The sequence below is a fragment of the Trachurus japonicus genome, chromosome 10, assembly GCF_045865225.1.
Source record: "Trachurus japonicus isolate A0001 chromosome 10, Traja_1.0".
Lineage (NCBI taxonomy): Eukaryota > Metazoa > Chordata > Actinopteri > Carangiformes > Carangidae > Trachurus > Trachurus japonicus.
In genome coordinates, this window is record NC_140916.1 from 10,950,485 (window position 1) to 11,003,588 (window position 53,104).

At 41.4% G+C, this 53,104-nt stretch overlaps 3 protein-coding genes across 5 annotated transcripts; 2 read left to right on the forward strand and 1 right to left on the reverse strand.

Annotated features, from left to right (window-relative positions):
* The first annotated feature begins 13,509 nt into the window (after positions 1–13,509).
* Positions 13,510–15,550, forward strand: LOC146979404 (uncharacterized). Its single transcript, XM_085788811.1, has 3 exons — positions 13,510–13,687; positions 14,276–14,407; positions 15,330–15,550. Exons 1-3 carry the CDS (start codon positions 13,510–13,512, stop codon positions 15,548–15,550), a joined length of 531 nt encoding a protein of 176 aa, XP_085644937.1.
* Positions 15,551–17,129: 1,579 nt separating this feature from the next.
* On the reverse strand, positions 17,130–20,437 carry atox1 (antioxidant 1 copper chaperone). 2 transcript variants are annotated; one of them, XM_085789257.1, is made up of 4 exons: positions 20,391–20,437; positions 19,792–19,867; positions 19,067–19,196; positions 17,130–17,879 (listed from the first exon to the last, which is right to left on the reverse strand). In XM_085789257.1, the coding sequence occupies exons 1-3, from the start codon at positions 20,394–20,396 to the stop codon at positions 19,069–19,071; spliced, it is 210 nt and encodes a 69-aa protein (XP_085645383.1). In that variant the 5' UTR covers positions 20,397–20,437; the 3' UTR covers positions 17,130–17,879; positions 19,067–19,068. The 2 variants fall into 2 exon arrangements, with proteins under 2 accessions (XP_085645383.1, XP_085645382.1); XM_085789256.1 differs by having other exon boundaries at positions 19,042–19,196.
* Positions 20,438–21,874: 1,437 nt separating this feature from the next.
* arhgef37 (Rho guanine nucleotide exchange factor (GEF) 37) lies at positions 21,875–52,842 on the forward strand. 2 transcript variants are annotated; one of them, XM_085789249.1, is made up of 17 exons: positions 21,875–22,019; positions 23,034–23,141; positions 26,455–26,660; positions 26,994–27,077; positions 30,840–31,330; positions 32,860–32,989; positions 34,626–34,773; positions 35,687–35,886; positions 36,091–36,221; positions 37,813–37,917; positions 38,867–38,980; positions 40,073–40,242; positions 42,496–42,643; positions 42,731–42,859; positions 44,333–44,528; positions 46,323–46,492; positions 51,402–52,842. In XM_085789249.1, exons 5-17 carry the CDS (start codon positions 30,851–30,853, stop codon positions 51,615–51,617), a joined length of 2,337 nt encoding a protein of 778 aa, XP_085645375.1. In that variant the 5' UTR covers positions 21,875–22,019; positions 23,034–23,141; positions 26,455–26,660; positions 26,994–27,077; positions 30,840–30,850; the 3' UTR covers positions 51,618–52,842. The 2 variants fall into 2 exon arrangements, with proteins under 2 accessions (XP_085645375.1, XP_085645374.1); XM_085789248.1 differs by having other exon boundaries at positions 21,890–22,019; positions 26,991–27,077; positions 51,402–52,713.
* The last annotated feature ends 262 nt before the right edge of the window (positions 52,843–53,104 follow it).

The window sequence follows — 53,104 nt, forward strand, 5'->3', positions numbered from 1 at the left end:
TGTTGGTCTACGTGCAGACGTCATGTGAGGTCACACAGTCTGCTTCCATGTTGTGTCACAGTTTGCTGAACACGCATAGCTCCTGTTGCACATGTAGACTGATGGTATGAAGAGACGTTTTTGAATGTCAAAGTTAAAAACAGAAACGTTCGAAAAGTCACGTAGTTTTGTGTTTTTCTATGTTTGTGTTTATTTGCATGATTGTAAAAGCAACAATGAAATAGAATAAAATAAAACATGTGCGGGTGAGGTAGAAACCCACTACGGGTTTATATTTAAACCTCACCTATCAAAGCAATTGCACAAATAACAAAGCAAAACAAACAGAAGAAACATGGATATCTTGAATAACATTATAAACAAAATAATACAAAATAGAATGAAATAAAGGGGAAAAAATCATTTTAAATATGTCAGGTGTTTTCCTGTGTTTGAGTTTTTAGATGTTCATGTTTCCTGTTTTATTTTTGAAATGTCTTGGTTATTAGCGCATGTGTCTCACCAGTGTCACCTGTGTTGTTCTTGTTTTTTGCTTTATTTCTTTTGTTTGTTTGGGCTCCAGTGTTATCTTTGACACCTCAGCTGCCTTCAGTTATTTCCTGTTTCACCTAAAGTCATGTTATTATCATTTTTAGCTTATGTTCATTCCTGTTCCTGTATCTGGGTCCTTTCAGGTTCATCACATGGCAATAAAATCATCAATTTAGCCGTATTAAAAGGAGAAAAGAGAAATAAACTGACCTGAAACTGTTTTTTAACGTGTTCGACAGGTCACAATCACACCAGTTGTGTCTAAATGCTTAGCAACCATGACAATACAAAATTTGATCACAAAAACTTTTTTAAAGCCGTATGTTGTTAGATGATCCTCTGTGGTCACTGTGTTTGATTATTTATTATTTAGGATATTTGTTTCTTGACAATGTATCACACTCAGGGTGGTGGTGTTGAACTGTGTTGTTCTTAATACTTCAATCTTACAAACGTCACATCATCACATTACATAATATCCAACAAAAATAAAGTAGGCTACTCACTGGGGCTGTCAATCAACTAAACTGTTTAATTGTGATTAATTGCATTCATAGCTAATCACGATTATTCACAAATTATTTTTTAATTTGTTCAACATTTACCTTTAAGGGATATTTTTCATTTTTATTGTTTGATAAAGTCCAGACCTGGTGATCTCTGGTGGTAACTCAGGTCACACTGACAGTTACTGTAAATAACTTTGTACCTGAACTCACCACTGAGGTGATTTTTCTTTTATTATCAGAGTAAAAACTGTTGCAGAGATGGTTTCACTTAGTGACTGCAAACTGATTCATTCAAACTATGAGTGAAGCCAAAGGCCAATAAAACAAAAGCTCTATACTGACGTTTTAGTGATGAGCTGAACTTCAAGTTATAGTAAATGGGGATAAATTAAAGGGATAGTTCAACATTTTGGCAATTGACCCATTGCCATAATCCCAAATATAGTTTTAGGAGTAGGTTCATTACCTTTAATTGTCGGTGCAAGCTGTTTTTAGAACAGCGGAGCAGAGCCACGAGCTGCTCAGAGCTACGCTACGGAGGCTCATGGGATTTCTTGGTGTCCCTCAACAAATTCATCAAATACACAATCCAACAACTCCACAACGCTCTGGTGAGATAATGCTGTGAGATAATAACAGAACGTTACCAGCCAGAGTTGTTTTTGAGGTAAATTCATGCAAAACCACTGATGCATGTTCACGTCGGCGGCAGTTTTCCAGCAAGCAGTCTCTGCATTCGCCTCGAAAACAACTGTGTCTCATAACGTTTTGTTATTATCTCAATTAAAGGTAGCAAACCTACTCCTAAAACTAAAGGGATTTTGGCAATGGGTCAATTTGCCATAATGTTGAACTATCCCTTTAAATAGACCTGACTTATGTGAACTGCACAGTTCTACTGCACCTGCATCTAAACCACCTGACGCCTCTTGTAAAGTTTGTAAAAACACATTCATTTAAAAAAAAAAAAAAATTCTTTGTTAGAGGACATGGAAGTGATATGAGACTGAGACAATGTAACACACACACATCTGATGATGGTATGCGTAATGCGTAAGTAACATGTGGTTGAAATCTAAGAGCAGAAACCAGCTGAGAGTTCAGAGATACGATCAGTAATACCTCTCCTGTATCAGACTCACTCCATATTCTTGTTTTGGAAACAAAACTCCTGCGTCACCTTCCTGTGTCCACTGTCCTGCCTGTGGACGGACGGACGGAGGAGGACGATGCAGTGATTATTCCTCCCTCTAAGTCCTCCCATCTGTCCCCCTTTTCTCTGAGCCTCTTTCACAGCGGCTGACAGGACCCTGCAGCCCACAAACACAGAGCTGGTGGGGGGGCCAGACCCCCACTCCTCCTCCCTCCTCCCTCCTCCCTCACCTCCACAACCAAACCCAACCCAACCCAACCCAACCCGACCGGCCCCCACCCGGCCCCCCGATTGTGTCCCTGCACACCAAAGCACTCTTCTATAGCTTTTTGATTGGCTTTCAATCCCCACGCCACTGACAAGGTTCTGTATGGGAGGAGGAGTGTGTGTGTGTGTCTGTGTGTGTGTGAAGGAGAGCATGGTGGACTTACTAAGGAGATTTAGTGGAGGGGGGAGGAGGAGGGGGAGGCAGAGAGGTGATTTTTCAGGGGGAGGAGGAGGAAAGTAAAAACGGGGACAGATGGGGCTGATTGTTGCTCTGTACGCAAATTAAGGAGCGAGACATCTGCAGAGAGACGGAGTGGACGACCGAGGCAATTAAGAGTGGAGAGAGAGAGAGAGAGAGTGGAGACACTCACACACACACACACACACTGCATGATATTAACAAGTGTGTGTGTGTGTGTGTTTGTATAGTCAGCTCTTTTTTTTCCTCTTTTTTTTGCCACAGCAACATAAAATCCTGGTTTCTGATTGGCTGCTTCTTCTGGAGCTGTCGACCAAGTCGTGTGGTCTTCTTCAGGGATGAATGATGGACCTGGAGTCTCATCACAGCTGGAAGTTAAAGGGACATTGTGTAACTTCTCCTGTCATCTATTCACGAAAATCGATTATTTCGTTCAAAAGTATATGTTTTTCATTAATCAGTATTGTAATCCCCCCCATCAACAAACTGAAGTGTTCCTTTCAGCTCTGAATTTGCCGTTCATATCATTCATATCTACATGGAGCGGGTAAGCTCGGTGCTGGCTGCCATGTCGTGTCGCCATGTTTTTACGTTCAGTGGCAGCGTGACGGTAGGAAACCACGGAAACTGAGACACCGGAGCTGTCGGCTCAGGTCGAGGTGGCGTCTGTGAAAAGTCACCGCGGTAACGCAGTGAGGAGGAATGGAGCGTTACGGCCCAGTCGCACTGCACGCGGAACCACAGCGCAGCGCCCTGGAGCGGAGGCAGTTTCATATAGGCGCACATGTTAACCGGTCTGCCTGGTCGCACATCTCGAGCTGTGAAGCGCAGTGCGCGCGGCTGCACCGCTTCAGTTCGGCGTCTGTTCTATTTTTCATGCGTGCCGTGAGCGCCAAGAGCGCCATCTGTCAAGCTGGATAGACCAGATCGTACCAGACAGGAAGTCAGGCACAGAAAAGGCGAGAGAATCTGGTCAATTTTCAAAATAAAATAATTAAATGATGATTAATTAAGTTGTTGATGTCCGTCTATACATATTTGTCAGTTGCGTCTGCACATGAGACACACACACGTGTTTAAAATGACGTGTGTGTGGAAAACCGAGTGAATACAAGTATGGACGACTGCAGTCGATGTCTGACAGGCGCGGAGAGAGGAGGAGAAGCTTCCGCGGGCAATGCGTCCGGGGTGTTACACTGATGCTGCATTCACGTGCAGTCGGGCAGACGGCCGTCGGTAACAAACCAGATGTCGTTTTAGTCACAGAAGTCGAGAGAAAGCCGGTAAAACGTGGGTCAGGTAAACAATACGACATCGTCATGACAATTATTGTCACGTGTATTGTTTTGCCTCATGCTGACGGACCACTTGTTTACATAGAGGCTTGTTTATGCCGTTACGTGCAGCGGCTGTCGTCCGTCCGCCGTCTGCCCAATTTCATGTGAATGCAACATGAAAAATACGATTGAGTTGCTTGCGATATACAACCGCAACGCTAGATGGGAGTAATTCCTACACAATGTACCTTTAAAGAACAACATACAGTTCATATAAAGTTTGTTTTTCTTCTGTGTGTGTGTGTCTGAATCACAGTTGCAAACATGAGTTGGTTCGTGTCAACAACAAACATAAACATCAACTTTATCTGGAAGTTAAACTAGAAACAAACACCTGCATGTTGCAACAGCCACAGTCGATATAAAACCACACATGTAATATCAATAAACATTATATGACTGTAAAATCCAACCAAGCGATCTGATTGGACGAGAGCCAACTCATGTGCACTGGGACTTAAACACTAATGATCTACTTAACCAGTAACCTGTGCTGTTTACCATTGATTAGTGTTAATGGTTAATAATACACATGAGGTGACATGGAGGAAGCAGCGGCTTCTGTGCAGGTGAGAAAAGTGTTGATTGTGTGTTGCTCACCCTGAGGTTTCTCCAATTTTTCCCCGGTAAAACGGTTTTCCCGGGAGTTTTTCCTCAGTGGATGTGAGGGTCTAAGGGCAGAGGATGTTGTTATGATGCCATGTGAAGCCCTATAGACAAACTGTTTGTAAAAATGGGCTATACAATTAAAATTGCCTTGCCTTAGTAACAGTCTAGTGCTGTATGTGTTGTTGAAGCCAAGAAAATGATGAAAAACTATTTAACAAATGATAAAATCATAAACAGTGTTGCTTATCACTTTTAAATAATTTGGTACTTGGAGAAGTGTTGTAGTAAAACAACATCAACACTCAAAGTCGTGACGTACTGACAATAAAAAACACACAAACATGTGATGCAGTTGTAGGTTCGTAGCCACAAGTTCATCATTCAAAAACGTTTATTTTTGATCATAATTAAATCATAAATCATTAAATCATCCACATTATTTTTGTGTATTCTACCTTGCTCAGTACATACAAGCTGTACATTTACTTGTATCCCACACTGTGCAATATTTCTGAACAAGCAACTAAGTTGGTTTTTTTTTCTATTTGAATAATACATATTTTTGTTTACATATATTTGTACATAATGAACGTCTTTATATATCTCTTCATATTCTATTCCTTGCTTTCTTTACTTGTCGTGTACTTCTCTGCTACTGGTGCAAGTGAATTTACCATGAGTGGGATCAATAAAAAAAAAAAAAACAAGTCTTATGTCTTATTACAACAATAATACCAAACGAAGATATTGTGTTGACGCCACAGTGAGAACAGCAGGTGAGAGATGAAGCAGATTGTGAGTCTATGAACAGTGATGATGTTTTATTCTCCTCTAGTGTTTGGATATTTACACTACCACATCTTTTTTTTTCACACTTGTACACATTCATTTGTGAGTGGGCAGGGATGGAGAGACGTCTCCAGCTACGGATCATCGAGGATGATCGCAGTGTCTCCAGACCAGGTGGGAGATGGAGAAGGAAACCAGCAGCCTGGACCACCTCAGTGAGCTCCTGATGACGTGAAAGTGAAACAACTCTTGTGCTCCCAGCTAATTTTTTCAATTATTACGAAACCATATGAACACATCAGCTTGTGTTGAATTCTCAGTTTTCAAAATTTTGTCCCCTATCCTGCACCCTAGGAGAACATCAGAGCAGCTGGTATAAATCAGATGTTTTTATCATCTGCAGTGAGGAAACAGGAGCTTCAGTCTGTGAATCTGCAGCACAGAGATCAAAACTTTAAAAACTTTTTCAGTTTTTAAAGTTTTGAAATGAGTCCAATAAAACCACTGAAAAGTCTTTTGATAACACTTTATAATAAGTACAGACAATTAAACATTAGTTAAGCATTAAATACTGAATTCCTCATTTATAACACATGAATACTCATTAGTACTGTATGTAGTTTATAAACACAATTAAAATGTTTTACTCATCATTGATAAGCATTAACTATATTTATAAACTACTAATGAGTATCCATGCGTTATAAATAAAGATTTAAAGTATTTATTAATGCTTATCTAATGCTAAATAGTGTGTATTTTTATTATAAAGTGTTACCAGTCTTCTAGTTTCATCTCCATGTTCCTAGAGCTCAGATATTAGTTTGTTGAGCTCGATGTTATTACCAATGGAAACAAAACAAGAACGAAGCCGTAAAAAAAAAAAAAAATGGAGGAGACAAGAAAAAGCTCAACATCACTATACATCCCTCCCTCCTCCCTCCTCCCTCCCTCGCTCAGCTGAGGTCAGAGGTCACAGTATAGACGAGCAGTGTGCTGGATTTAATGTGAGCCTTTTTTCTTTTTTCTTTTTTTTTCTGCACGTTTTGTTTTGTTCGTCCACCTCGCACACTCGGAGACCTCGCGTGACAAAGCAAGGTCATCAGCGGGATTATTCCTGCTGAACGCCACTGCTATTGGAACAGCAGAAGAAGAAGAAGAAGAAGAAGGAGGAGGTGAAGGAGAATACAAGACGCTGGTTGGAGGGTGTGACCTCTGCAAGAGTGTGAGAGAAACTGAGGGCGGACGGTTATTAAAATAAAATCAAGCTCCCATTAGTTCAACACAGTTTCCTGAAGTCCATGCATGTGTGTGTGTCTGTGTGTGTGTGTGTGTGTGTGTGTTGTTTTAATGGTGCATTGTTTCTGCTGTAAACTGGGTCTGACAGTCTGAGCTAATGAATCTGTCTTTGTCTCATATGTAGGTTTGTGGACTCACGCAGCAGCAAAGAATGAATGTCCCGACTGTTAAATAGTTTAATCCCCGTCATCGCAGGTCGTCCACCTCCTCCTCCTCCCCCTCCCCCTCCTCCTCCTCCTCCTCCTCCTCTGTCCTGTATCAGCTGAGCAACAAAACAACAACCACCACCCGTAACCATCGACAAAACACAAAACAACAACAATGAGCTGTGACACAATAACTTCATAAATACAACAAAAAAATCATCCTCTAATCCTGGTAACACTTTATAATCCAGTCACAGTTTATTTTTGAATACTTCGTATACTTATGTTGGACTCAGTGATACACGTTGTGAGCAGTGTGGAGGAATATTACATGGTTTTTGTGTAGGTTTATGGACGTTTTCTGTGTCGGGCCCTATTACTCTCATATAAAGTTTTCATTGGACTACGAACCGGCCTCCCGGGTCTCCAGATGCACTTCGAGGAATAAAACCTACAGAGTATTCATCAGCATGAGGGTGAGTCACTAATGACTGAATTTCATTTTTTGGTGAACTATTCCTTTAAATTCAAACCCAAACTGTAGATTCATAGCGTAAATGTTTCCTGTAACTGAAAAATTAACATTGACCTCAAATAAAGAGAACCTGCATCATAGGTAGGACATGATTTTATCAAAGTCGTAGCCGTCTGCAAAGACTGGACCGAAATGAAACAGAATAAGTGAAAGAATACGTAAATTCAGTTTTTATTTGTTATAATTTAATCTCATGGTTTAAACCACAGAATCAAGCTGTGTTCGGTGTAAAAATCCAAAATGGAGCAACATCTGCTGCAGACTTTGGATGTTTGACCTCCTCATTTATGAAATCCAGCTTCTCAGACTTGTGACTTCCTGTCTCTGTGTGGATGCTGGTGATCTGGATCCAGAGTCCATCCTGTCCCCCCTGCATTCACTGCTGCTCTAATCTGGTGGTTTGTGCACCTCGTCTGACACCTCTTTTCCCAGCGGGTCAGTCACCTTTGAGTGTGAGACCGAAAACACAAACCCCACAAGTCAAAGGGGGTTTGAGGGGAGAGAAAGGAGTGAATCCCTCTTCAGTCCAGAGATAAGAGCTCTTTGTTGACGCCTCACAGGAAGCTTTTGTGAGCGGACTCAGAGGTGATATTAAACCTCTCAGCTTCAATCCTGCTCAAAGAGTTGGGATCACTTTTAACCCCAGACTCTGTCTCTCTCATCACAGCATCACAACAGGAGTCAGTATCTGAGATCCAGCAGAGACCGGGACTCTGAGTATTGCTGGTTTCACATTCAAACGTACTAAACCACCTCCCTGTCAGTCCTTTATTTGCTGCTCTGAAACTGCAGAAATAAGAGAAAGATCACATATTTAAGAGGAACTACGCAGGATTTTTATCTTAACTATGCTACTTTTTTGCTTGTAACTAGTTCCAGGGAGAATGGAGGCTCTCTGCCTTCCACCTAGCGTCTCTTGGCTAAAAACCAACCTTGTAAGATCAGAGCCTCCGACCCGGTGTCCCAGCTCTCATCTCTGCGGCACCGTAACGTAACGCACCCCGTAACCCGTAATCTCTTGTTTATGACAGATACGACTACACACTGTAAAACCTATATGATAAATAACGTTATCCACTGCTCCGTGGATTGATTTCTCATTGGCTTTGTTGAAAACGAATGGTCACAAAGGCCGGGAGGAGGGTTAGCAAAACAGCAGAAAAGCAACTGGACTTGCATAGTTCCCCATCTTACACGAATACATTAATTAATTGACACTGCAGTAGGGCAAAGATCAGACCGCTTGGGTTGGCGCTGCCCTTTGCAATGACCCATACCTTTGTGGATCACATGCTTCCAAGGAGAAGGCCTGGACACAGCTCAGTTAAACAATAAACAGATATTTTCTGAGACTTGATAACAAATTTGCTAACATCTACGCTTGCTTGAGTTTTCAATCTGCGCCATGAAATCCAGCAACGTTACCTGCTTCTTCTTCTCCTTAGGTTTTACTGGCTGTTATTGTGGCTCCGTCTATTTCCCAATAAAGCTTTAGAGCCCAAGCATGCAGCTGATGTGTGCTTCAAAAATTAAACTCCACGCTCCGTGTTCTTCATTCGAAACATAAACAAACAAACAAACATACAAAAATTCTTTCTGTTACAAAACAAAAAACTGTGCAGCTGACAAAAACTCTGGCACTGGCTCCATAATTAACTAAAAACACATACGTCACGTTATACATCTTAATCAACAAGAAAACTGCAGTCATTACAGTCTTAAATAAGCATTAAAGCTATGGAACTGCTTATTATCTTCAAATACAAATCAAATCAAATACCACAAAATCTAAATTATGCACCTCTTTGTTTACAATGTTCAACAATGTGCTGTAACTCTGGCATTGCAGACCATCAACACAAAAGGTGCACACATACAGGATTATGACTTTTTGAAGAATACTTAGCGTGAAATCTGTGAAAGCTTTTTCTTTCTTTCTTTAACAGTTTATCCTCTGTCTTGAAGATAAGAAACAACAACAGGATGATAATTCTTAGCATTTTTAGAGGTGTTCGGGTGAAGTTAGATAAATGTTTGCACCTTTAAAAAGAGGCTAAATTGCCAGAGATTTCAACCTGGACTCAGGAGAGACAGTCTCACACCTCTTCCCTGCATCATGGTCTCAGTGAGGATAAAGTGATGAGGGGACTTTCTGAAATCTCTCTCAGGCCCCAGTCTGCTCATCAGAGGCTTTAATGAATCCTTGTGGGATCTTTTCACACTTGTAAAGGAGCTGCTGGGAGCGAGGAGGTTTTTAACAAGCTCTGTTTGTTCATCAAGGAGGCTCCACCGTGATGATCTGCTCTCAGCTCAGAGATAATACCGAGGGCAAACGCCACAGAGAAAGGACGGGGCTGATTGGGACTGAGGAGCTGTTAATGAGATGGAGGCTGCCGGTGGAGAGGCGGTGTATTATCCCTAAAGGGTGGTCTGAGGACAGAGAGCAGGGTTCAAGAGGCTGAGATCCTCACACTGATCTGTGCTGTGCTGAAATGTCACTGCAGGAACATCCACTTTACATTGTTGTCATCACAAGAGACAAAGGACAAAACACTCCCAATCTTCTTTTATCCAATTATAGAGCATTTAAAACCAAATTCACACAGAGACAGTGTTCAGTGTGACCTCACACATCATCATCCCGATGTCCCTGCAGAAAAAACATGAAAAAATACAGCACAAACCACTTTGAAACCAGTATTTCTGATGCAAATCTTAAACACTTGTTGATAGAACGATTGTAATTTAAAGGGATAACGAGGAGTTTTGGAAAAGCGAAGCGTTTTCACACTACATTTATGAGCCTCCGCGCGCACCGTACATTTCTTTGACCGGTGCAAGACGGACTCATGTTTTCATTCATCAAGAATTAAAGTCAGAGGTTCAAAGAGGTTCACATACCGTCGTAGTTCCGACCATAAACGGCGATTCGGCTGCGTTATTCTCATGACTCGCCACGAAGGAAACGCTGGTCGGCTCGAATAGAAACTCCTCGTTGTCCCTTTAAACATTTCAAAACATGTTAGAAATAATATTAGTGCGGACAAGCCCTGAAATTGATGAGACAGTCTTGCCCCTTTCCCACTGGCCAAAAAACCTATTTAAACCCGCTAGCAATCGGCTTCTGATGGCAGTGGGAAAGGGTTAGGGGTCACCAACCCACATCAAACAACTCTGCAATCAATGCAGTGTTTTAATTGGCTTGCCTCCGATTAGTTTGCAGTGGGAGCATTACACCCCAACCCAGATCAACCCGCTAATTTATGGGATGACGCTTTGAGTCCAACTCCGCGTACGTTCCACCCGACTATGTGGGGGCCTTAAAAGGTTGGGTATCATGCTAACTTCAGTAGATAAATAGGTTAAAAATCGGCAGAGAGAAAAGTTAACATTGGTGTTTGTTTCCACCGCTGAAGCTGTTGGTGACTGAAGAAATGGAGTCTGATGCTGAATTCACGTTTCTTCTAGTAAATAAACTGCTAATTAATGCTAGCGTTGACTATGTAATAATAGCAACAAAAGAAAAAACGAAATGGAGCTCCTTTAAATCTCAATCAACAAGTCTGATTCAATTAACGAAGAAGCTTCAGTTTCAGTTTTGGCTGCAGTTTGATGCCTCAGGATGTTTCAGTGTTCACTGGACTGGATCACACACACACACACACACACACACACACACACACTGAGAGCGCTGTATCTCCATACTTGTGAGGTCTTTCCATTGACTACTCTCTTGAAAGGGTGTGTGTGTGTGTGTGTGTGTGTGTGTGTGTGTGTGTGTGTGTGTGTGTGTGTGTGTGTGTGCGCGTGTGCGTGTGTGCGTCAGACTGGCAGTGAGAATGAACTTAATCCTCTAAGCTCTTGTTGGGGCTTGTCCTCTCTCTCCTCAATAAGACAAAAAAAAAAAAAAGCAGAAAGTGACCAAACTTTAAAACTAAGCAGCTGTTTGATGAGACGTTCACTGTCACTGTTTGTCTCATTATTTTCAATATAAAACCATTTAGAGCAGGTTTTAATGCTGAAGAAATGATAATGCTGAAATTCCTGAATAAGCTTCGGTTATTAAATTTGAAAAAAAAAAGAAAAAAGTTGTGTTTCTTTCCAAATGTCCTCATGTAAACAGTGTATGAGCATGTTTCCTGCAGGTCACAGAGGTCAGAGGATGATACAACAGTCCGATTGGTTGTGTGATCAGCCACTCTTTTATCCTTGACTCTAACAGATCTGGTCTTGGACTTGTGTTGAACTCGACTGAGGTGGTCTGATCAGACACAGAGCTGCAGCTGTCCTCACATCGGGGACAAAGTCAGGAGTGTTTTTTACCTCATCCATTTGTGTGTGTGTGTGTGTGTGTGTATGTGTGTCACCTCGGGGCATTTTGTCACTTAAGAGAGGGGACATTTGGCCGATCGGTTTTCCTCCCCCTGAAGTGCACGCTTCAAAGGCCGGATGAGCAGATTAGAGGTCAGGCTGGGCTCAGGACTAACTGATTTAGGAAGGTTTAGTCTTCACTCCTGAAATCCATCCTCTTTGTTTGGCCCCCATCGCCCCGCCGGCTCCGTTCCTCTCGGCGGCTTCTTCTCGCCTTTTTAATTCGTTTTTCTCCGCTCCACTGAGCTACAGAGGCCTGCAGAGGACATTAACAGTTCCTCATGTTCTGCTCAGATCACAGAATAAATGTAGTGGCACAGGTGAGAAACTCTGTCTGCACCAGTCAGGAGGCTCCAGACAACTTCTCAGGTTTTTTTTAAAGTTTTTTTTTACTTTTTTACTTTCTTATACATGTTTTATGAGAGTTTCCTGTTTATATTACCAATGCTTTCCCACTTTAACACATTGTTTAGGTTCTTATTGCTCCACATGTGGTCATGGTAAATAGACTGGACCGGAAGAAACCTGCAGACACTGTGTTGTAATGAATCATTAGCATCTGCTGCCACCTACTGTTCACTCAGAGCATCACAACCTAACACAGTTCACACAGACTTGCATGAACACTATCGGTCTTAGAGGCTGCAACATAACTCAGATAAAGTCAACCAGTGTGTTACTTTATTTTATTACTTTCATTATTGTATTATTATTTCATTCACCACTTATTTATTCCTGTCTCCTTTTTTCTAACTCTGGGCCTCGGCTGCTGTTACTTTCTCCATCGAAGGTTGAATAAAGTCTCATGTTATGTTATGTTATGTTATGTTATGTTATGTTATGTTATGTTATGTTATGTTATGTTATGTTATGTTATGTTATCTTGTCTTGTCTTGTCTTGTCTTGTCTTGTCTTGTCTGGAATAAATATTTTTTCTTCATGTGATCAGAAAGTCTCATTGTGCACTCAGGAATGAAGCATACAAAATACGCCTAAAAAAAAGATCAATATGTTTTATATTTGGAAGACAGTAAGGATTCTTTTTTTTTTGTATTAATAAGTGTCACCTTTAAATATCTACCATGTGTGTGCCTCCATATTAGAACCTCATATGAACTCATTCTGACTTTGTGGTTAAGTTAAAGATTTATACTTGATTATTAAAAGGGCTACAGAACAGAGGCTTTTAAAAAATATATATTGTTTGCATTATTTTCGAGCTTAATGTGCACAAATGCAAACACCATATATTGTCTTTACAAAAGCAAAATATCAAATTAAATGGACAAATGGGACATGATCAGTAAATGAACATGTTGCAGAGATTTGTAAACTCGGGTATAACCTGTCCGGCTGTTTCCCGTCAATGGAAAGTTCCAGTCTGTTGTCAGTCCAATCAAAAACTCATTAACTATAACACTCAACATACAAAACAAAAGTGAGGTAACACAGACTCAACATGGCAACGTGCTGGTCAATGGTAGCTTCACAATAAAAGCAAACAGGTTGTATTTGCTTCAGCATTAAACAAACTGTGGCCCAACAGAAGCCTGTATTTGTCAACGGGAACATACTGTATATACACATAGATTAGTCACATAGAGTATGTCAGTTGTTGAGGAAACGATGAATGCACAGTGTGTTTTTTTTTCCATTTCAGAGTCACACCTGCTGAGAACAGCTGATCGCCTTCCTGAGGATGAGGTGCCTTGCTCAACGGCTTTTTGCCCCTGAACTGTGTGAACTGTGTGTGAGAGTTGTAACATGAGGAATCCAGTGTCTGTACTGACCACCCTGTTGTCTGTGGAGTTTGTGCTCTACACAATAAGTCTCTGTGCACCTGAGTGGCTGGTTCAGCCTGAGGGGGCCAGCGAGGGACTGTTCGCCCTCTGCAGCACCGACGAAAACCTCTCCAGCTGCACCACGCGGCCGGCCTGGCTGGGTGAGTCCATGATGCCTTCAGTGTGTTTACAAAGTATGTATATTTAATGGAAGATTTATTTTTCTCAGTATATATCTTTTTTATATATATATATTTTTTTTTTATATATTTATCTGGAATGCAAATTTTGTAAATAATAATAACAATAATAATTCTGGTTGTGGTGCTGCGGTATTAGGCAATAGCTGTAAGATTTTCTGTGCATGGTCCAGATGGGGAGGTAGCATCTGGCAGTTCAGGCTGTATTTAGGCCAGATTTGTGCTGTGGCTGGGTGAAATTATTTTTTCTGAGTTCATAGGATGTCTGAAAATACTGTGAAAATGCTCATGACTATTCCCAGATGCCCTTTTGTTGAATGAAACATTCAAACACCTAAATATGTGCAGTTAACTATCAGGGATATAGAGAAATAGTTGCTATTTATGCTGAAATTATGAAGATAAATCAATTATGGAGTACTGGATGGTTTCTTGCACTATTACAGTCAAGAGTGGGACCAATTGTTTTGGTTTCTTTTTCATCCCTCAGCCCTGAAGAAATGAACCCGTGTGTTAATAAGTTTAACATATTAAACTTTCCACCTGCAGGAAACTACAGTTTGTCCTGGATGTTTCTGGCTGTGTCCTGCCTGCTGTCTCTGACCGCGGTGCTCACCGTCAGACCTGCTCTGAGTGGCGGGAGGAAGGCCGTCGTCACCCTCATCCTCAACCTCATCTCTGGTACAACACCCCACTGACTCAAGCTGTACATATACGGACAAAAGTATCTTTATGATTTAAGTGAATAATGAATCTGTATAAATCTCTGCAAACTAATCTCTGTTCACATGACAGTTTAACACTCCAATTGAAGAAAATACACCCTGGAAGCTATGAATCTGTAACAGAGAAAAACTTTGTGAACTGCATATGAATTATTTTCTTTCTTTCTTTCTTTCTTTCTTTCTTTCTTTCTTTCTTTCTTTCTTTCTTTCTTTCTTTCTTTCTTTCTTTCTTTCTACCCCTCTCTATATCTATCTACCTCTTTCTATATCATCCCTCTCTCTGTCTCTTTTTTCTTTCTTTCTTCTACCCCCTTTTTTCTTTCTTTCTTTCTTTCTTTCTTTCTTTCTCTTTCTTTCTTTCTTTCTTTCTTTCTTTCTTTCTTTCTTTCTTTCTTCTACCCCCTCTCTCTGTCTTTTTCTTTCTTTCTTTCTTTCTTTCGCCCATAGAAAGACATTCTCTCAGCCTTCAAGTTTTATGTTTTAGCTTTAGCCTTTTTCAAAATTGCCTCAGCAGTTTATTCAGCTCATTCAGCAATAGCGTTCACCTGCTTTCAGCATTCACACGCATTTCCTGCAGGAAATGCTTTCTTTTTCTAGTTTACTACTAATATTTATTCACAATTTCATTCATACAACTGACATCTGATACCTCACTCTTTAATTTCTTCTGAATTTAGGGGAATTACGTAAGACCAGATGTACTTTTGATTTGGAAAAATGTTGGGACGAAAATCTGAATGTGGGAGTAAAGTATGTCTTGGTCAACAGCACTATATAGGCTATTTAACAAACTATTATGTATTTAATAAAGGGTTAAACTAGTGAGACCTTCAGTGTAAACATTAAAGAGTAACTCATCTCCATCCTCCCCTCTACAGTGGCCCTGTGTGCCGGCTCTCTGATCGCCTTCCTGGTGTTCATCGAGCAGCAGGAGCCTCAGTGGCTGCAGCACCTCGGCTGGACCTTCTACATCTGCTGCGCCGCCCTCCTGTACGCCACGCTGGTGACGGTGCTGCTGGGAGTCATCACCGGCGACGGGGGGCGGGTCGAACCGGCTGTGAGAGGAGCGGGGGTGGATCTGTCTGTGATAGCAGCCTGATGATGTAGAGATGACACATGATGGATGTACTGTACAATGATGCTGTATATTCACATTATGAAACATTGTCTCTTGTTTGCTCAAGAACCAGTTCTGTAAAATATGAAGCTCTGTAATGTTTTCAACTTTTAATTCCTGTTCCTTCCTCTGTTTTCTGTTTCTTCTGCTGTTGTAGATCAGTAAATCGATTATGTGTTCTCTTGTAACCTAAAATATACAAATATATATGGTTAGGTATAAAAGCTGCTTGTTGCATTGAGATCTCAGATTGCTGGACCTCAAGTCTCAATGCATTTAATGAATTAATCAAACAGCTGATAATATTTCTGATGTGACAGTCTTAAAGTTTTCAACATTTTTTGCCTCCAGCTGGTTCATTTTCTCCTGAGTCAAAGTCAAAGTCGGAGTCTCAACTAGAAAATCGTTGATATTATGAATGTATTTATTTTTAGGAGCTGAAAGATGAAGGAGAGGAAGATCATACTGATCACACAGTGCCACCTGGTGGCTGATCATTATGTTACTTCATTACTGTAAGTGATGTTCACAATCAATACGTAAAATAAATCTGCATGTGATATTCAAGTGTGTGCATACTGACTTGACACAATTAACTTACACTAGTTATAGTAGTTATTGTCTGTGAGAGATGGCCGCTCCACACTTCTCTTGTTGGCCGAGACACATTTGCTTCGATACCCCCAGGCCATCACTTCACTAAATTCTCAATAACTTCATGAACATGTTTGCACCATCTTTGCTGCTGTTGATCTAATGGTCCTATCGTTGTCTTATGACGTCTTTACATCAATTTCTAATGTCTATGGATGTGTTGTTTTTTCCCTAACCATGTGAAATATTGATGTGCACCTTAGGAGTAGCATCTCCAACCTTACTAGTGCAATGACACTAAACAAAATACAACTCTGCCCAGACCAGTACATCTTTCCTAGAATGAGGGAATAAATTAGCTCCATAAAATGCTTCTTTATAAAAGAAAAAAATATATATTTATGTACCTGCACCTTATCTACACAGCATAAAGACAGGGAGCACGGTAAGAAGGGAAATTATCTCCAGAAATAAGACCGATCTGGCTCTAGAGGCCTTATCCCTTCAACACACGACTCCTTATTCTATTCTTACAGTTAATTACCTATATGTGGTTAAATATATTCCTATTCAGTGACTCTGTACTCATGGCAGTGCGACCACCAAACAGGGTTATGTAAAACCTATTACAAGGTTCACAACTGTACAGTAATACCACTCCGAGTATTTCATTAATGTTGAATTATCCAAACCGCTGATCTGTCAATTCACTTTCTATACATAGGCTATTACTAAATTAATTCAAGTGATACTGTGTCTGAAAAATCTCACACTGCTGACATTGTGTGATTCTGACTACACAACTTTGTCTACAATCTTATGTTTTTCAATATCTTTCATATAATCGATCTGTGATTCAGAAGTTCCACTTTGATCCAACAATACGATGTGGTGTTTTCTCTTGTGAATGGCTGATCTTAATATTGGTATCTCTCCTGATGAATCAATTCACACAGAGGAATACGACTGAGGCAGAACTGATTTAATTTTATTTCCCCTGTTTGCACAGAAAATATAAAGACAGATGATTACAAAAAACAAAAACCCAGGAGAAGATAGTTGTATTACACAACAAACATCTAAATTAACATGATTTACCTGATTTGTGGTGTTAGTCAATCATTGTAGTGTAAACTGTGTTGAAACATTTTCTTCAAATTAAAGTCCAGCAGGTGTTTGAGAAAGGAAGAGACTGATGTTTCCCCCCTTAGTGCAGATCTACAGGCGTTTTATGCAACAATACTGAGACAAAAGTTTTACAAACCAGGGAATGTACTTTAAACACATGAAAGTAAGTCTGCGCCTTGTTCTTTGTGGTCAAATCTTACACAAAGACAAGTCAACAAGCAGGAAGGCTGTGGTTTCTGCACAGAGGTAAGTTGGAAGAATACTTTTAGTAGCTATCCAGGTGAAGCTGCTGAGTTGGAGGAGAGAGAAATGGATCATGCACAAACCAGAGGACGTCAAATAAAGTGCTGAACGAGCGCCAACATCGTCAGTGTTTTTGTTTCTGTTTTGTCATCAATCCTCCAAGCGCAGTCAGCTCCGACCTTGTAAATCACAACACTGAGAGAGGATCTGCATCCAAGGGGATTTTTTTTGTGCGTGTAAGCTGCAGCAGGGTTGGCACCAGGTGGGAGGAGGAGGAGGAGGAGGATCCATCAGACTCTTCTTCACAAGAAAAGAATTTAACTTCCAGTATAAACGTTCACTCCCCCTAAAAAAACACACACACACAAACACAGATGAAAACTAACAAGTCTCTCTCTGTAGTCATCTGATTCAGGAAATGCTGTTTGTAGAAGACAACATATGATGATATAAACATAAACTGTGGGTAAATAAATATAAATCAATGAGTTGTCAGGTGGAAAAAATGGACTTTAACTCATTGAGTGCCGCGCTCCTTTCCAAAGTTTTAGTCAAGTGTACCGGCAAATTAGACCATATTTGACTTTTTATTTTAGAGCCATAGTGTATTCTATATTATTGCCACCAACACATACTGTGGCTCATTTGAAAGGTTTAACTTTATCCTTCAAATGGCCACAAACCGTTTGTTTCTACGTGCCTCCGTTCCTGAGAAAAGTCAAGCTAAACATGGCTGGGTTTCACCAAAATCCCTCCTTTTTTTCTAGAAAAGGAGATGGAGCGTCTTTTATGAAAGCTGCGCTGTTTGTGTCTGTCGCTCTTCTCACACTCGCATTTCTGGATCAAAGGGCTCGTATAAGATAAATATACACAACAATTGTTGTTCTATTCACAAAACCACCATCGGGGGCGGGGGGGGGCGCCACTAAACAACAATAACACAGACGCACCGTGCCGTGTCACAGCCTCTCGCCGCGGAACGTGAGGCTCTGCCGGCCACAGCGGCTCGCGAACACCGGTCCCGCCGGTGGTCGCGGTCCGTCTGTGGTACGGGTCGGTGGTGCCGGTCTGCTTTGACCCAGAGACCATCAGATTTTACCGCGGGAGGACTTTGGGGAGGACACGGTGTTGCTCCAGATGAAGACCGGGCGGGACTGTCAGCTGAGAGCTTCCTGGTTCAGCTCCCAGCTGCTGCAGCCTCGCGGGTGAGAGCAGAGCAGCAGCGGCGCAGCTGCGCTGCATCTGCATGCAGAACTCCGTTTGCAGAAGCTGAGTTATGATAAAAACTTCCAGATCATGAGCTGTCATGTGACTTTGATCGTCATCTATTTCAGTTCTCCTCGTCGTAGAGTCCCCAAATTTACATATAATGTGTATTAAAGTGTCTATTTTCATAATTTAAAAAAAAAGCAAAAAACGAAAAATTTCGTTTTTGGCACTCAACGCATGGGAACGAAAAACGAGAAATTACGTGGTTGGCACTCAATGAGTTAACATCATCATGTCACCTGTTCTACATGAGCAGAGTCAGACCTTCACTCCTTCACGCCGTTGTACTTGACCTCCTTCCCACATTTCTTCAGTGTCTCCGTGAGAAGCTCCACATCCTTGTCGGACTCGATCCAAACCAGTTTGTTAGGCAGGTCGATCTCAAACTTCACATCTGAAGAGCAGAGAAAACAAAAAGGGCTCTTTGTTTAACTCCAGGAAGTAGAGTTAGGCATCGCGGCTATAGTTATGATAGTGTTGTTTGGGTAAATAAAATGATAAAATTAAGACATATTGAATTAAAAGGAATTATAAAAGTTATCAGAACTGGGAGTTAATCCAGAACATAATAAAAGGAAAAACTAGTAAAACAGCTTAAAATGTGTAAACATAAATAAATAGGAATCTATAAAAAGCCAGACCACAAAGGAAGGTCTTGAGTTTGCCTTTAAAAATAACAACACAATCTCTGCCCTCATTTAACATTTAGTTGAAGTCAATAAAAGTTTAAAAACTGCCTCTGTATCAGATGACTCGCTGGCTGACACAACAACTCAGAGCCAAGAAGTCATGAGGTTGTTATGATGCAAGGTGCCTTTGAAAATGTGCAAGACAAGACAAAGGGAGAGAGCTGTCGGCTATTTGAAGCTGGTTTACATTCACTTAAATGCTCCACTTACGCATGATGTTGGTATTGTAAAGAGAGGACTTCAAATAAATTACAAAAGTGTTTTGGTTCATACAGTTTGAAGAAGGAAGAAGAGTCTCACCTCCCAGTTTGTTGAGCACTCTGGTTACAGCTCCAGAGCATCCTTCACATGTCATCGCCACCTCAAACTCGTGCTTCTGTTAGAAAAAGAGACAGAGAGAGAGACAGAGATTGAATCATTTAATCTTATCTCATTGTGTGTTTACTTTTATGATAGTTATCATGATATAAACACCTCAGCTGCAGCACATACAGAATAAATAACTGTCAATCACTGAGTTCAGATTAGCGGCAATTAATGTAAGAAACTTTATAACTGTTATATTTGATGATTAAACTGACTATTAATTTGATTAATTGATTAGCTTACATCATGGAAAAGTTACAAGGTACTGTAATGTTACAACTACACTGCGTCACAGTGAATTAATCCTGTGTATTGTGAGTTGATTTACGCTACAGCTCGATAATAATCAATGCTGGAATGAACCGAGCTTATCAATAGAAGTGATCGGTAATTTACAATCAACATAAAAAAGACAAGTTTTGACAGTTAGCTTGTTGGCTATTTAGCATTCGGCAAATGAAACAGCTAGCTCGATTAAAGCTAAAACTTCACAACACAACAAAATAAACTAATGCAAGAATGAATAAACTCACAGTCATGGTTGAAGTGATGAGTCACACTCGCTGTCACGGCCAACTGTGGACTTTCGCCTCCGACGGTCTCGCAATAGCTGCAAAATCTGAGAAATGTCCAGCACCTGATTAACCGGTTAGCGTCGAGCTAGCGTCCATCTATTAGCACCAGGACTTCCGGTGTTTGACAAAATAAAATACGACTTCCGGTGTGTGACAAAATTAAATAGATACTTTTTTATGTCTATATATTTATATAAAGAATTAATTATAACAGATACAAAATAAAACAAATTATATTTAGGAAGAGCTGTATTCGCTAAACATCAAGCCTGAGGGAGCACTGGCATAAAGCCTGTACCATTTTTTAATTGTTTGTAAATGTATTGGTATTATTTTAGTAATCTGTGTCTTTTTGTTTTGTTTTGTATTGTACATTTCTTTTATTTTATTGGAACATGAGTCTGCATTAAAGATATGATGATGATGATTGAGTTGTGTTAAGGAACATCGCTTTGAATTAGTGCCGGTTTTAGACTTTGGACTATTTTTATTATTCACATTTGTTGACCTACCTGAACGCCTCTAAATATGTTTTTATTTAGGGCCTACATTTTAAAGATAAAAAAAAGAAAGAAAAGATTCTTCACTTCCGCTCTTATTGTGGCTAACTTGACGGGGAGCCAACGCTCGCTCATGTGACTATCCTATGTAAATCTCTTTTTGTTTCGATTTTTTCTGATTTCCAAAACCTCAAGTTTCTTCATACTTGGTTATTTGAGCACTTGATACAAGAAGCGATGAGAATAAATGAAAAACAAATAGCGCAGAGAACTAAAAGTGTAGGCAAAGTGTAGCCTGGCTGCCCCGGTTTACAAACCAAGCGCTTCCATTCGCTAAATTCTATCAAAATAAAAGTCAGCTCATTAGGACTACTAATGATTACGGAATACAATTAATAATTGGGCTAAATCATAGACTGTATATAAAAAGGGCTAAAGCGATACTATTTTATTAGATTGTCTTATTTGTTGCTCCATAATGTTTCATATACTAGCACTAGATGTATATATTTTCAGTTTTAATTCAAGTTAAGCAGAAAAAAGACAGAAAAAAGAGAGAAAGCACTCAAGAAGAACAACACAGACTGAGGTCATATAACATAGACAACACAAACTTTAAAATTTCATAGATAAAGATGTTCATTACAGATTATTCTAACATTAAAAACCGCATTTTGGAGTTAATTGACAGAACATTTGGAGACACTGATTGATTGATTGCTTATTGATAGGCTAAAATTACCTCCAGGCACTGATTGATTATTGATACTCTTACCTCCAGGCTCTTTACTTGACGCCAGGCGGCGCCACGTGCATGTTAAAGTCCACCAGCTGTGTAAACACCTGTGTCGTGGAACTCCTGGCAACCGAGACGTTTTTATGACCCCTGCGGCTTTCGGTAGTTTTTTTGCCGCCGCCCTTCGCCTTCGCCTTCGACGTGGTGACGTCGTCAGGTCGCTGTGACAACAACAGGTGAACGGGAGTCAGCGCGTGAGTGAGAGAGAGAGAGACGGACGGTGAAGAGCTCGAGCCGAGGACATCACGGCGGGAGAAAACAGCACACGAGGAGAGGGACGGAGACAGAAAGGTAAACATTATACCTCATTTCTCTGTCATCATGTCCCGTGATGTTCATTTAAAATCACAGACCAGCCGCAGCATCGTCTCGTGAACCCGAGACCACCCGCGTGCTCTGCTCTGCCGCAGTTCGCTCAGACATGGTGGAAAAACATAGAAATAAATCAAAAACCACCGTCTTTATAACCTTGGTTGCCGCCCACATCTATTCTCTCTCATAATATTATAAATTAATCAACATAAAATAAAAAACAGACCGATGTTTTCGCTGTTGCTGCCTGGTGTTGTTTATTTCCCCTAAATAAAAAATAAAATAAAAAAGAAAACACCATATGCTTACCTACTGGATTTCAAACGGGCAGTTTACTGTTGCTAAGATACCGTTCATCTGGTAATGATGACGCCTAACACTATGTTTGATTAAAAGATTGTGGGGCTAAAATATGAAATTATTATGATGTTCACCTGTTGAGTATGAAGCTGAAATCATAAATATGTCCATATACAACATTCCTCACATACAACTGAGTATGTGTCAATAAATGATACCAAACAGAAACAGATGAATACATGTGTGTGTGTAGTCATCTGTACATGTATTTCCAGTTTCCAAAACCTGTTTTAATGTACAATTTATCATCGGTTTGAAGTTATTTGGGGGTTGCACAGCTGTCCACTTATTTCAAAGTATACTATGGATATTTATCATGTTTTGCATTTAAGATACCTACTGTAAGAAGGCACATCATACAATATGTGTTATGGGACCAGGATTATGAACATAACTAAAAAGCAGAGAGTATGTGAATTATATATTTTACAGGCACTGATGCTTTAACATAAATAAACTTTCTAACTGCTAAAAAATAGTTATTTGAAAGTTGATTTTTTTTTTTTTTTTGTAAATGGGGCAGACAGGAAGTTCAGCTGGATGAGACACAGACAGTGGTTCACTCCAGATGGAGAGATAAACAACACTGATGTGTAAGGAGATGTTTAGTCTGTCTGAATTTGTTTGTTGCAGTTGTCCGGTGATAAGGAAGTGGAGGGTACCACCAGGATGTGTCTGTCTCCTTCCACCTCCTCGCGAGTCATCAGAGGAACCGCACTCAAGAGACCAAACATAAGACATGTGGGTATCACCAGAGACGTTCCACTGTGGCTTATCAACATCAGTCTGGTCACAGTCCATGTTCATCTTCTTTGAAAACGAGTTTGCTTAAAAAATTGGGAACTTAAGAGTTCACCACACTTCACCACACGTCTCTTAAGTTCCCAATTTTCCAAACAAGGTGTTTACATGTGCAGGAATATTCCAGGACGTTAATCAGCATATTGTTGTAATAGTTGTGCTAGCAGTATCAAAACCTCATGGCGTAGGGTAGTAGGCACGTTCTTTGTCCCCACTGTGGTGTCATAATATTCATTTTTATTATAGCATGAAGCAAATCTCATAATAGAAGTCATGTTTCTATTAGTTTAACAGCTCTAAACCAGGGCACACTTAGCTAAGAAGTTGGCAACTGCTGAAAAAGCTGCAAAAACACCAGTAAGAATATTTACTTTACACTTTAAATATGATCTTGTTCTGACTAAACTGTTGTTTGGCACCGTCTTCATAATGTGGTCCTATTCAGTTAATTACTGGAGTGCAGTAGTAAACCTTGTCACTGTGATATCACTTTTGTAGAAACCCAATAACCAAGCAAACAACATTAATCCAAAACAAGCCAAATGACACGGTGTCAAGTTGTGATCACACCCTTAATCTGCTGTCACACAAACTCGCCGTCAACCAACCAAAATAATTCCTTTACTCATCCAGCATCAGTAATCCTGTGAGGTTGACTAAGCAGACAGGACATAATCACCATGCTTTCATTTTCAGCTTTGTTTGTTTGTTGTTTAACCTGCAGCAGAATGAAGTTAAAGTATGTCTTAAAAGTCCAGGAAGTAGCCCAACCCTGCAATTACTCAACATATAAATTCTTATCAAATCATCAACTCTCCTTTGCAAGAAGTGTAAAGTTGCAACAGAATCTATTCAGCTGCACTCCTTTCATGACAAAGTGCACTGAATAACAATCTGCAAGGACGTACTGTAAGCCAAAATCCTGGTGGCCAAGGTTGAGTTGACCTGCATCACTCCTTTTTGTTATGTTTTTTGTATCGATGTTTTTGCTTTTATTGATGTGTGCGACAGTGTAAAGACGACAGGAAATGAAGTGAGAGAGAAAGACAGAGAGGATAACATGCGACAAATGTCCTTGGATTGACTCCAGCAGACTGAGGATGTTGTGGTTCATGGTCAGGGCGTCTCTCTTTGGCGGATGAACTATGTGAAACCTGCATATTCTAATACCAATATACGGTATCTACAGTGATAATACTAAGTTGAACCTGAATGGTTGGATGTTCAAGTCTTCAACATCTTCATTGGTTTTTGCAGCCGGAGGCAGATTTCTGCTTTCTATTTTCTTCTTGGAAAAAGCCTCAGATAAAAATTATCTCGGTGCGTCATGCAACTCAAGTCAAAACCCCTCTCTCTGCTGCGAGACACCTTAACTTATTGTGACATGAACACAAGTCAGCTGACACAAAAATCCAGCCGGGCAGCATTCCTCCCCGACATGCTGATATGATGAAGCAGATTAGCCGCTGCCTCCTTCATTCCTGATTCAACGAGTCTGACGGCCATGAATTCCTTCATTGTCTCCAGCTGCGTTCATGCTAACATCATGTTCTAATTATTCTCATAGTAGACGCATCCTGAGGCGGCCTTTACACTCTGTAGGTTTGGTTCGCTTCTGCTCTTCTGTGAGGAAAAGTAGTGAAAATGGCAAAACACTTGTTGGTTAGAAACAATACATCTTAGTAACCTGCCTGTAAAACAGCACATTTCAGTTTTTTTATACAATTTTAATTCTATAGAAACAAGAATACACATAAACAAAGGTCACATGCATTGACAGCAAAAGCTTATTTGCATTTCTTGACACAAGATTGGCCTTTAAAAACAGAAAACAAAGTCTAGTATTGATGGCGGCCTCTGTCAGTGTGGTGGGAGACAACAGTGATAAAAGTTGCTGTGTGCCAAATACATGAACTGACACACTCTCGGTCTAAACTGAGATGACAGTCGATGTCTGTTTGTCCATCCCTTTTATCTACTGGATGATGATATTGGATGGGTTGGTTTGAGTATTTCTACAGACATTGATCATCCTCTGAGACTGAACTATTGACTTTAGTGATCCTTTGAATTTCCCTCTAGTGCCACCAACTGGTTGACTTAGTTTTTTGGGGATTTTAGTGAAACTGTTGGATGGACCATCATGGTATGTGATTGATATTCATGGTGCACAGAGGATGAATCATAAAGGCTGTTGGTGATCCAGGTTTTCACTTGTCCAGTGAAGTAGCTAAACTTTTTTCTTTTCTTTTTTTGTGATCAATTTTTGATTGGATTTTTTCATTTTTTTGGAAAGAAAACTGAGATGTGGCAGGCAGTAAATGTGCAAAAAACAAACAACAAAAAAAAGAAAAAAACAAAACGAAAATGAAAAACATAGATTGATAGAAAAGCACAATTATTGAATTACTGATAGAGATTCTATTAACATTAATAGAAATAATAAATCAACAACATAAACATTAAAACCTCCATGTTGTCCATTTTAGATCCTATATTAGAGGCACGGAGAAGTATTTGAGACAAAACAGCAGCTAAACATTTAGGTAAAAATATGCAGTGCTGCAGATATCCTGACTTTTCTTACAGCACCTGTTTTATAACAAAATATCCCAACGACTGTTTGACAGATTGCATTTAGCACATTTGTGCAGGTTGAGTTGTATAACTTTATTTATCCCACAACTGATATCTGTAAAAGCCAATAACATTCCCATTAACTTAACTTACTTACTTTTTACAGTGTTACTTAGCGCTCTTGCAAGCCTATGTCTTAGTTGTCTATGTCTAACCTGTAGCATGCTGACATGCCAAAGAGAAGATTAATGTAGTGATAATCAGCACACTAGCTTGGTTTAATCTTATATAATGTATAGCAATCCTGAGCCTATATACAGCTGCTTGTCTTGACCTTTTTTTAATGTTTTAAGCACAAGAGCTAATTTCCCATCCTCTCTTATTGTGTACTTTAAGTATAACACAGAATAAACAAAATGTGTTTGCACACTTAGGCGCCTCCAGGAGAAGTCGCAGTTTACTAGTGAATGAATGTGACTTTCATATTGCACGTCCCTCTTAACTTTCATTTACATGCATTTTTAACGTCCAGCTGCTGCCCAGCGGGTGCATGGTTTACTTTAGTTGTTTGAGATAAACTTTGCACACAGCCAGGATGAACCTTTTTATTTCCAGATGAAAAAATTCCCAAAGGACGTAGTGCAGCCATGAATCTTTCTCTTTCACCTTCCACCAGTAAATCCAGACAATCCCTTTTCAATTGGAAGAGGATGGTACGTCCCGCTGGGCCTTTGTTTCCCCCGAGAGGAAAACTTCAATCACTTCAACAACGTGCCGCCTTCATTGGTCCCTCTGCAGTTCCATGAGGCCTCTCGAGGTGTCGCCTGATTGGTCCTTCGTTCCCCCCTTGCAAGACGTGTCAGCCAATCGGCCTCCGCCTGGGTGAGCGCCACTTCCTTTTTCCCACCAGCTGCTGCAGTCAATCAGCTTATTCAGCAGCATGAGTGTGTGAATGTGTGTGTGCATGTGTTTGTGTGTGTGTGAGGCCACCGGTTCCTCCCCCCCTCCCCTGTTTTTCCTCTACAAAACAGCCGGCCCACCCTCCTTTCCACTCCCATCCCCCCTTTTTCCTCACACACTCATACACTGTGTTTTCCTCTGGCACACATGAGGTCCAGCAGCAGCAGCCCGCTCTGTGTGAGTCACTGGAGAAAGTTACACCGGCGTGTGTCTGTGTGTGTGTCAGTGTGTGTGTGTGTGTTTTCCATGCAGCAGCGTCTCCTCTGCAGCAGATTTCTGGACGGATCGCGAGACGGGAGATCGAGCTGCACTGCAGCTGAACCAGGGATCCTGCTCAAGGTAAGAGCAGCCTGATCTCAGGTCTGATGTTTTTATTGGTGTTTTTTAAAAAGAAGTCACTCTAACACACGTTGTTGTTGTTGTTGTTTGTTGTTGTTGGGATGGTGAACAGTTTGTGCTGTGGTTTTGGTTTTGGCAGCCTGGAGCGGCGACAAAACTTGTTTTGCAACGTACAGAAAGTTTTTGAGTCTTGTTCATTATCGTCATCATCATCTGTCCTGCGGAGTGTTAGTGCTGCATTAGTGTTGCAAGAAACAGGTTACAGGGTTCCTACGCAAGTATGGAAAAGTATGGAATTTGATTTTATACATTTCCAGGTCTGGAAAAGTATGGAAAATGGAAATTATTGTATATAAATATATTTATCTTGATACTTATCTGGGTTTGGTCTTATCTGAAGTTATCTGGGTTAATTATTTTTGTATGCGCTATTGTACCTATAGCTACAATCTCCTGGAAATTATTTGGTTACATAATGGCATTTTATATAATGCACAACTATTTACTCAAATGTCACAAATTATTTGCATTTTTTACAGAGAAGTCTGGAAAAAGTATGGAATTTGGAAATTTCAAATGTGTAGGAACCCTGAGGTTATACGCAGCCAATTTGGTACCTGAGTGTCTTAAAACGTTAAAAAAAACCTTTTATATTTAGCGTTTTAAACATGGTTTTATGAACACTGCTTTTTCTATCTGCCTGTTACGACTTGTGCATAAACAGTATGGTTTAGAACAGGTAATATTTTCATATAAATTACGAACTAACTAACAGACTGCAGGTATTTGTGCAGCTTTTCACACAGTTTTTGAGTGTTAAATCTCAGTTATCCTCTTGTCTGGGTCACCATATGCTGTCAGTCCCTAAACCTTTAGTTGGAGGGAAAAGATAAATCTGTGAGGTCGGATTAGATCGAGATGAATGAAGACAGCCACAGTCACCTTGTCTCACAGTCATACATGTTCAGTTGTTATATACCCTGAAAAATACAATGCAATCTAGTGTTGTCATGTCAATAATTAAAAAAAGAGAAATGGCAGTGAGATTAAAAGTGTTATTAATAAGTAGAGTATATAGAATACATTTCAACAGCCTTGAAATCACATTTTAACACTTTAAAAGTAGGGATTATTGCATTTAGTTTCACCCTTTGTGAGCCTAGTAGTAGGAATAAGATAAGAATAAAAAACATTTAGAGAAATCCAGCCATACATTTATTTATACCTGATGCAAAAAAAAATGTTTGTGTGATACTGTTGCATGAAAATATATATCACATAAATATTCTGTGGCTCACATTCAGAGGTAAAGATGTACAGCACATCTGAAAACATGTTGTCAGATACAAATACAGGATCAGGCGACGGTGCACTGACGCAACTCCTCCTCACACACAGTTTATAATTTAATCACAGAGTCAGAAAAGTAAAACTGTCATTAGAGCCTGGCCTTTAAAACCACACGCCGGCCGTTCAGCTGAACCGTGTAATGACTAATTTTCACAGCAGTGACTGGCAGCGTTACTGGCTCTGGTCTGTACGTAAGCAGCCTGCCAAGCCTCCCACCGCTGGCTCCAACATGTGGCGTTCCAGCTCAGACGACCCATGACAATGCATCTCCCCTCGTTGCATTTTTTTTTTTTTTTTTTTTAGACAATGTAAACAAAGCCGATGCATCTGTCTGCTGGTTGATGCAGTTTAAAAGCCAAATGAACACGGCCAATGGTGTTGCTGTGATGTTTACTCACTTGTTTTTTTCTTTTTAAGTTGCATCTTTGGAGCTGATACTTACAGTTTCTGAAGTTTCCTGGCTTCACTTCCATACGATGGACATTAAATCAAACACAGGAGTGTTGTGTTATCTGCCTCGAAGCTCTAGGAATTTGCACCAGATGTTTAGGGAAACTCCTGTCTGGCTGCTGTTAAAGGCCAGATGAAGGAAATTGGATTTGAATGGCATTAAAATCATCCCCATTTAACTGGATTTTCTGAAAAGGTTGTTTATTTCCAGCAGCTCAGCAGGTTTCATAACCTTATTCAGTGTCGTTCTCCTATCATCTGTATCTCTATCTTTGTTTCACACAAACACACTCACATACTGACGTAGCATAGTCATGGTAAATGTGCTACGTTTCACACACCTCTGCCACTGCTTGGACAACACAGATGTGTTAATACAGGAAACATCAGTGACTCAGCTGCCAACAGTCTTCTCTATTGTTTCCCAAACTAAAGATAAGATAAGACTTTATTGTTAACAGGAAAAATGTATCTTGGGCTAAAAGTAGCAACCACAGCTGCATATTACATAAAGCACATGACGATCACACATGCACGACACCAAACTAGTACAATAATGTGCAGTAAATACAGAAAGATTCAACACTAAAGGAGTGATATTGCACATAATATCTAACAGGCACAATACGTTATATAGTATTTCATTTATTTTCATATAAAGTATGAGAATCACATCTTATTCTTTATCTTTATTAATCCAAACATTCACTGTAATCCATCTGATCGATATAATAAAATGCTTGTGCATCTGTCGCCCATCACACTACTGGAAAAAAGTCAATACGATTTGAAGGCTCAGCAGATAAACTGAAGTTTCTTGATGGTCACTATAGAGAAGACATACTGTGCAGGTGCATCTCAATAAATTACAGTCCAAAAGTCCATTTCCAGTGGTTCAAGTCAAACAGCCCCAACCAACTTATGGTGTGCATTTATATGGACATATGGAAAACATTTCCATATATAAATGCTTTGGTCTTCTGTAATATTCACATTTTTTGAGCTACTGAATTTTAGTTCTTCATTAAATGTGATCGCCATAATTACAATTAAAAGACATGAAATGCTTCATTCTGTGTGTAATGGATCAATATAATGCATTAGTTTCACTTTTTGAACTGAATTACTGACATAAATAAACTTTTACATGATATTCTTATTCATTGAGATGCACCTTCTCATGTTGAGACATATTCCAGGTTTTTAAGTCCTAACACTGAGACACTCAGTACGTTTACATGACACTTGAAAAAACCGAATTATTGCCTTAATCCGACTATAACTGGACAACTGAAGTGCATGTAAACACCTTAGTCCGACTGAAATCGGAGTTGAGAACTCCGATTAAGACACCCAGATAATGCGATTGGAATTCGATTTTCTCCGTCATGTATACACCTTAGTCGGAGTATAACTGGACAACGCATGTGCGCATGCTCCACAACCGTAGAGACAGCACCAAGTGGAGCAGAGAAGCCGCCCGAACCCCGCAAAGTAAAGAAAAAAAAAACAACGTCAGCGCAGATTCAATGCATTTCACACAGCGCGACCAGCCAGATTGTTTTATTAGAGAGAGAGAGAGAGAGAGAGAGAGAGAGAGAGAGAGAGAGAGGAAAAAGGGAAGCCCGCGTATCCTATTCTCAGGGCGCATCCAGCCCAGACTGGTGCGTCTGGTCGGGAACTGCAGTTGAGAATTTATTAATAAGCTTACTAAGTTGTTTATATTCAGTTTTTTACGAGGTGACAGAAAAGTCAACAGGACAGGCGGCGTATTAACCCGCTGAAACAACAGGTGACGGCGCATGAGGGGGCGGACCCCGTCAGTTATTCGATTTTCTCAGTTGCATGTATATTGAGACAAGGACAGAAGTCCGACTTGACGCCAAAATCGAATTTTGAGCATAGCTCGATTAAGCTCTGCATGTAAACGTACTGACTGTCCTCTCTGTCTCTCTTTGACAGTGATCTTCATCATGGAGGTGCCCAGGAGGCCTCAGCCCTCCTCCCTCACTCTGCCTCTCCCTAAATCTGCGCTGTCTCAGCTTGGAGCCGTGAAGAAGGTCGTCAGGAAAGGTCCAGCGGCGGAGAAGCTCCAGGAGAAAGATGGAGCCACCGAGAGAAACCAACCAGGAGAGGAGACACTCGGTGCAGAGCCAGAAGTGTCTGTGACTGTTGAAGAGGCACCGGATGAAACCTCTGAAGCTGCGGATTCAAACGCTTCAGCCGTGGACTCTAGACTTTCCTCACAGGACAGCTTCAACGAGGAGGAGAGGTCGGCGCAGGAGGCCGAAGACGCCAGAAAGAAGTCGGAGGAGGAGACGGCGGCGGCTAAGGAGCGAGAGGCCCAGAGACAGCAGCTGGCCATCGAGGAGCTGGTCCAGTCCGAGAGGAATTATCTCCGACTGCTGCAGGTCAGCACGGTGACCATCAGGAGCAACCTGCACAAACTACAGGTGGGTGTGAGGGTCAAAATGAACAGTCATCCTGTATGACTAATTTGCTGTTTTCTAGTCTGTCTTCTTGCTGTTTAAATGATACACTGATCTTGGTCTTGTCTACAAAATCTGATTTATTGGTCACATTTATTTGATTTAAAACTAAAATAATGCTTTTGTTAAGACTTCTTTTATCACATCATTCCTCACAGTTGCAGCTACAAAACCTTATGAGTGTCTGACTCCTACCGTGCTGCTTTGCAAGTGCAGGATTGTCAATTATTTCAATGTACAACATTAAAGCACAGCTGTAAAATTACCATTTATGATTATACAATATTGTGTCCCACATTGCTGTAGGATCAATATATCAACTATGGGCAATTTATTGTCACTAATTACCCCAGTGTGTGTGTGTGACAGGAGGAAGCTGGAGATCTGTTTGGTGTTTCCAGCTTCTCACATCACAATTTGATGTTGTTTCTTTTTCATATGTGACAGTAAACTGAGCATTTTGTGGTTAGAAGCTGTTGGTCAGATAAAACTTAAACATCTGGAAACTTTAACGACATGTTAGGGACAAAGCAATGAATCAGTTAGCCTCACTTCAGCAGCCATCATCACAGCAGCTTGGTGCAGTTAGGGCCTGTGTCCAGCTCCAACTGCACAGCAAGACGTGTGCACAATACAAATCTGACACAAGAACAAACTCACTGTCATGTAACCAGAAGTTTGAAACCTCTAAAGCAACATCAGCACAGCATCAACCGTTCTGCAGAGGCCGCTCGATGGCTTATCATCGTTAGCTTTTCATTACATCACCGGTATTGCCTACTGCCGCTACATAATCATTTATTATTGCCGCTGCGGTAATGAAATGAGGCCTCGTAAAAAATAATGAAATCAGGCTTTATGGGCTATAAGGCTGAGTGTGAAAACGATGACACACAGAGGGAACGGAGAATGAAATGAAAATGAAAGGAGGAACAGACAGGCTAGATTAAAGGTTGGTGAGGAGTTAAGGGAAGAAGACAAACTGGTTCTTTACTGGAGAAAGAAAATGAAAGATGTGAATGAACAACAAAAATATAAGTGAGGGAGTATGAGAGATGAGGGGAAGGACAGCTGGGGGAAGACAGACGGAAGCAGCAGCAGAGAGGAGGAGGAGGAGGCTGCACAGAGATGCGTTTACATAAATGAAGCCATTGTCAGAGAGGAAAAGTTGCTGTTTTGTTTTCTGTTGCAATGTGCAGATTGTTCAGACTCTGTGCGGTTCGTGTTCCCACTGTTGTCTCATTACAATAGAATGAGAGCAAAACAAAACCGATCTTTATCAGCTGTTTATTAGCATTTCTCCACAACAACAAGAGAGCAGATGCACACGCACACACTGTGGATATGTTATGTTTCAGCAATAAAATAACAGTTTATGTTTGCTGGTGTATTTTGTAATGATTATTGGACGCCTGTCTGTCTGTCTGTCTGTCTGTCTGTCTGTCTGTCTGTCTGTCTGTCTGTCTGTCTGTCTGTCTGTCTGTCCACCTCAGCCTCCTCTCGCCAACCTGGACAGCATGTTCCTCTACATCGAGGAGGTGATGGACGTGTCCAGTCGACTCCTCAGCCTGTTGGACCAGAAGCAGGTCCGGTCTGGAGATCCTGTCTACCTGGAGACTCTATGTAAGGATTATAACTTTATACTTAAAGGGATAGTTCAACATTTTGGTAAATTGGCCCATTACCATAATCCCTATTGTCATAGCAGTAGGTTCATTACCTTTAATTGTCGGTGCAAGCTATTTTTAGAACGGCGGAGCAGAGCGGCGAGCTGCTCAGAAGCTACGCTAAGGAGGCTAATGGGATTTCTTGATTTCCCTCATCAAACTCATCAAATACACAATCCAACAACTCCAAAACGCTCTGGTGGACAAGTTGTGACCTGCACATTCACCACGCTATGAGATAATAACAGAACGTTACGAGACAGAGTCGTTTTAGAGGTAAATTCATGCAAAACCGCTGATGAGCGTTGCCTTCAGGGACAGTTTTTCGGCAAACAGTCTCTGCATTTGCCTCTGAAACAACTCTGTCTCATAACATTACATTATTATCTCCTAGCGTGGTGAATGTGCAGGTCACAACTTGTCCACCAGAGCGTTTTGGAGTTGTTGGATTGTGTATTTGATGAGTTTGATGAGGGAAACCAAGAAATCCCATTAGCCTCCGTAGCGTAGCTCTGAGCAGCTCGCCGCTCGGCTCCCCCATTCTAAAAACAGCTTGCACCGACAATTAAAGGTAACGAACCTACTGCTAAAACTATAGGGGTTATGGCAATGGGCCAATTTGCCAAAATGTTGAAATATCCCTTTAAAAGGGGATCATTAAAAAACTAATTTTTTAATGAGTTGTATCATCCCCAAAGCTCTGTGGGTTTGTCTTTCTTATGAGCCTGTTCGCACTTCCAGGAACAGGAAGTGGTGAGATTGTCGCTGGTTTCTTCTGAGGTCAGTTGCCCTGATCACACTTGTTGACAGGAAACACATACAGTCTTCACACATCTCGGTGCCCTTTGTGCCTTTTCACATTCATATGAGAATGTAAACGAGTTCACAGAGCGTGTTTAACGGTCTCAGCAAGGTCTCTGCAGACGCTATAAGAGTTTGTTAAACCTGGATATTGTGAGAAACTCTCTTGACCTCAGTTTTCTTTTTGTATTTGTGACAGTATTAATCAGATTCATGTGCAATGAGTTTGTTTTACATGTATTTCAATATCGATAACAAATTCAACCTCATGCAGCTGCTTTAAATAAGAAGTTGTGACTGTGTTCTTCTGAGAATTTAAACAAATGAAACTCACAGAGACTCCTCATGTCATCTTTTTAATTAAACACAGTTTGTCTGCAGGATTCACTTTGATTCACCGACTGCTGATATAATGAAATGATACATTAACATGAACAAGTCACAATTATGTAAATGGGTTATAGACTCAAGATGATTTGATGTTTCAAATTAAAACATCTCTATGTTTCATCTCCTGACACCATTTTTTATAATTTCCCATCATGAAGGCTGTTAATTAGATTTGTATGATGACACTTAACTGGACAGTGACAGAGAGCGTTGTCCAGTGTTTTTACACTCCGTCTATAATTCAGACTGTGAGTGGTACTTCAATGAAAAGTGTTTTCATGTGTCATTTCAAATACAGAGTCTATATAATTTGATCTGTCAGCGTCTGGCCTTGTTACCAGAGGGGAATCTGAATTATATCTGAGTGTAATGAGTCTGTGTGTGTTTTTCCCTCCTGACAGGTGATTCGTTCCTCAGTCTGTCCTCAGACATCGAGGAGGCCTATAAGGAGTACCTGGCCAACTACAACAACGTCACAGTGGTGGAGAACAGCTACAAACAGAAGGAGGGGCTCTGGAACGAGATTGTCAAAGTCATCAAGGCCTCAGCGTACGTTTTTTATCGCTTTCTGTTCTTTCACACTGGGAAAAGACACTACATATTGTTAAAGGGGAATTGTCGTTTTTTACAATCTGGACCTTATTTCTAGCATAAAACGCATTACGATCATTTACTCACCTAGATAACTTTGGTGTCATTACAAGTCGTTCCGACGAAATAAGATCCAGCCGAGAGCCGCGTATGTCCATATAATGTGAGTCTACAGGGCACCAGAATGCAGCCTCTAAGTAAGACATTTTCTGCCGCGAAACCCGTTCATTTCACCAATATTTTGTTATGATACGCTAGTGCTATTCCCCTCTGAGTCCGGGGTTAGCTGTTATCAACATCCGGGGTCTGTAGGTTGACCTACTAACCTCTGACCTGGATGATGTCATCTCTGAGCGCAACGCGGCGCGGCTTGTTGCTACCGCTAATGTTATGGTTAGTTTCTGCGTGTTTCCGACTTGGCTTCCTCTCTACAGCCTGGACTCACTAAAGCTCCGGCTAATTGAGCTAAAAATGGACCCAAATGCCGAAGCGAAATGATTATTATCAGAATCAGGCAGCGTTCGGAGATGACATCATCCAGATCAGAGGTTAGTAGGTCAACCTACAGACCCCGGATGTTGATAACAGGTCACTCTGGACTCAAAGGGGAATAGCACTAGCGTATCATAACAAAATATTGGTGAAATGAACGAGTTTCGCGGCCAATAATGTGTTATTTAGAGGCTGCATTCCGCTGCCCTGTAGACTCGCATTAAATGGATATACGCGGCTCTCGGCTGGATTCTAATTTCAACGACTTGTAATGACACCAAAGTTATCGTATTTTATGCTAGAAATAAGGTCCAGATTGTAAAAAACGGAAATTCCCCTTTAACCGGGCGATGACCGTTCGTGCCGTTTGTCTCTCCAGACCTGAAGTAAACGCCACCTCTCTGAGTTTCTTCCTGGTGATGCCGGTGCAGCGGATCGCCCGCTACCCGCTCCTCCTGCAAACCATCCAGAAACACACCGACCGAGCTCACCCGGCGTATTCCCTCCTGGAGCAGACGGCTCACACCTCCATTGCCTTAAACTGTCGCATCAATGAGTACAAGCGCTTCAGAGAAGTCGGTGAGACGGCGCTTCTGCCAAAACTCTCTGATCCCAACACATAAGCAGATAAAAGCAACATCAGACGGCATATGTTTGTTTTTTTTGTTTTTGTCCCAGTTCTTGATAAAAATCTGCTGTGCTGGAGCTGAACTCGAGCCCAATTAAGTCGCCGTCTGTGTCTCTGGCTTGTCTCTGGAGTAACCGATCCTTGTGTTTTTACAGCCGACAAGTACAAGAAGACAGAAACCCTAACCATCAAGGACAAGATCAACCGGCTCAACTCCCACAGCATCGCCAAGAAGACGGCGAGGCTGAGCCAGCAAATCAAACACGAGACTGGAATAGCACATAAGGTGAGGAGGACACGGGTTTAAATAGCACGCTCTCTGTTCAGCGGCGCCTGAACAACACCAGGCAGCGGATCTGTGACCGACTCTCAGCAGGAACCAGGCTTTAAAGAAGCCGCGCCCATGAGAGTAAATGTAAAATGCATTACAGTCATAACCTCAGGATGCTCACAGTATTGTCCTCTGAACCATAAACAACTTATCAGTACACACACACTAACACAAACACAAACACACACACACACCTCCTTCCAGTTAAAGATTAACCTACAAGGAGAAAAATGTACCTGTTACTAAACCTGTCATTTAGTTTGGTCCTCTGCACTGTGCTGCAACATGGTGACACTAGTCAGTCACTTAATGTTGATCAAAGTGTTCACATCCTTCATTTTGGCTTTCCCTGCTTTGCCTTTCAGCTCTCATAAAACTAGAACATTAGCCGTGTTTCCACTGCAGGAGTTCCTGGTAAAGGGAGGGGGTAGGAACTTCTACAGGAACCATCCTCTCACTCGGCCCTCTCAGTGGCCGTGTTTCCACTGCAGAGTCGGACCCCGCGGTGACGTCATGAGTTTCGATCGCCGCTTAATCGCCGTGCGACAGTTTCGACCGTGACGTCACCCAGGCAGGTCACAAACAAAAATCATAACAACAACGGAGAAGAAGGATGGAAGGAGCTGAGGCGGTAGGCGCGTTTCTGGTTTGTGTTTGTGCCTATGGTTTGTGCACATGGCGGTTGATTGTAATCCTGCTTGAGTTTTTTTTTTTTTTTTAACTTTTCACGGCATTGTTTTGCGGCGTGATGGATCCCCAGTGTGTCGAGGTGCGCTGATATTTTCATTTCGCCGCGATGACTCAAACCCCCTCTGAATCTCCTCGGTGCTGTAGACTACAATCAATGCCTGCACCTCACCGTCGGTCCATTTGTGTACATCTTCCTGCTGTTTTCTTGTTGTTTACAGCGGTGTCTGCTAGGCTAATGCCCCTTCTGCTCCCCCTTTTAAAAATGCCGGTTGTTTTGGTGCTTTCTGGTAGCGTCAGAGCCTGCTCTAGCTTTAGCCAATCAGCGCCGGGTTAACCTCGAGCCCCACCCAGGAGCTTTTCAGGGCCGAACGGAGTACCTACCCTGGAGTAGGTACTCCGTTGGCCCCCGTAAAAGTTCCTGTAAATGGCCCTGTGGGGGAGGTTCCTGCAGTGGAAACACGCACCAACGGGCCTGGCCCCGTAAAAATACCCCGAAGTTCCTGCAATGGAAACGCGCCTATTGGGGAAAATGTCAGTGTTTACAGCTTTTACAGGTTATGAAAACTAAAAATCCTGTGTCCCTGACCAAGTATAAACAAACTTTTCTGAATTATAATGCTTCTTTGATTGATTTGAGGAAATATTTGCACATTTTGAGTGCATGAAACTGAAGTTTTTACTGTTTGTGGTTTTACTGTGACATGTTTGAAGCATTTATCTCCTGAGTTTTTCTGGCTCATGTGACCAAAACAAGTAAAGAAATGAGGATTATGGATTTGTTTTCTGAAATGAAACTTAAAACTTTACAGTTTTAGTGTTTATCATACAGGATAAATTCCTTGTGCTTCTGTTGCAGCTGGTGGACGAGGAGTTTGACGCCCTGGAGGGTTTCTTCTACGTCCTGGAGCACGGGATCCTGGAGCTGCTTGAGAACGTGGAGACGTACCTGCACCACCTACAGGTGAGCAGCAGACGTCAACGCATGGATAAAAAATACATTTACCGATAGTTAAGCTGTTGCTGATGTGTTAAAAACCAAAAACAATATTCCTTTTTCTATATGACGAATGGAGAAGTGAAACAGAACTGAACATATATTCTTGAGCATGTGTGTGGATGAGTCACTGTGTAAACTCAAACCCTCCTCTGGTCCCTGAGGTTAAACTCATGAGTTTTTATGTATCTTTCCACTCTAAACTTATCCTCCGTGGAAACAGTTTCCCTCTTTTCCTCCCAACTAACAGGAACCAGCACTGTGTCCCTCTACTTCTTCTTCTTGATGATTTCTTACTAATAGTAGGTCAGTTATTTTTTCCAGGCACACCCAGTTTTCCACGTCCTTGGAGTATTTAGTTTTCTTGTACAGTATATTCACAAAGCAACATGTTGTAAAGGGATAGTTCAACATTTTGGCAAATTGGCCCATTGCCATAATCCCTATAGTCATAGCAGTAGGTTCGTTACCTTTATTTGTCGGTGCAAGCTATTTTTAGAACGGCGGAGCAGAGCCGCGAGCTGCTCAGAGCTATGCTACGTAGGCTCATGGGATTTCTTGGTTTCCCTCATCAAAATCATCAAATACACAATCCAACAACTCCAAAACGCTCTGGTGGACAAGTTGTGACCTGCACATTCACCACGCTATGAGATAATAACAGAACGTTACCAGACAGAGTTGTTTTAGAGGTAAATACAGAGACTGCTTGCTGAAAAACTCTGAGCAGCTCGCCGCTCTGCTCGGCCGTTCTAAAAATAGCTTATATAGCTATGACTATAGGGATTATGGCAATGGGCCAATTTGCCAAAATGTTGAGCTATCCCTTTAACAACGTCTCATTTAGATATGTTGACTAGTGTTTTAGACATCTGAGCAGAGTTTGAGGGCTGTTTCATCTTCGTTGGTGTTTCAGGGGTTCCTGGCCTGCAAAACAGAGGAGTTTGACTTCGACATGGACGGAGAGAAGGCTCCTATCTGCTACAAGGAAATCACCACAGCGCTTCGACAGTGGATTCTTCCCACATTTGTGAGTCTGTCCTACATCATCTGGCAGACATTAACAAAACAACTGTACATGCAGTCCTGTCTTCCTGTCCTGATGCTGGACAATACATAACGTGTCACTAAAAAGCAGAATTGCGACCTTGAATGATGAGTCGGTATATTTCCCTTCACTTCCCTTATCAGCTAACACTAATGACACTCACTCATTCCCAGCAAAGGACACTTTTTCCCCCCTCAACCTGTTTGAAGCATCTGACAACATTAAAGGAATAGTTCACCAAAAAATTAAATTCAGTCATTAGTGCCTCACCCTCATGCTGATGAATACTCCAGAGTAGTTTTTTATTCCTCAAAGTGCATCTGGAGACCCGGGAGGCCGGTTCGTAGTCCAACGAAAACTTTATATGAGAGTAACAGGGCCCGACACAAAAACGTCCATAAAACTAAACAAAAACCATTTAATATTCCTCCACCCTGCTCTTGCACTGTAATCCAAGAGTCCTGAAGGGATGTAGTCCAGAGTTTACTGGAAACGACGTAATTCAGGACATTTTTACAGCCTAAACAGTCCTGTATCGAATTTGCCTGGGGCACGCTCGCGTTCAGGCGACGCAGGCGTCCATTGTGCCCGACACAAACAGGTCCATAAAACTAAACAAAAACCTTGAAATATTCTTCCACACTGCTCATCCACTGCAATCCAAGTGTCCTGAAGGGATATAGTCCAGAGTTTACAGTACCTGAAACGACTCATTGAGGCAAGTCCGGTCACGTCCGCGTGCTTTGCGTGGATGTGAGAGCACACACCAGACAAATTCAATACAGGACTGTTTAGGCTGTAAAAATGTCCTAAATGACATCGTTTCTAGTAAACTCTGGACTATATCCCTTCAGGACCTTTGGATTGCAGTGGACAAGCAGTGTGGAGGAATATTAGATGGCAAAACGATCACTTTGTCCCACCCCTGTTTAAAAGCATCAAGCCTGAAGCTGAGCTGATGTTTAAAACCACCATATGTGACCAGAGAACATCTATGTTTACCTATTTTGACTGTAATGTATAAAAAAGAAGGAGCAGGACAACACTTTTCTAACGTTGTTCTGATGCCTCCAGGAGAAGAGGATGCGGACGCTGATCCACAAGCCTCTGTGTGCGCTGCGTGACCTCCTGGTGGGCCCGAGGAACCTGATCAGGAAGAGGCTGGACAAGCTGCTCGACTACGAACTGATAGAAGCCAAATCCAACCTGAGCTACGAGGAACAGGCCGTGGCCAACACGTACAGGTAGACAGACACAGAGATGGTTTTATTAGATCACAGTCTGAACTCTGGAGGGGTCACATGATGGAGGGGTCACAGGGGTCAAACCTCAGAGGGAGTGAGTCTTTACCCAGAATGTGAACTTTACTCTGTAACCATGTTTCCATCCGCTTGTTGATCGAATTATCTGAAGATCGATAAAAATATGAATGCGAATAACACCGGTTCAAGTGCCTTTCCATCTAAGACCTTTAAATCGAATCGAATTGAATGTGCTGTTTTGCAATCATATTGCTTAATCGAATCGTTTTCTTGCAATTTAAGCCGTTTCCATTCATTTCACCAGCCAAGTTAAGTTGGTAAATAGGCTGTTGCTGGTGCTTATAATGCAACATGTCTGTCATCTAAACACCGCTTTGATGCAGTTGCAGATGCAGATGCAGCGCATGTTAAATACTATAGACACCGGCAGCGCTTCAAACTGTTCTGGGAGATTGTGACAGTTCACATGAAGCCAGTCTGTCCGCATGTAGCTACTACTGCATCTTTGTTTGTTTACTCCCGCCGTGTCTTTGAACAGCTGGGAAAACGTAGCGGAATTGACGTAAAATATGATCGCAACTCACATTTATTTGGCAAAGAACTGAAGTTTCCACCAGCATTTTGTCGCATAAACTTTGTATCGATCAAGAGAAGATCCAATGAGATCGACCGTATTAACTTTTTATTGATATTCATGACAAATTTTACTGTTTCCATAAGACATTAAGTGAATATTGCTTAATGCGAATAAAAACGTGTGGATGGAAACATGGTTTGTGATCTCCTGACCCTGGACACTCAACATTGTCCTCTAAAGAAACTGTTATTTTTTTTATAGTGCTCGCCTGTGAAAGTACAGCACACACACTTAGATAAGAAGTACATTTCAGGAACTACTTTTGTCTCATCATTATGAAGACATTGTGGTTATTACCCAGAGACTTGTTACTGGTATCGATGAGTGATGTGCACTTCTAGTGTTGACATCATTGTGATGCTGCTGTTCTGTTCATTTGTCTAATTTTGAAGTAAAAGTTGTTTTAATTTGAACTTTTTACCACTTTTATGAAGCTGTTCATTAGAGTGGGATCCAGTCTAATGAGCTGTTGAAATGATTAATAAATGATTTTTAATTTAGTCTTAAAGGTTGACTATGTAGAATTACAAGAACAACAACAGAAAAAGAATTCCAGCAGTCGATTGCCAGACCGTTGCTAGGCAAAACGGGCCGTTGCTAGGGTCTCCGCTCTGATCAGAGGACAGCAGAGGAGGAGAGCTAAGCAGGATATTTACCTTATGTTTCATTTTGACCGTCATTAACAGCAGAATAAATGACTTGTAGCTTGTTACAGGGACAGTGGAGGCTCTCTGCTGCTGCTCAGAGCCTCCGCTGTCACTGCTCTCCTCAAGTTGGAAAAAAAAAAGAAAAAAGGAGCTCGGTGGCACCGAAAGTCCGCGACGATAAACGTGTTTATGACAGATAAGACTACACAAATACACCCATCCTAACAAGTATATGATAATCCATTGATCCACCGATTGATTATTAAAAAGGCTTGGTTGGAAACAAACGCATAGGACCGGGAGGAGGCAGGAAAACAGCGGAGAACTGAGCCACATGTCGGCTACGTGCAGGTACGAATGTAAACAGAACGTTGACAGAAAGTCATTGTCGAGCCCGTCAAAAAAATTAAAAATAATAATTCAGACTAAAAAAAAATTTTTTATGGAAAAGCAATACTTTCATTCTGTACCCCTCTAAACGCCCCCTAGATGTATTATTTTTGAAAAATATAGCTTTTAATAAATATTCTACATATTCAACCTTTAAGTTAAAACTAAATCCAATCAGCCACAAAATGAGTGAACTTTCTACATTTACCAAAGCAACTTAAAAAAAAAAGAAGAAGTCAGAATTGACTACGCCTTCACAACATTTACACTATTATGGACACACAACACACAGTCTAAACAAGTCCAGCTTCCACTGAGTCCAACTCAGTCATAGTCTGTGTGGAGACCACGCTCTATATTTACTGCCTCCTCCTCTGAGTCACCACCAGCTACACAATTACAGCCTCTGGACTTTGAGCTTGTAGAGGACATCTAATGAGAGGGTTGAACATCTTTTAAGCCTTTTTTTAAGTTGTCATCAACCAGCTTCAGTTCACATGTAAACATCCATTTTCTTCTGCTCCTTCTTCTTCATCCTCCTCCTCCTCCTCCTCCTCTCAGGACAATCAACACTTTGCTCCTGAATGAGCTCCCCAGGTTTAACGGTTTAGCGCTGCAGATGATGTGGAGCATGTTGGGGACGTTCAGCTGTCTGCACAGAGACCTCTCCTCGGACATGGAGCAGCTTTTCCAGAGCTTCGCACAGCAGGTGGTGGAAACATTCATGACTTGTAAAAGGTCGAATAGGCTTTTCAGGCTTTGTTTTTTATTTGGTTTCATCCCTGTCTTTTTCCAGCTGCCCCACAGCTCTGTCAGCCCTGGTGCATTCTGGGAATGGGCGGAGTCGGCAGTGTTGGAAGGAGCGAGGAGGCTGGAGACGCTGTGTCGAAGTGTGGAGGACACACTCAACACACCTGTGGTCCAGGTAGGAGTTGAAATGGTGCCGTTGTGTTAGATTGTCGACCAACAACATGCACTTTTTCCTAACGAAGGAAACGTATTTAGAGATTTTGTTTAAGAGATTAAACTTTACCTGTCGTATTTATGTAGAAAACTTGAGGTGTTTTGTGCAACCAAGATAGATAACATTGGTGATCAACAGACTGGGAACAAAGTTGTCACTGAGCCTTGACCAGGACAAAACCTTCTCATGACATAACCAGATGAATGATAAAAACTTACAATATGACAATAGACTAAAAATAGAAACAGTCCTGAAGTTGCCTCCAGATTTGTCTGTGTCTATAAGTTTTTGCTTGAATGAATTTGGATAAACAGTGTGCGTCAGTGCTGCCTTTTATTTCCCGCTCCTTGACCTTTCATAGTTCATCACATTCCTCAAACCTGCCCGGCGACTCCCATCAGTGACCTAGTGACTGAGCAGGGAGTGCCATCATGACAGGTTTTTGTTTCAGTTTATAAAAACAAACCAGCAGCAGGTGACCGTGTGCCAAGTCATCACAGTCTTTTATGTGTAACTATGAATAAGCAAGTTTCTGAATGACGTTTGTCTTGTTCTGCAACTTTTATTCAATGACTGTGTGTCACATAAAGTCATGAGAAACATCAGAAATATTTTGTCTTCAGATGAGTCTAGCCTGTATGGTAAAAATGTAAAGGTTTACATTGTTAAAATACTGAACTCTGACCGGTCAGCAACATAATGTTTTTGAATTTAAACAATGTTAACCTGCAGAACCGAGAAGCTGAAGCGCCATTTTCTTATTTTTTACTGTGAAACTCAGTAGAAGCGACCTTATAATTTCAGTTTCTGAGTAGAAATAAAGTGGAACAAGCCCTGCACCCAGCTGATTCACTGTAAATAAACCACACAGGCTCCTCCTCACAGGGTTGGAACACCTGCTGCACTGATTTGCGTATCAACATCAGATTAACTCCTTAATGCTCGAAGGTGCAGAGTTCATCGACAGGTTAAGAACAGAATATCACAAAAATATGACATGAATGATAAATGAATACACCAGTCATCTTATTACGGAGCTTCATTGTATTTTGTGGGGGAAGATTTTGACTTCTCAAAATGCTGACTCTGATTGGTCAGTAACATAATCCTCTTTAGTTTGAATAATGTAAATCAAGATTTCTGACTTCAAATCTATTTTTTAGAAAGGAAAAGGAAATGAAATGGCCCAATTAGTTTAGTTCATCAATAGAAATTGACCTCACAAGTTTGTGAGGTAGGTCAGTATACCTTATAAAGTCTAGTATGTTGGCTATTTTTTAAATTCCCACTGTTTGGTCATGTTGAATTTCTTACTTCTGTGTTTCTACATTGACCATTTCCTATTGAAAACTGCTCAGATCAGTTAGTTTTTCTCATGTCTAGTCAATAAAATCAATTTCATTTCTCCATGTCTCTCTCCTTTTGCCTCGCCAGCCTCTCAGCCCGTCCTCTCAGCGCCGTCTCAAGCAGCTGACGGATAAGCACGGCTCCGGGAAGATCTACCAGGTGATGGGTGCGGTGGTGGGCAGCCGGGACCTGGACCTGAGCCTGGCCAAGGGGGAGCTGGTGGCCATCATCAGCGAGGCCGACACCCGGGGCGACAAGCGCAGATGGCTGGTCGATGCAGGAGGTAAAACACTGCAGCACCAACTCAACCAAGTGTTGCACACAAAGGTTCACACAGTGCAGACGGCCACAGAGGTTTCCTGCTGCGGCTCAGAACGAACAAACACAAGTTGCATTTCTGGTTTTAGAGCAACTTTAACTAACACAGCCTAATGGGAAAATGCTAAATAAAACATGGAAATGCATTTACAGAGTGATCAGGAGCAATGACTCATTATGTACATTTACATAGGAGGAGGAAAGTTAGTGTGGGGAACAAAGAGGCCTCCAGTTATTACAGTTTTTCTTTTGGCTCATTTTTCGAAATAGAAATTACATTCTAAAAACTCTAAGATCATTTGGCAAAACAGTGTTACAGTTCAGCACAACACCATAGCTCACTTGCAAAAGTGCATATCTCTCCCAAAACAGTTCACTCATGTGTCAAAACTAAATTCCTTTCTCATACAAATAGTCAGTGCCCCCAAAATGTATCGTCCCTTTGGCGTTGTGTCACTGCAAGTCAAAATGTTTAGATGTCCTGTCACTAAGGCAGAGGAGCATTGAAACATCCCTCATGTCCACCTCTCAGTCTTAACCCAGTCCTTCATTGACAATAGTTACTGTATTAGTTTTTTTGTCTAGCTAACAGAATACAATTGTGTATATATAAAAAAAAGATTTTACAGTAACAGAAGCCTCCATGGTTTGACATCACACATTGCATTGCCAGGGATAGGTAGCCATTTTTATTCACACATAAACTAACTTCCATACATCAGAGTAAAAAGAAAATGTATACAGCATGATATACTGTAATATAAACACATAAACGAAAACTGAAAATTATATGTAGCCTACATTGCTGTAAATAAATGGTATTCATGGCATTATCTTCTTGATTTTGACAATAGAACAGACTATTGTGCATGTGATGACTCAGTTTAGATCAACAAGATTCATTTGGAAAGTGTGCTAACTGCAGGGTCCTCTGTACTTAATCATTTGCAAAGATGTACGAAGACATCTGCAATTTGATGAAATGAATGAGAAATACAATTCTGTTGTGAACAATTGCCAAGTTGTTTGGAGGTTTGTCCATGTTGTTTTGAGAATGTAATTTCTGTTTCGAAAAATGAGCCAAACCAATGGAGAAAAACTGTAAGATAAACAGAGGGTGATGTTGCTGATGCCAGTGCAGCTTTTCTTGAACGCAGCTCATGTCTGCCATCTTGTGGCCGATTAGCGTCATTACTATGAGACTCTGGTGGAATCAATTAGGGCAGTGGCTCATAGATGACGGTGTTTTTCATGTGATGCATGTAATGAATATGGAATTGGTGTTAAAAAAAAACAAAAAAAAACGGTACTATAGTGATTTCTGAAAATGTCTGCTATTGTCATTCAGTCTTGATATGTTACCTATGAGACTGACAGTCGTTTTTACAATTTAAATTCCATTGAGTTTTATATCAAAAAAGCAAAAAAAGCAAATAAAAGCAATAAAAACAAAGCTATGGAAGGAAAAACAAAAGAACAAATGGACAGGTAGAGCAACAGATCAACAATGACATATATTCAAAATATGTCTAGAAAATACTATAACATGGTGACAGTCCACATGTATTCCAGCAGATCACAAGTTTCTCTACACAGAATATTTGACTGACTGTTAACAAGTCTTTGAATTTGTTAAATTGTATTACTAAATGATTCCTAAGTAAATTATGAATTTGAAAAAAGCAAACATTGTTTATGAAACATAAATATGTGTATACAAAAGAAAAATACCGAACTCTGGCTCATCTCTAACCTGCAGGAAGAAGAGGTTACGTTCAGTCCTCGAAGCTGATTCGTTACCATCAGCCGGCCGAGGACCCGCCTCCTTCGCCGCACCTGACGCTGCCGGAAGGCGTGGCGGGGGTCAGGAGACACTCGTACACCCCCGAGAGCCGAACGCTGACGGTCATGAGCCAGCCCTGCTTCCAGGTGAGCGACCAACAACAACACCGGCTCTGCCCACTCCTCACAGGCTGGAGCACCTGTGTAGAAACGTTAAAGGGATAGTTCACCCAAAATTCAAATTTCACTCATTATCTACTCACTCTCATGTCGACTAAGGGTTGGGAGAAGTTTCAGAGTCATCTGTGCCTTCTCGGAGTTACAGCGGGGCTCCCTGCAGCACTGCATGTCCATATGACGGTTGCGAACGGGGCTCACTTTTCTTCGCCCAAAAAGACACACCAAAAAACATCCAAATACCTCCATACTGCTCGTCTGTAATGTCCCTCTTGTATTGAAGCCCAGAGCAGTGAACTGAGACACTGGGAGCTTCTGCTACAAACAAGCTTAAAATATAGACTTATTTAATTTTTTTCAGAACAATTTCTCATGTCGAGGCTTCAATACAAGAGGGACATTACAGACGAGCACTATGGAGGTATTTGGATGGTTTTTAGTGTGTCTTTTTGGATGAAGAAAAGTGAGCTCCATTTGCAACCGTCACGGAGCCCCGCTGTAACTCCGAGAAGGCATGGAGGACTCTGAAACTTCTCCCAACCCTTCTTATGCTGCGTTCACATGGAGTCCAGTAAACGGCAGATGGCATGCCGGACTCCATGTTAGTGGACGAGAGAACGACGGCAAAATTGGGGGAGCACGGCAAAAAAATACCGTCGCCGCAAACGGCAATGCCGTCCCGAGTTCAAATATTTTAACTTTTGCCATCTGCCGCGACGGTAAACTCAACTGAACTTGACATGTGAGTACGAGTATGTTGACGTTGCCATAGCAACACGGTGACGCGTATTGCCGTTGTGCCGTGCCGTCCGACAGTTTGTTTGTTTTTACCGTTCCGTCCAGCGGCATTTGCCGTTTACCGTCTGCCGTTTACCGGACTCCATGTGAACGCAGCATTAGTCGACATGAGGGTGAGTAGATAATGAGTGAAATTTCAATTTTGGGTGAACTATCCCTTTAACCTTAAAAGATCTGAGTCAGGCTCAGATACACGTCATCTGTTTTATTGATTATTAAAAGTATGGATGCCCTGATCACGTTTATTTGTTGATACCGATAATTTATGAATGAGATCAGCTGATACTGATCATGTTTGCACTGCAGATGTTTGTCGTTGTGATAACGATCAGTCGGGGCTGGCGCTAATCAAAAATCATCCCTAATTACTCTGCGTGTGTAGAGTTGACTGATCTGTTACTGTAACTGTGTGTGTGTGTGTCTGTCGATGTTAACATGTGCACAAGAGAGTGTGTATCGAGCTACATGCAAGTGCATTCATATGTGTGTCAACATCTGGAAGTGAAGTGTGTGTGTGTGTGTGTATGTGTGTTATAAATGGGAAGGTCCATAATTATCTGTTTAACCTTGTAACTGGGTTACTGTGTGAAAGGTTGAGAGTTAATTTATGCTGCTGGAGGCTGAGATAGAGCGCGTGTGTTTGTGCGCGTGTGTGTGTCAATGACTGATTTACATGGGCAACACATGGGCGTGTGAGAGGTGGTGTCGTAGCTTGTAAATTTGCGATGGTTTATGTGGATGTGCACATGAGATTTAGGTGAGTGGAGGAGAAGTGATATCGCATTTGGAGTGTGTGTTATATATGTGTGTGTGTGTGTGTGTGTGTGTGCATGCATGTGTGTATCCACATTGCCTGTTAAAGTGAGTGATTGCTCCAGTGACCTTTTTATAGAGGCGGTTTCTCACCCCCCCGCCTCTCCACATCCATGCCTCGTGACCCTGAGTCTGCTCATATACAAAACACACACACCCACACACACACACACCATCAGGCCGTGTCCTCACTGTAGCATTTAATTTAAAAAACATATTTTTTACTTCCTGTTCTTCTCTTCTTTCACCCCCCCGCCCCCAAAAAACCACTCATATTGTCCACAGCAGTAAATTGAGGTTATCAGAAGATTGACAGGATCGTTTCTTTTTGTTTGTGGTGGCGAAGCAAAATGAAAAATGATTTACGCCTGTCAACCTTTAGAGACAAGGAGATGCAGCTGTAACATTTAAGTGCCATATTTGTCTTTTGACTGCAACTTTCCCTGTGATTTTTTTTTACAGCCTCTTCTTCTCTCATCTCATCTGAGCTGGGATGGGCACATGAATATTTAATTAACAATGATATTTTATAATTTTTCTAAGCACCTTCATCCTGAACTTTGTTACAAAATGTCATTATGATTCTTTAAAAGAGGTTTTTCCCTCCTGGAGCAGACTCTTGGCTCTTTAACCAGGGTTTCTAATTAGATAATTAATCAAATCATGTGCAGTAACAATAAACAAGATTTGTTTTTAAAGGGATAGTTCAACATTTTGGCAAATTGGCCCATTGCCATAATCGCTATAGTCATAGCAGTAGGTTCGTTACCTTTAATTTGTCGGTGCAAGCTATTTTTAGAATGGCCGAGCAGAGCGGCGAGCTGCTCAGAGCTACGCTACGGAGGCTAATAGGATTTCTTGGTTTCCTTCATCAAACTCATCAAATACACAATCCAACAACTCCAAAACGCTCTGGTGGACAAGTTGTGACCTGCACATTCACCACGCTATGAGATGATAACAGAACGTTACGAGACAGAGTTGTTTTAGAGGTAAATTTGTTTCCTTCAGGGACAGTTTTTAAGGAAGCAGTCTCTGAATTTACCTCTAAAACAACTCAGTCTCGTAACGTTCTGTTCTGCTCCGTCGTTCTGAAAACAGCTTGCACCAACAATTAAAGGTAACAAACCTACTGCTATGACTATAGGGATTATGGCAATGGTCCAATTTGCCGAAATGTTGAACTATCCCTTTAAGACAAAATTACAACGTTAACTTTTGTTAAAATGTGAAAACATGCCTGTTAATGCAAGAACCTGAGCAAAATATGTTTGTAGTGGTTGTGTAGCAACTCACCTCAATTATGCACAATTTTATGCCTTAATGAAATGTAAACAGGTTGAGTTATATAAACGGGAGAAAATTAGCTGGTGAGACCAAAACTGCTTCTGCACCAGGCTGTAAACATGTTTATTTCTGCTGCGAAGTGGTCTAGTGGTCATTCTTTTCTTTTCTTTTTTAGCACCTGGGTGTTTTGCTTCATTTTCCAGTCCTGTACGAGTTATTTACGCTTTTGTCTCTGGTGCACTTTTAGTTTCGGAGAAGCTCTCTGGCTTTTAAGCAGACAATCATTTTCACCTCTGTAGGTAATAAAATGTAGATTGCTCTAATTTCCTCCTGTTTGTGTCCGTAGCCCTGCTGTCTTCAGAACAGCTGCATCATCGCTGCTGGCAGACGTCCTGAAAAACAATATTAGCATTAATAAATTAAAGTCTGGCTTCTCTTCAGATCCACAGACAGTCCACCCATCACATGCTATCACAAAGAGGAGCTGATTAGCCTCCGCTGGCGGCAGCCGGTCCCCACCTGGCTCCTGTAACATGAATCACTCTGCAGCCACTGACAGTCATGGTCACTTCACAGGGCTTTTTTTTTTTTTACATTTATTTTAATGTTCTCTCCTCCCTGTCTCTGGCCCTGAAAAAATGCTAATTAAATGCTAATTGGTAAGTGTCGTAGCTGAGAGGTGAGCTGAGGTGAAGGGTTTGATAATGACACTGAGCAGCCGGCTAAACTCGGCTATTAGCGCTGCAGGAGCACTCTGTCATACCAACACCGGCCTCATTATGGAGCCGGAGAGAGAGAGACGATGAGATGGGATTTGTCAAGACATAACTAGTGGGCTTAACCTTTACAGGGAATATTACAATGATTTGTGGTCGTGTTAGTGTCTGTGTGCGTTTACACTTGTACGTGTGTGTGTGTGTGTTCTCTGCTGCTGACCCATTTCTTGAAGTCCTGTTTTGTGAATTTTTTGCACTTTGAAAATGAGCTAATACAGCATGCTAGGTGTTACCACCACGCCAATTAGGCCAACTTTAAAAACATCATAAAATCATATCATTAGTGGCCTGGTGTCACAGGTGAAGTTTAAAGCAACTAGTTTCCATTTTTATTAAAATTTGGTGGTATACACAGCACAAATCATTAGTTTGATTAATGTTGAATCGCTGCTTTCACTGAACTATAAAGTTGTACAACAAAAATTCAAAGACCAACATAATATCACATCAGTTTGATTAATTTACACATTAATTTATCTCCCACCTTGTTAGCATGCCAAGTGTATGACTGGCTTGCTAATATCCAAATTAATTTATCATAAAATCATCTTGTTGGTGGTCTGACATCGTTTTAGTCAAAAATATGAAGTTTAAAGCAGTAAGCTTTCATTGTTATTTTTTTATATATATATATATATACTGTATATATATAATTTGATAGTACATAGTGATATAGACAGGAAAGGGGAAGGCAGAGAGAGGGGGAATGACATGCAGGAAAGGTCTGCCCGGCGCGGGATTCGAATGAGGACTGTAGCCTCTACATGGGGCAGCCGCTTTACCCACTGCGCCACGCACCGCCCCATAAGCTTTCATTGTTATACACATTGGTTAATACATTGCCTTCAGGGACATTTTTTCAGCAAGCAGTCTCTGCATTTACCTCTAAAACAACTCTGTCTCATAACGTTCCGTTATTATCTCATAGCGTGGTGAATGTGCAGGTCACAGCTTGTCCACCAGAGAGTTTTGGAGTTGTTGGATTGTGTATTTGATGAGTTTGATGAAGGAAACCAAGAAATCCCATGAGCCTTCGTAGCGTAGCTCTGAGCAGCTCGCCGCTCTGCTCCGCCGTTCTAAAAATATCTTGCACCGACAAACAAAGGTAACGAACCTACTCTAAACTAAACTATAGGGATTATGGCAATGGGCCAATTTGCCAAAATGTTGAACTATCCCTTTAACTCTGTTGTCGTCTCTTGCAGGTATTGGCGGCCTACGACTTCACAGCCAGAGGAAACCACGAGGTCTCTATCCGGGCTGGGGAGCCGATCCGGGTCCTGGAGCGCCACGACAAACGAGGGAACCCCGAGTGGAGCCTGGTGGAGGTGACGACGGGGCAGAGAGGCTACGTGCCCTCCAACTACCTCGCCATCGTGCCCATGGGGGCGGGACCACCGGGCTGTTACCCACCCTACTGAAGAGAAACAGGAAGACGTGTGTATGTGTGTGTGTGTACAGTAGGACGAGGCTTTCACCAGCGATGTCTTCACGGAGCTTAAAGCAGCAGGTTTGTGACGAAGCTGCACCTGCGTCTCAAAGCTAACGCCAGCATGACGACCATCAATCATCCTGATTTTCAGTGTCAGAATCAGTTTTCAAACAGAAATCAAAGCCACTGAATAATCTATAATTATGCAATGCTACTGTGTGAGCACTAAAATGGCCAAAATCTGTGAGTGCACTGCTTCGATCTAACAACTGGAATCTCCAAATTTCCTACAACTGTGTGAATCAGTGTGTTGAGATTTACAAAATCACAGGAAAAGAGAAAAAACAAGTGAGGGATCACTGGCTTTCTTCTTCTTCTTCTGCACTAACTAACTGTTTTTAAACATCTCCCTGCAACGCCAGCCATGTTCTCTCCAAAATGTGTAAAGTGTGTAAACATGGCAGAGAGTTGCTTAGCAAAAATAAGTGTAAAAAAAAAAGGTGCCGGCTCGAGCAGCTGCAACATGTGCAATAGAAAACATTTATATATTTGTACAGCAGTCGTGAGGTTTCAGTGTGGACAGTGAAACCTGTGGACGTGGAAAAAGCTCTGATACATGAACAGTGTTTAGGTCGTTTCTGTTCTCGACTTCACAGAATAATCTGACCTTTTACCAGTGTTAATGTGTGTCGCACTGGAAATGAAGCGAAGTGAAGGAAGCAGCAGCCACAGATCTGTCGGCTCTCTGCTCACGGACACTGAGGAGGAGGAGGAGGAGGAGGAGGAGGAGGAAGGACGATCTTTAAAGTTGCACTGCAAAACCTTTTTTTTTTTTTGTAATGGACAGTGTTAAAGAGAAGTGCCAGAGACAGTGGAGGAATAAAAGGCAAGCACGGTTCATCGGAGGCGTAACTTGAAGAGCGGAGCTTGGACATGAAGACCCACAGACTCATTTCCCATCATCCTCAGTGGTTAAAACCTGCATGTTCTCGCTCCAGTGTCCATGTGTTCGCAAGTTGAGTGCAGCACAGAGAGCAAAAAGAGAGAGTATGTTTGTGTGTGTGTGTGTGTGTGTTTGTGCATCTGTTCTATGCGAAATTGGGCTGACAGGTGTGTGTGTGTGTGTCTCCTCCTCACCTGCAGGCAGGATCAGCACTGTATCAAGACTGACGGGTACACGGCGCTCTCATCATCTCAGACTGTGTAATGTGATGTAAATGTAAAATGTCTCCAGGCTCCAGTCGAAGAGGAGGAGGAGGAGGAAGAAGAGATGTAAAGAGAGAGAGGAAGGAACTCATATGGGGGAGGGAGAGGTGAAGGAGTTGTGGAGAGGCAGAGAGGAGGTGCTTTAAATCTGTTCTTCCTCCCTCCTTCTCTTTCTTTGGCCCATTATCTGCTGCACATTCATTCGTTTCTTCCTCCTCTCCTCTTTTTCCCTCTCTCCGGTTCTCACAGCAACAACGACTCCATTAGGGT

Coding starts and splice junctions, on each gene's coding strand:
- LOC146979404 (XM_085788811.1), top strand. CDS start 13,510: ATGAGGAATCCAGTGTCTGTACTGACCACCCTGTTGTCTGTGGAGTTT. Junction 13,688..14,275: donor CACGCGGCCGGCCTGGCTGG/GTGAGTCCATGA, acceptor TTCCACCTGCAG/GAAACTACAGTTTGTCCTGG. Junction 14,408..15,329: donor CATCCTCAACCTCATCTCTG/GTACAACACCCC, acceptor TCCCCTCTACAG/TGGCCCTGTGTGCCGGCTCT.
- atox1 (XM_085789257.1), bottom strand. Junction 19,197..19,791: donor AGTGCTCAACAAACTGGGAG/GTGAGACTCTTC, acceptor TCTGCTCTTCAG/ATGTGAAGTTTGAGATCGAC.
- arhgef37 (XM_085789249.1), top strand. CDS start 30,851: ATGGAGGTGCCCAGGAGGCCTCAGCCCTCCTCCCTCACTCTGCCTCTC. Junction 31,331..32,859: donor GCAACCTGCACAAACTACAG/GTGGGTGTGAGG, acceptor TGTCCACCTCAG/CCTCCTCTCGCCAACCTGGA. Junction 40,243..42,495: donor GCCGTGGCCAACACGTACAG/GTAGACAGACAC, acceptor TCCTCCTCTCAG/GACAATCAACACTTTGCTCC.